Consider the following 69,720-nt stretch of genomic DNA (forward strand, 5'->3'; position numbering starts at 1 on the left):
AGAGGGTTGCCATGCCCTCCTCCAGAGGATCTTCCCAACCCAAGGATTGAACCCAAGTCTCTTGCATCTCCTCCGTTGGCAGGTTGATTCTTTATGCTTTTCCTCTACCTAGGTAGTTTTAATTTTTATTCAGGATATGACATAGTGAACTTAATCTAACCTTATCATTGAACATCTGTACCATTTCCTACCTTTTAGTATTATAGAGATTTACAAGTATTCATATGCAAAGGCTTTTTTTTCAGTTGAATTATTTTCTCAGGACATACATTTCAGTGATCAGTTTGTTCCTGAAACTCATGTGTTACTGGCATTTTATTTTTTCCTTCTCTTCTTCAAAATCTCCAATCATGAACCTTGACACAAGTCTATAAATAGCATATGAAAACACTGCCTGAAACCAAAAATTTAATTCAAGTGGATAGGAAGGAGTGTATCACCTTTAAAGCCTGTAGCAGAGAATCCCTCCTGGAGCATTCCGAAGCCCTCCTGTCAGCCCCTGAAACTGGACCTGTGGTGTCACTTTTTACCTGCTACGAGATCGGTTGACAGACTCAACTGCCTTGTATACCACCATCTCTTATCCCCAAGGGAATGACTGAAGCAGCAGTTGGAAATGAGGTACAGGACTTCATATTTGCCTTGCAAAGGCAAATATAGCACATGGTCCTTGTTTGCAAACAGTGATTTATTGGTCAGGGAGCATTTTACAGTGGAAGAATAAAGGGAAAAATTTAAAAGAACATAATGACAGTATTTTTGTTGGAGGGCAGGCATTGGTTCTGTATTTGCTTACTGTTGTATCAGTAGCAACTATTTTAGTGCCTCGTTCACATGCGTGTCTGTGCGCTCAGTCGCTCGGTCATGTCTGAACTCTGCCCGCCAGGCTTCTGTGTCCATGGGATTTCCCAGGCAAGAATACTGGAGTGGGCTGCCATTTCCTTCTCTGGGGGATCTTCCTGACCCAGTGACTGAACCCATGTCTCTTGTGTTTCCTGCATTGGCGGGTGAATTCTTTACCACTGGTGCCACCTGGGAAGCCCCGCCTTGTTCATAATAGATTCTCAAATAAAATGTGTTGAACAAATGAAAGAATAAAGATGGATTCTATCCGAAGGAAAATCTATATCCTGGACAGCAACCAAAACAAAAATTCTTCTGCCCAGTAGGTTGGGCCATTACATGTCACCATTAAGCAGCTGGAAGATAATGTAGGTTTGGCCAACTTACACTTTCCAGTTGGCCTTGGCTACCTTGCTTGCTGCCCCTTAAGGTAAGTGAGTTCAGCTCCAAGGTCAAAAGGATTGTCAGGGCAGAACCTCCATTCCTGATTGTTTCTGAATGGTTTTGAGCCAGTGCCCTCTTCAGCTCTCCTCACCCCAAATGCTCTGTTACTCTGGTTACCAATCCTGCAGTTCACCATCAGCTGTGGTATCTCTCAAATGAGAGTGTATGTATACCTATACCTAAAAGTTATCAGATGTTCCTGCTGCTCCAGTGGTTAGGAATTCACCTGCCAATGCAGGGGGCCTAGGTTCAATCCCTAGTCAGGGATCCTCCATGCCGCAACCAAGAGTTCACATGCTGCAACTAAAGATTACACGTACCGCAACTAAGACCTGGGGTAACCAAATAAATACTTTTTTAAAACAGAAGAAGATGATGAGCTCAGGAATCTGGCTTCCTGGGTTCCAGTCTCTTCAAGCTGTGTGGTTTTTATTTAACCTCTCTGAGCCTGTTTCCTCATCAGTTCAAGTAAGGATAAGAGACTACAAAGGTTGTTGTAAGGGTTAAATGAGATAATGAACGTGAAGGACATTCAGACAACATTGGCCACTCATATAGATGCAGTCCTCAAAGTTAGTGAATGTGATCAACACAGGAGAACAAAGTGGGAAGTATTTCTGACCTCTGTAAAGTTTTGGGGTATTAGAGTTCCTTTATGTAGCAAGTAGTAGTAAGCCCAACTGAAATGGAATTCAGCAAGCAAAGGAGACTTGACCTCTGCCACTGGAATATCCAGAGACGGGACAGGCTTCAGGAATGGTTTGAACCAGCAGCTCAATGGCATCATCAAGGACAAAGGTCCTTTTTGTCCCTCACTCTTGTCAGCTGAGTATCAGCTTCATCCTCAGACCAGCTTTCCTCTTGGGATGGCTGCCAGCTACATTTGGGTATTCACACTTCCACATTCACTTCCATTGAGGGAGAGAGTAGGGAGGTTTACCCAGGTATTCCCAGTAGGAGTACTAAGATTCATCCTGCTTGGCTTGAGGCAGAGGCTAACTCCTGCACCCAGTTTGGAGGCTGGGAAAATGGACTTTGCCTTTTAGTGAGTTGAACAACACTGCCCCCACCCCCGCCTGCCCCCACCATCACTGAGGCTGCAGGGAGGATCAGTTTCTCCCAAATCATAGGGGCTGGCTGCTCAGGGGAGAGGAAGACTCCAGATGGAGACCTGGATAATACTAGAAAGTACTAGAAAGGGACATGCGTGCTGGGGAGACACTCAATACATGGGTACCTAATAAGGTGTCATATCTGGAATGAAAAGAGCAATATGTTAAAAATGTCCCACCAATTAAGAATGAGCCCAGGATGAAGCATTTGAAAAAGAATAGATACACATATAACTGAATGACTTTGCTGTACACCTGAAACCAACACAACATTGTTAATCAACTATACTTCAAAATGAAATTAAAAGTTTAAAAAAAAAAAAAAGAGTGAGCTCAGGGTGAGTGAAGTTGCACTGTGAGAACAGGAGATGCCTGGAGCGTAGCAGGAGCTCGCAGTGGACGCCCTTCATCTCCCAGACTCAAAGGCAAATCTATTAATAAAATTCCTCCCTGGCAAGCCGTCTCCTGGTGTAAGTTCAAGAAAACGAGTATTCAAAGGAAGAGGGAGGAAATTCTAGCCACAAAGCTGCAGCCTCACAGCCCTGCAAGGTCGTCCAGGACAGATGCGATTTCTTAGGAAGAGCAGGAGGGCGTAAAGAGAGAAGAGGCAGAGGCTCTCCAGCATCACGGGGGCAGCAGGGAAGGGGCCAGGAAAGACAGCCATGTTAGGATGGTCGACCCAGAGGGCCACGGAAGCCAACAGGCAGGCGGAAATGTTACCTCAGGTCTCCAGGAGGCGGGTGGGAGGGGCCTGGAATGAGCGTCTGGGAAGCAAGGTGCCCCCTGTCCTGGCACCAGGCTTCGTGGGCTCCTCTGGTCCCCAAGCCACCACGCAACTCCTCTTGCCATGGACGGAGCTCCAGAATCTGCAGGATTAGCAGTTTACAAACTCTGCAGTCTGGAGGAGGGGCACCCAGAGCCTGGCGTTCCAAAGTGGTTCTGAACACTAGCCCGAAGCCTGGGGACCAGAGGGAGAGGCCCCTGGGATACACAGTTTGTTGTCTGTCACGCACCTGACACAGTGAGGTTGTGTAGCACCCTGACTGTCCTACTCTGATGGTGCTCCCAGGAGCGGTGAAGGGCGCCGAGAGAGCTGTGTGTGCAGCTGAGAGGCGTTCAAGCTGGCCCAGAATCCAAGGTGCCAAAGGCAGCTTCTGCTGTTTCACCATAACTGGACTGAGCTTGGCTCCTGTGGCCCAGGTTCTGAGTTTGGGGACGGGGATGAGTCTGCTCCTCCTGAGCCTCCCTTCTCACCTGCTGCTCAAACTCTTACTTCTTTGGGGTGTGAAAGAGGCTCTTAGTCCAGGCAGTCTTAGTTCAGTCTTAGTTCAGGCAGTCCCACTCCAGAATTTATGGTTTAAACCATAAACTTTTGCAATTTTTTTTCCATTCCCGAATCCCCAACTTAGCGCGCACGCGCACACTCACTCACACACACACACGAATAGTTTGTATTTCAGACCTTAGTTTTTTCAACAGATACACTAAAGTCTACTTAGCAGGCTGAAAGACCAAAAAGAGCTCTTTTAAGGCTAAATCTCCCACTGCCAGCCCCTCACACACACCCCAAGTTCCTAAAGCTGCCTTGACTACTGGGGGAAGAAGAGCAGGAATAAGGGATGGGAAGGGCAACTCCTCCAAATTGCTACCACATTTCTTTAAGGATGGGTGTGGTCTTCTTCCTGGCAGAGCTGGAGGTGGTTTACCTCGACAAAGAAGGTAAAATAACTTTCAAGTGAGTAGAGAGGAAGCAAGACCAAGTGGAAAGGAACTCGAGAAAGACGAGGTGTGCCAGTGGGCTGACCTCACTTCTCCGGAGGAAGCAGGGACGTTGGGAGAGACTCCCGCCAGCACTTGGCTCACAGACCAGCTCTGCATGCATTGTCAGGCCAAGGCCTGTGCCAGGGGCTGAGCAGAGAGTCAAGCCTGCCTGGATCTGGACGTGATGGCTAATATTTTGTTCTCTACTGTTGTACCGCTAATGCTTCCTATGACATGGCTGTGGGATTTACAGTCCCAAATGCTGCTCATCACACTGCACTGCTCTCCAAAGGGCGACCCCAACAAGCCTCATCCTTAATTCACCCCAGATCCATGGGCAAGTAAGGCCCCAGCTTTTGGCCTGTTTGCCGTTAAGCCAACTCTCCTCCTCTGAACTTATTTTGAAACAGCTGTGGCAGCCAGCATTCCCAACTCTCTGGAGGCTGACTCCCCACCCCACCATCTTCCCCAGCACCCCAACATTTGCAAACTGCGTAGGAAAATGAGTGGCCTTGTCTGTAGTAGGGACAATGCCCTTTGCTCACCCCACGGCTTCCTCTGCCTGGGCACGGGGACAGTGACATCTCCCAGGCTCCTTTGAAGTTTGTCCTGGGCTTTGAAAAGCATGCAGAAGAAATGCAGGTCGCTTCTAGACCATGCCCTTAAAACATTCCTGCATAATCCTCTGGCAGTCTCTTCCCCTTCCATTGATATAATGGCTTTTACAGAAGTGACCACATGTTTAAGATGTTGGCATCACAAGATAGAAGGATCTGGAACCCAGCATCTTTTCCTGGAGGTAGCCCCCACCCCCGGCCCAGGAAATCCGCTCAATCCACGCTGAACTGTAATGTAGGCAATAAATAAAACTTTATTCTGTTAAGCCCCTGGAACTGCAGGTCGTTTGGCACCACAGCCAGCACGCATCACCCTCATTAATACACTGGCCAAGTTGATGACCCCATGCTAGTCATCAAGCCTGCCCTCAAAATTCCATTATGACATCGGTCAATTTCAGCTCTCATGTCACGGGGATGGACAATCATCTGGACCAACCCCTCCATCCCCTAGCAGGCTGTCACCTGCTCCCCTGCGTTTGTTAGCCAGGGTCCTACCGCACAGTGCTCATACACTCAGAGGGCTTCGGGTAGGAGTACATGATGTGATTGCAAGATATGAATTGCCCAGTCGGGCTCAGTGTCCTCAGTCCTGAGTGGCCGGATGTGTCGGGATAGACTTGGCCTGGAGAGAGGAAGACAACAGCCAATTTTAAACTGATGTCTGGGTCTTCCCAATCAATCTCTGCCTCCCCACATTTGCTCTCCTTGGCTGAGGCCACTTCCCCAACTCCTAACACATCCTGAATGAAGAGCCTCTTAAAGCATTCTGATGAAATTTTACTACGGCAATGAGTAATTTTGTTAGGGCTGCCATAAAAAATACCACAGATGGGGTGGCTTAAAGAATAGACATTTGTTTTCACACAGTTTTGAAGGCTGGAAAGTCTGAGGCCAAGGTGTCGGCAGAGCTGGTTTCTCCTGAAAGCCTCTGTCCTTGGCGCTGTGTCCTCCCATGGACTTTCGTCCCTGCACATGAGTTCCTGGTCATCCCTCTGTGCAGGTGTCCTCTTCCTGTAGAGACACCAGTTAGATTGGGTTAGGGACCACTCTACCAGCCTCATTTGAAGTTAACCATCCCTTTTAAGACCTTATCAGCAAACACAGACACATTTTGGAGGTACAAGAGTAGGGAATTCAACATGTGAACTTGAGGGGACAAAATTCAGCCCATAACCAACTGGATTCATTTTGTGGTGTTTGCAGTCATGTTTGATAAAAGCCTCTTCTTATGGTGGAAGTCTGATCAACTACAACATACCCTTTTTAAAATAAAAGTTTTTTATTTATTGGCTGTGCTGGGTCTTCGTTGCTGTGCGCGGGCTTTTTTAGTTGTGGCGAGCAGGGGCTGCTCCCTGGTTGTCTTGTGCAGGCCTGTTATTGCCGTGGCTTCCTTTGCTGCGACGCGCAGGCTCTAGGATGCAGGGGTTTCAGTGCTCGTGGCGTGTCGGCTCAATAGTTGTAGCTCAAGGGCCCCAGAGCTTGGGTTCGTTAGATGTGGCCCACCAGCTGAGTCTCTGGGGCATGTGGGATCTTTCTAGACTGGGGATCGAACCTGTGTCCTTTGCACTGCAAGACAGAGTCTTTTTTTTTTTTTTTTTTTTCATGGATATTGCAAACAACTTTCTATACCAACAGAATAATTACAACTATCATTTTATTTATTTATTTTTTTAATTTTTCAGCACTTTATTTATTTATTTTTTTATTTGATAAATTTAATGCCTTTTATTGCCATACCTCATTTTACTGTGCTTTGCTTTAGTGAGCTTTATAGATACATGTTTTTTTTTTTTTTTCCTTGTTAATTTTCTGTTTAGTTGATCTATCCATAAGTGTGAGTGGGGTATTAAAGTCTCCCACTATTATTGTGTTATTGTTAATTTCTCCTTTCATACTTGTTAGGATTTGTCTTACATACTGCGGTGCTCCCATGTTGGGTGGATATATATTTATAATTATTATATCTTCTTCTTGGATTGATCCTTTGATCATTATGTAGTGACCTTCTTTGTCTCTTTTCACAGCCTTTGTTTTAAAGTCTAATTTATCTGATACGAGTATTGTGACTCCTGCTTTCTTTTGGTCCCAATTTGCATGGAAAATCTTTTTCCAGCCCTTCACTTTCAGTCTGTATGTGTCCCCTGTTTTGAGGTGGGTCTCTTGTAGACAACATATGTAGGGGTCTTGTTTTTGTATCCATTCAGCCAGTCTTTGTCTTTTGGTTGGGGCATTCAACCCATTTACGTTTAAGGTAATTACTAATAAGTATGATCCCGTTGCCATTTACTTTATTGTTTTAGGTTCGAGTTTATACACCATTTTTGTGTTTCCTGTCTAGAGAATATCCTTTAGTATTTGTTGGAGAGCTGGTTTGGTGGTGCAGAATTCTCTCAGCTTTTGCTTGTCTGAAAAGCTTTTGATTTCTCCTTCATACTTGAATGAGATCCTTGCTGGGTACAATAATCTGGGCTGTAGGTTATTTTCTTTCATCATTTTAAGTATGTCTTGCCATTCCCTCCTGGCTTGAAGAGTTTCTATTGAAAGATCAGCTGTTATCCTTATGGGAATTCCCTTGTGTGTTATTTGTTGTTTTTCCCTTGCTGCTTTTAATATTTGTTCTTTGTGTTTGATCTTTGTTAATTTGATTAATATGTGTCTTGGGGTGTTTCTCCTTGGGTTTATCCTGTTTGGGACTCTCTGGGTTTCTTGGACTTGGGTGATTATTTCCTTCCCCATTTTAGGGAAGTTTTCAACTATTATCTCCTCAAGTATTTTCTCATGGTCTTTCTTTTTGTCTTCTTCTTCTGGAACCCCTATGATTCGAATGTTGTAGCGTTTAATATTGTCCTGGAGGTCTCTGAGATTGTCCTCATTTCTTTTAATTCGTTTTTCTTTTATCCTCTCTGATTCATTTATTTCTACCATTCTATCTTCTAATTCACTAATCCTATCTTCTGCCTCTGTTATTCTACTATTTGTTGGCTCCAGAGTGTTTTTAATTTCATTTATTGCATTATTCATTATATATTGACTCTTTTTTATTTCTTCTAGGTCCTTGTTAAACCTTTCTTGCATCTTCTCAATCCTTGTCTCCAGGCTATTTATCTGTGATTCCATTTTAATTTCAAGATTTTGGATCAATTTCACTATCATTATTTGGAATTCTTTATCAGGTAGATTCCCTATCTCTTCCTCTTTTGTTTGGTTTGGTGGGCATTTATCCTGTTCCTTTATCTGCTGGGTATTCCTCTGTCTCTTCATCTTGTTTAAATTGCTGAGTTTGGGAGTCCTTTCTGTATTCTGGCAGTTTGTGGAGTTCTCTTTACTGTGGCGTTTCCTCGCTGTGTGTGGGTATGTAGAGGTGGCTTGTCAAGGTTTCCTGGTTAGGGAAGCTTGTGTCGGTGTTCTGGTGGGTGGAGCTGTATTTCTTCTCTTTGTTCAGTCGCGCTATGGGGAGGGAGGGAGGGATGCTGCTAACAAATGACACTGGCGTGCGCTCGCAGTGCCTCAGCCACACTGGGTCTGCCCCCACTCACGGCGCGTGTAGCCTCCCTGCCCACACTGCTCAGGCTCTAGGTTGTTCCGCCGGGAACAATCCGAGGCTGGCCCTGGGTTGCATGCACCTCCCAGGTCCAAGCCGCTCAGGTTCAGGCACTCAGGTAGTCCTCAGAGGCGCAGACTCAGCTGGGGCTGCGTTTTGTGCTCTTCCCAGGTCCGTGCAGCTCAGGTGATGAGGTGTTTGGCGAGCGCCAATGCTGTGACTTATCGCCTCCCCGCCACTTGGTTATCTGGGTGTAAAACCGGCGCACCTTCTCAGGCAGATGTTGACCGTCCAGACCCCCAATAAGTTTTAGTTAGCAAAGAAGCCAGTTTTATAGATAATGTCTCTCTGGGGCTGCGATTGCCCCCTTCCGGCTCTGGCTGCCTGTCAGCGGAGGGGGAAGGTTTGCAGCCGGCTACCTCTGTTTAGTCCTTTGTTCCGTACGCGGGCTGGCGGTGTCTTAGGTTAGGGCTGGCTTTTCGCATGGTAGATATCCCACAGTCTGGTTTGCTAGCCCAAATTATTTCGCTCAGATAGCGCTCAGGGTATTCAGGCCAGATTCTTACTCTAAGCGATGCAGCCCGTGCCGCGCCTCCCTGCCCAGCCCCCGCTTGCTAATGGCGGATGCAGGCGTCTGCGCTGCTTCTCCGCTGGAGGAGTTACCGTAGGGCTCGCAATCTGCGAGTTTTAATTGTTTATTTATTTTTTCTCCCTGTTATGTTGTCCTCTGTGCTTCCAAAGCTCGGCACGGATTCGGCAGTGAGAAGGTTTCCTGGTGTTTGGAAACTTCTCTCTTTTTAAGACTCCCTTCCCGGGACGGAACTCCGTCCCTCCCTCTTTTGTCTCTTTTATTGTCTTTAATATTTTTTCCTACCTCCTTTCGAGGAGTTGGGTTGCTTTTCTGGGTGCCTGATGTCCTCTGCCGGCATTCAGAAGTTGTTTTGTGGAATTTACTCGGCGTTTAAATGCTCTTTTGATGAATTTGTGGGGGAGAAAGTGTTTTCCCCGTCCTACTCCTCCGCCATCTTGGCGCCTTCCTCCAAGACAGAGTCTTAACCACTGGACTACCAGGGAAGGCCCACAATGTGCTCTTGACAGGGAACCCGGGTTGGGCTGGATGTTTCCAAAATTTGCTAGAAGAAAAAATTAGGAGAAAATCTACACAACCTTGGGTTTGGGAATGGGTTTCTAGATACAACACCAAAAGCATAATATCCCCCACCCCCAAATTTTAATAAACTGGATTTTATTCAAATTTAAAAGTTTGCACTGGGGATAACACTGTTAAGAGAATGAAAATACAAATACCCACTGGAGAAAATATTTTAAATCACATATCAGATAAAAGACCTGTGTTCAAAATACACAGTGAAAAAACTCTTAAAACTCAACAATTACAAAAACTTTTTTTAAACAAACAAAATATATGAACATGCACCTCACCACAGAAGATACGCAGGTGGCAAAAAGTACATGAAAATATATATATTTAGGGACAACTTCTAGATATTTACCCAACTGATTTATGTCTACACAGAAACCTATATGTGAATGTTTATAATAGATTTATTAATAATCACCTAGAAGCAACCAAGATGTCCTTCATAGGTGAATGGATGGTGGTCCATCCATAAAATGGAATAATGTACAAAAATATAAAGGAATGAGCTATGAAGACACAAAAACATGGATGAATCTTAAATGTACATTACTAAATGAAAAAAAAAAATGCTATTTGATTTACATGACATTTATATGACAATCTGAAAAAGAGGTGGTAAAAAGATTAATGGTTACCAGAGCACTGAGGGAGCAGAAAGATTGACACAGGAGGGATATTTCAGGGCAATGACACTCCTCACGGTGGACACGTGACATTAAGCGTGTGTCAAAATCCATAGAACGTTATAGCCCAAAGAGTGAACCTTAATGTATGCAAATTTTAAAAAGCATTTAGGGGACATCCCTGGTGGTCCAGTGGTTAAGACTCGGCACTCCCAATGCAGGGGACACGGGTTAGATCCCTGGTTAGGGAATTAAGATCCTGCGTGCTGCAGAGTATAACCAAAAAAAAATTTTTTTTTCATTTAGTAAGTTAGGGCATCCCAAGATGAAATACAGAATGTGACCCACCAAAATCAAACTGTAGTATAAATGTATGAAATAACGTCAGTGAAAGGGATGAGGGGGAGAGATGCTGGCCTAACTAAACTGGGAAATAGTGGAGACTATATGAGAAGGCGCGTGCGATGCTGTCAGCTGAACGGGCCCAGAAGCAGGGATACCCCAGTAGCAACGAGCACATCCAGGTCTTGGTTTCTAACATCATTCTCCGAGAAAAGAAACCAGAGCTCCTGGGAGAAACAGGATTCTAGGGGTGATTCTAGGGGTGGGCTGAGCCTGGCCCGTGTTGTAGTACCAGGAATAAGACAGTGTAAAATACACACACAATCTGAGCAACAAAATAAATAAGGTAGTACTGGGTTATAAAACAAAGTATAAAGTAAAATATCCATGAGTCCATACTGATACAAGTGACTGAATGAGCAAACAGAGGAGAAGAAGTATGTCTCCCATACAGAAGAACCCCAGATACTTTATGTGGAGCACGACTCCCCACCTTGAAGTGACATCCTTCCAAAGAGGGCAGTATGCGGGGGTGGGCAGCGTTCCGTTCCAGCATATAGACAGACCACAGTCTGTCTCTCCATTCGCCAGGAGATGGATGATTTAGATGGTTTCCAGTTTTTGGCTTCTGTGCATTGTGCTACTATAAACATTCATGTCCAAGTCTTTTATTTTAATTTATTTTATTGACATATAGTTGAGAACATTGTGTTAATTTCTGCTATACAGCATAGGGGTTCAGTTATACTAACACAGATTCTTCTTCATATTCTTTTCCATTACGGTTTATGACAGGATATTGAATACAGTGCCCTGTGCTATACAGTAGGGCCTGGTTGTTTATCCATTCCATATACAATAGTTTGCATCTGCTAATCCCAAACCCCTAATCCATCCCTTCCCCTACCCCCACCTCCCTGTTGGCAACCAGTCTGTCCTGTATGTCTGTGAGTCTGTTCCTGTTTCTTAGGTGAGTGCATTTGTATCATATTTTAGATTCATATTTTGATATGCTTAGATCACATATGAGCGGTATCATATGATATTTGCCTTTCTCTTTCTGACTTACTTCACTTAATATGATAATCTCTACATCCATCCGTGTTGGCGTATATGGCATTATTTCATGATTTTTTATGGCTGAGTAGTACCACATCTTCTTTATGTACTCATCTGTCAATGGATTTATGTCCATTGAATCCATATCTCTTGGGTAAATATATACCTAAGAGTGGGATGGGTGTCATTTGAAAAGTGTTTCGGATGTTCAGCTTTTCATGAAACTGTCAAACCGTATTCCGTAATGGTCGTACCATTTTACATTCCCATCAGTGGTCTCAGGGAATCCATTCTTTTACCACGTAGAGAAACACCAGGTCGTTAATCAAGAGGACAAAAGAGCAGCCCAGGTGAATCAGCCATGTGACCGCCTTGGTTTATGTCCAGTTACCACGCAGCACAACAGTTTTGCAGCCTAACAGGCATTCGGAGCTGTGCTTGAAGATGAGTTCAGTTACAGCATCAGTCACTTTTCCACCAGGCTGCGGACACTCTTATTCACTCATGGGTTGCTGTTTTTTTTTTTTTTTTTTCCAGTGAGGATATACTATTATCATCCAAGCAGAGTTTATAATGTACATGAGACTGGAGCACACACACTAGACCACATCCATCTCACACTCACACATACACTCACACACACACTCACATACACACACAGTAACTTGGAACACCTTTGGTTAAAGCAAACTCTGGAGAACATCCAGCTCGATCATGGTGACCTATCTGATCCCCATCCCCCACATCCTGAGAAAAGGATTTAAAAATCAACTTTTAATTCTAGAACAGTTTTAGGTTTGCAGAAAAGTTGGAATACAGTATGGAGTTCCCTCTTCCCCTGCACCCAACGTCCCCTATTGCTGTCATCTTACATTACTGTGGTCCATTTGTCACCACTGAAGAACTAGTGTTGATCTGTTATTATTAGCTAATTCAGATTCCCTTACTTTTCACCGTAAGTGCCTTCTCCATCCCAAGATTCCACACTGCATCTAGTCACCAGGTCTCCAATCTGTGACAGCTTCTCAGGCTTTCCTTGTTTTTGATGACCTTGACCATTTTGAAGAGTCGGGTATTTTCAGAACGTCCTTCAATTGAGGTTTGCCTGAAGTTTCGCTCATAGGCAGACTGGTTACAGGTTTTGCAGAGGAAGACCATAGAGGCAAAGTGCCATTCTTGTCACATGTAAAGGGTCCTTGCTATCAACCTGATTTTCCCCTGCTGGTGATGACCTTGACCACCTGACTGAGGTCATGTCCATCAGTTTTCTCCACCGTAAAGTACTGTCTCCCAGCCCTGCATTGGTCCTCTTTGGAAAGAAGTCGCCAAGTATAGCCCACACTTAAGGGTGGGAGTTCTTCTTTAAGGAGAAGTAGCTTGTCCAGGTGATTGTCTCTTTTCCTCACTTATTTAACTGATTATTTATATTAGTGTAAACTTGTTGATATTTATTTTTATATTTTAGATTACAACCCAAGTCTATATGATTTACATTCTTGCTCAGATTGTTCCAGTTTGGGCTACGGGAAGCCCTTTCCTTTGACTTCTGTGTCCCTTTGACAAACCCCATGGTGTGTGTGTGTGTGTGTGTGTGTGTGTTCACATGCGCATGCGTGTGTTTAGCATTTCCTTACTCTCTGGCACTAGAAGATGGTCCAGGCTCACCTCCTGTATTTCCCGCCCCAGCCCTGGAGTCAGCCATTTCTCCAAGGAGCCTGGGCTCCTTGTTCTGGGCAGGGATCTTAGAAATCAAGCTCTCACACTGGATGCACTCATTGCTGAGGGGAACGTCCTTTCTTCTAAGCCCTCTCAGCTGACAGAGTCAGCAAACTTAGGTGCAGATACTAACCTCTGTGGGCTTCGCAGGTGGCTCAGTGGTAAAGAATCCACCGGCCATGGAGGAGACCAGGGTTCGATCCCTGGGTCGGGAAGATTCCCTGGAGGAGGAAATGGCAGCCCACTCCAGTATTCTTGCCTGGAGAATCCCATGGACAGAGGAGCCTGTTGGGCTGCTGTCCATGGGGTCACAAAGAGTCAGATCCAACTGAGCACTGCCACTGCCACTAAGCTATGTCCATGTGCATATCTATAAATGTTTCTGTCTGTTGTACGCTCATCTGCAACCTCCCACTACAACAGAGAGAAATCCGGCTCCCATGGTCTACTGACTTAATCGCTTAATGCCAATGTGCATGTATAGTGTGATTTCAGAATTGTTAACCTGCACCCTTGCAGGGACCAACTTTACCGACTAGAGCACGGTGTTATGCATGGTTCTCTTTGCCTTTTGTTTCACAGACTCCGCTCCTTTCCATAATTACTTAGGTCAGCATCTTTTCTCCCATCCCAAGCTCTTTTTCTGGCCTGAGTCTCCCCTTCTCCTGCCACTAAGCCTGGCCTTTGGGGCTCAGGCAGTGGTGTCCTCTGTGGGGATCAGATCACGCCTCAGTGAGTCTCAGTGTCCCCTCTGCCATCACTGGACTGAGTGAGCCACACACCCCCCGCCCAAAACAGCCCAGCTGAATCCTCCTGACACACCTGCCAAGCTCTGCAGCCTCAGGGGTGGACCCAGCCCCAGGCCTAGCTCCGGTCAGTCTTGGCTCCTGCCTGGGGACCCCTGTGCAGACCCCCAGGACCGTGCAGCAGGAGCCGGCCACTCTGGGCGCTGGCCAAGCTGTCCAGCCATGCTGCTGGTCCGCCTGGTAACAGGGGCCTTCTCAGATTACTCGGAGGATCACTTTGCCTTAGAAACTCCAGCTGTCACCTCCAATGCATTAGTAACCAATGCCACGGCCCTGAGCAGCAGAGGGCTGGCAATAAGCAAGCGTCCCCAGGTGTCCCGCCAGCACCGTGCTCTGATCCCTAAGTCATTGCCGTCACCAGGGAGGAAGGTGAGCAAACCCGGTGGGAGGCGCGGTACCCAAGATTCTGGGACTGGTAGCCTGGGATGCCTCCCCTGGTGAGCCCTGTCGGCAGCCTGGATTTCTTGTTTCCGGGTGAAGGGGAAAGAGGGGAGCTCTGCATGGGTGGGAGAGGGCTTAGGTCAACCTGCAGGGCTGAGGATGCACTGGAGGGCTGGACACACCTCAAAAGCCCCGAGGGGTTCGAGTGCCAGCAGCCTCTTCGGCTCTGTGGCTCCCCAGGCTGGGTGTAGACAGGTTGGGAGCAAGCTGCTCTGGCCTCTGAGCAGCAGCCCCGCCGCAGGTCACTGGTCAGAGCCGGTGTGCACGTGGAAGGGGAGCAGCGCCTGGCTCCATCCAGTCTCCAGCCAGCCCGGCTTTGACCGTGCACGAGCTGGCTGCTGGACTCATGGGGCAAGAACTGATCTCAGGCCCCTCCAAGACCAAGGGATGCCCCCTCCCAACCTGGGCCCAGTGAACCCAGAGGTCCCTCGCTGCCCCCGTGTGACAAGGTAAGCGTCCCTGAGGCTCCATGGCAGCACCACTGCCTGGCAGAGGAGGACCAGGGCCCCCGAGTGGGCTCGGGAGTGAGCCTGCCAGCCTCGGCGTGTGGCAGCCCCACCCGACCCAGTGTGAGGAGTTCTCACACGGAGCCCTCTGGTGGCAGGTGATAGATCCCACTGGATGTCACTGGAGGCCTTTCCTCCCCAGTCCATGATACTCTTGGGGGCCTCCTCCCTGCCCCCAACTCCAAGAGTGTCTTGGGAGAGGCCAGCTCCTGGGAGACAGAGCCAACAGGAGCACAACACCCATAGGGTAGGTGGGAGGGCTGTCTAAACATCTTCAGAAGGCTGAGGGGGCCAAAACCAGGGCCTTCAAAAGCCAGCCCCTAGAGGTTCTTCTAAGCCAGGGTTAGAATTCCTTAGAACTACGGACTCTTCCCCAGAAACCTAAGCCTTTACATCATATCTTACCTACAGTTTCAGAGGCCATCCATGGATGCCTGTAAGAAATCCCTGCTCTCATCAGACATATGGAAAAACACACAGAGACTGTTCCATCCAGGACAGTCACCCTTGCCACCCCCGATGCGTTTGTGTCTCCAGCCCACGCCACCATCTGCTTTCGGAGAACAGAGCTACCTCCCCTCCCCTGAGCCTGTCCTAGAGCCAGGAGCCCAGAGGACGACCCCCGCCCCCACCCCCGCTCCACCCCCGCGCCAGAGCAGCCATCTCATGGCTCCTCAAGAAGGTCAATTCAAAGGGCAAATAACCCCCGTAGTCAGCAGGAGTTTGTGAACTACCAAGGGCAAGTCCTTTTGTCACATCGAAACTGGTGAATTTCAGGCACAGTCGGGTCCAGGAGGTCAGGGGATATCCTAAGAACTGATGGTTCACACAGAGGCAGAGGAAGAACAGCGGCTCAGACTGGCACATGCGTTGAGTCTGAGCGGCATGCAGCCCCGCAGGCTAGGCCGCAAGGAATCCCCTGTGACCTCTCTCTCCTTCCTCCAGCTGCACGGCCGCCACTGCCATGCCGGCCACCAACCAGGGATGGCCGGAGGACTTCGGCTTCCGGCTGGGGGGCTCGGGTCCCTGCTTTGTCCTGGATGTGGTGGAAGGGAGCAGCGCACACGCCGGGGGTCTGCGGCCCGGGGACCAGATCCTGGAGGTGGAGGGGCTGGCCGTGGCCGGCCTGAGCCGCGAGCGCCTAGTGCGCCTGGCCCGGCGCTGCCCGCGCGTGCCACCCAGCCTGGGCGTGCTCCCCGGCCCCATCGGCCGCCCCGGCGCGGGATCCGGCTGCGAGCCGCTGACCACAGCTTTACGCATCCCGCGCTCAAGCCGCGGCCTCTATCTGGGCCGCGAGTTGCTACGCCTGGCCGGCCGCAAGCGCCCAGACGCCGTGCACCGAGAGCGTAGGCGCAAAGCCCAGGAGTTCAGCCGCAAGGTAGGGCGCGCAGGGCGGGGCAGGGCCCTAAGGGACAGGCGGTCTGGGGTGGGGCTCTAGGGGCGCTGTTCTGAGGGGCTGGGCACTGTGGAGCGGGGCAGGCCCTCCTCAGGCCAGGAGTGGGAGCCTGGAGCTAAGGAAGCTTCTAACGAAAGATTTATCAGAAATATAGTGATGCTCAAGCTTCCAGTCCTGTCCTTAATTTTCGTGATTTTTGTTTGCTTGATTTGTGGGAGTTGCTTTTCTTTTTCTTTTTTTAATTGAGGTAATACAGATATACAGTAAAGCACATTCATTAAGTGTACAGTTTAAGGAACTTTATATAGGCATACACCCTTGTAACCACCAGCCTGATCAAAATGTAGATGAGTAGAATACAGACAATAATATTGGTAGAAAGCAGAACATAGAATGATTCCTTCAACCCAGAGATTCTCTCCATCTCAATATGAAGCTCCGAGATTTCACGTATTAGAAGAGAGCAACTCTTAAGGACTCTGGGGGCAAGCGGGGCAGGAAGCGAATCCCTGCATTTTCAATGGATATTCATTGGCCAGAACTAATCACACCACTGCTCCCAAAGGATGCTGGGAAATGTGGTCTTCTGTGTGTCCAGGAAGGCGGGAAGACCTAGAAACACTGGTGGTGGTTTAGTCACTAAGTCGTGTCCGACACTTGCGGCCCCATGGACCCGCCAGGCTCCTCTGTTCATGGGATTTTCCAGGCAAGAATACTGGAGTGGATTGCCATTTCCTTCTCCAGGGGATCGCCCGTCCCAACCGAGGAATCGAACCCAGGCCTCCTGCATTGCAGGCGGATTCTTTACCGACTGAGCTATAAGGAAGTCCCTAGAAACATTGGTGAGCCCTGGTGCCTTAATCAGAGAAGGCAATGGCAACCCACTCCGGTACTCTTGCCTGGAAAATCCCATGGACGGAGAGGCCTGGTGGGCTGCAGTCCATGGGGTCGAGAAGAGTCGGACCCGACTGAGCGCCTTCACTTTCACTTTTCACTTTCATGCATTGGAGAAGGAAATGGCAACCCACGCCAGTGTTCTTGCCTGGAGAATCCCAGGGACGGGGGAGCCTGGTGGGCTGCCGTCTATGGGGTCACACAGAGTCGGACACGACTGAAGCGACTTAGCAGCAGCAGCGGTGCTTCAATATGTTCCAGCTGCCATAACCGAACTACCACGGATTGGGTGGTTTATAAGCAATAGGAATTTCCCTCTCACAGCTCTGGAGGCATGAGATTTGAGAACAGGTTGCCAACATGCTTGAGTGAGGGCCTGCTTGGGATTGCAAACTTCTGGTTTTGTCCTCACATGGTGAAAAGGGCAAGGGATCTCTTTGGGGCTCTTTTATTTATTATTATTTTTTTTTTTCAAAAAAAGTTTTTTTTATGTGGACCATTTTTTTTTTAAGTCTTTATTGAATTCACAGTATTGTTTCTGTTTTCTGTTTTGGTTTTCTTTGGCCAAGAGGCATGTGGACTGTCTTACCTCCCCAACTAGGGATCAAGTCTGCACCCCCTGCACTGGAAGGTGAGGTCTTAACCACCAGACTGCAGCAAATCCCTGAGGCTCTTTTATAAGGGCACTAATTCCATTCATGAGACCTCCACCCTCATGACCTAGTCACCTCCCAACAGCCCAACCTCCTAATACCATCATCACCTGGGCCATTAGATTTTCAACACACAAATTTTGGAGAGGGGGGGGACACAAACATTCAGACCATAGCAACTGGTAAAGTCTGCTGTGATCCCAGATGACTCACTGTAGACCCAAAAGTCTGCCCCGGATTCCATCCAATCCCTGGGGAGTCAGAAGAGAGGTGATCAGAGCCCCCAGATGGGCAGAGTGGACTTGGTGAGGAAACAAAGTCAGGTTGTGGCCTAGGGAGGAATCTGACCAGCTGCCCAGGTCAGCTTCAGTGCATTTTCTGACAAGGGGGAACAGGGAGTGGTGGATTCTGGTTAGAGCTCGCCAAGCAGCTCCACAAATCCCCAGAAAAGACCACCTCCGGAAGATCAAGGGCAGCTGTGGAGCCCCCCCACCGGCTTCCGACAATCAGCTCTCGGGTTCTCGCCAACACTCTCCCTGCCCCAGTTTTTCCTCCTCGCAGAGCCTGATATTTAATAGAAAATCCATTAGTGTCCCGTGATGGTGCCTCATGCTTCGATGTAGGTTGAGAGCGTCTGGGTAATAGCTGACACCAAAACCGCGCTGTGGCGGGGCCCCAGGAGGGAGGAGCTATTTTTTCCTCTTTCTTACATAAAACATCTTTCCAGAGAGTCATGTTCTCCTTTGAATCGAGGCTGCAGCTGGCTTTGGCTTCAAAGCCACTGACCTCCCTGGGCCTGGTGGGTTCTGGAGGAGGGGGTGACTGGTGCTGCAGCCTGCCCCACGCGCCTTGAGAACGGCCGGCCGCCTACAGCTCTTTGGTTCAGCTCTGTAAACGCTCCCTGAGCGCACCAGGCCCTGTGCTCAGCCTGGACAGGAGTAACGTGTCAGGTCTGCGTCTCGGGCCGAGGTCTCATCTGGTGAAGGAGATCCGGGGTGCAGTTGCTAGGACTCAGCCGTGCACAGAACGTGGCCTTGGCCTGGGTGCCCTCGAAGCCGCCTGCTAGTACCTGCTCACCCTCTGTGATGTCACCCTCTCTGGGAAGCCTTTCCTCACCCACCCGTGCTGCCATTTAGGAAGCAGTTGTATATACAATTCTGAAGTTCAGGGGCAAACCACGAGCTGGAGATCATGCGCGATCAAGGGCCGTCTGGGGTCCTCGGCCAGATCAGCGGCATCAGGGAGCGCTTGTGGCAAGGGCTGGGGGGGATTGCAGCGGGTCAGCACAGTTGTATGAAAATAGCCAGGGTTGACACTCTGGACAGAAAGAAAAGGATGATAGGGTTGTGGAGTAAAGGGAGGAGTTTACTGATTTATTTATAGGTGGGGAGAGAAGTGAACAATTGGTATGAGCAAAAGGGAAGGAGGCAATAGAGTCACTGAAATCCATGCATTTTGCTGTTGTTGCTTACGGCCCTCTGACCGGCAAGGAGTGGGGACACAGCTGTGCACAGGACCAAGAGGGGAGCCTGCCATCACGCATTGTGGGAAACAAGCACGTGGACAAAGTGATGTTGTTGTTGTTCAGTCGCTCAGTCGTGTCTGACTCTTTGTGACCCCATGGACTGCAGCACGCCAGGCTTCCATGTCCTTTACTATCTCCCAGAGTTTGCTCAAACTCACGTCCATTGAGTCTATGGACAATTCAATAAACTAGCTATTTCAGATGATGATCACTGAAGGGAAGAAATAAACAGGGAGATGAGAGAGTCTTGGGGGCCACTTGATCAAAGTGGTCAGGAAACGCTCCTTGAGGAGGGAACTTTCAAGCTGAGAGCTGAGTGACAAGTAGGTGGCAGGAAGAGAGAGTGGGGACTCTGGTGACTCGGTGGCCTTGTGGGTTGGCCTTGCCCAGGAAGGGGGCCGGTTCTTCATCGTCTGAGAGTGGGGGGTGGAGGGGAAAGATGAGGGGCTTGTTGATACGTTTGGAGGTGAGTGGAAGGGATAATGAACAGCCCCGGCTCTGGCTGAAGTTGGGACCCACATGGGCCTAAGAGAGAAGCATGGCCACCTCCCGGGCTCGCCCAGTCACCCAGCCTCCCAGCCCTGCTTCAGGGTCGGCTCAGGATGTCAGCACCCAGAGGCACCCCCAGACCCTCGACTAACAAGGCAGGGAATCTGCTGGAGTGTGGACAGACAGTGGTTAACTGCTCCATTTTAAAAGTAACAGTGCCAGACAGAAAAGCCCACATACTATAAGATTCCAGCCATGAGACATATTCAGTATAAGCAAATCCAAAGAAGCTGAAAAATAGATGAGTGGTTTCCCCAGGGCTGGGGAAGTGGGGAATGAGGAGTGACTGCTGAATGGGTGCAGGGTTTCCATTTGGGAGGATGAGAACGTCCTGGAACTGGAGAGTGGTGATGGTTATACCACATGGTGAATGTACTTAATGCCACTGACCTGTACATATTAAAATGGTTGCAGTGGTAAATTTTATCTTCAGTTCAGTTCAGTCGCTCAGTCGTGTCCGACTCTTTTCGACCCCATGGACTGCAGCACACCAGGCTTCCCTGTCCGTCACCAACTCCTGGAGTTTACTCAAACTCATGTCCATCGAGTCAGTGATGCAATCCGATCATCTCATCCTCTGTCATCCCCTTGTCCTCCTGCCTTCAATCTTTCCCAGCATCAGGGTCTTTTCCAATGAGTTCTTCGCATCAGGTGGCCAAAGTATTGGAGCTTCAGTTTCAGCATCAGTCCTTCCAATCAATATTCAGGACTGATTTCCTTTAGGATGGACTGGTTGGATCTCCCTCCAGTCCAAAGGACTCTCAAGAGTCTTCTCCAACACCACAGTTCAAAAGCATCAATTCTTGGACACTCAGCTTTCTTTATGGTCCAACTCTTACATCCATACATGACCGCTGGAAAAACCATAGCCTTGACTAGACAGACCTTTGCTGGCACGTAAAGTTTATGTTATGTGCATTTTTACAACAGTTAAAAAATAAAGAAGTAAAGGGAACAATGATAACATGCGTGCCTTTTCCTGACTGTATAAGTCATATAAGCTCACTGCCTAAAAAATAAAATGGGCACCTAGGGACTTCCCTGGTGGTCCAGTGGTTAAGACTCTAAGCTTCCATGCAGGGGGCACAGGTTCGATCACTGGTCAGGGAACTAAGATCTCATATGCCAAGTGGACAAATTTAAAAAAAAAAAAAGGAAAGCATTGACATAAAAATAATCAAAATCACTATGAACTTTAGTGCATATTCCCTCTGCAGACCTGTGCATAATTATCTCTGATAAAAATGTAACACTGTGTGTTCTATTTGAAACCTTGCCTATCTCTCACAAACATTTTCCATTATTTTATAACAGCTTTATCAAGATATATTCACATACCATACAAATTATTCATTTAAAGTGTGTTCAGTGGTTTTTAGTATATTCACAGAGCTGTGCAACCATTACCACAATTTTAGAACATTTTCATCATACCTAGAAGGGCTTCCAGGTGGTGCTAGTGGTAAAGAATCCACCTGCCAATGAAGGAGACACAGGTGAGGGTTTGATCCCTGCGTTGGAAAGATCCCTTGGGGTGGGAAATGGCACCCACTCCAGTATTCTTGTCTGGAAAATTCCACAGGCAGAAGAGCCTGGCAGGCTACAGTCCATGGGGCTGCAAAGAGTCAGACACGACTGAGCATAATCATAATTACCCAGAAAGAAGGCCTGCACTCGTTAGCCATCACTCCTCATACCACGGTCTTTAAATAAAGACCTACAGCATCATTCTGTCCGACCAAATGGTACCACATTGCGTCAAACCTTAGACACTGTCCATTACCAGCCACCTAACCCATGACACGTGCTTCCTTATCTTCTTGTCACTTAATTTGTAGTTGGTGATAGAGGGCTTTTAGACTTATTTGGACATATTTAGTACAGGCAATGTATATAACTCTGTGGAAGTAATAATATAAGACCTATGACCAAATTCATACACGCACAGGAATGACAGCTAGCCACAGGGCACAAAGTGATCTCAGAGATGCTAAAATTTAAAACACAGGGACTTCCCCCAGTGGTCCAGTGGCTAAGACTCCACCTTTCAGCGCAGAGGGTATGAGTTTGATCCCTAGTCAGGGAATTAAAATCCCACATGCCCCACAGTTTGGGAAAAAAAAAAAAAGTGCTCACCCTGGAATCAATGGTACCCAATATTGCAGAGTATGGAGTGAACTTGGCTGTGAAACAACAGAAGTTGACTCTACTCACGTGGGCAGAAAAGAAATTTGGAGGAGGAACAGTTCATAGAGTCAGCACTGGAGACCTCCTCTTGTTCAGTTGCTAAGTGATGTCCAGTTCTTGGTGACTCCATGAGCTGCAGCACACCATAACTCCCTGTCCTTCCCTATCTCCTGGAGTTAGCTCAGACTCTTGTCCATCAAGCTGGTGATGCCATCCAACCATCTCATTCTCTGTCACCTGCTTCTCCTCGGCTTAGAACCAAGAAAGAATGTGCAACCTAGAGCACAACTGTCCTAATCAGCCTTCAGGATGAGTCCGCTCAGGGCGCACTACAGGGCTCTGTCACAGCCCTGCGTGCGCTCCATGTCTCCACATCTCCGCCTCATTCCTTCAAGAACCAAAGCCCTGGGCAACAGCCTCCAATTGCCCGAGGCTGCACCATTAGGACCAGGGTCTCGACTCCCACCTGATATGGGACTTCCTTCCATCTTGGCTGCATAACCAAGGAAAGACAACTATCCCCCAAGTGGATGTGCTACGATTGTTTAGCCATAATGTCAGATATTTATCCTACTTCCAACATCTCAGTATCTCTTCACTCATACGTCATCGTGCGATTGTCAGGACACGTCGAGGATACGTTCCCAGGTGCAGGATCGTGGGGTAAAATGACAGGTGCATTTTTAGGCTTTGGACACTGTCACTGAGCTGCCCATGTCCAGTGGTCATACAGAATCCTCTGAGCAGATGTGCTGTGTCCCACATCAGCCGCTTTGTACACAAAGGTGAAGAAAACAGATCTGGAGAGAGCATTAAGGGAGTCAGAATGCGGAGCGAGGCGTGTTCCGGGGCTATCTCGTGGAGCCAGAGCATTCTCTGTGTGATCTCTCGGCTCACAGCATGGTGGAAGGGAGTAGAGTATTACAATAATAGTAACTAGCAATTACCGAGCGCCTGGCACGTGTTTAAGCTCACAGATCGATTCCTTTGATCCTCACAATAGTCAGTAGATGGGCCATCTCTAGGTTTGAGTCCTGACCCTACAGCCTTGGCCAGGTCACCTTACCTCTAGCGGCCTCAGTTCCCTTCGATAGAAATGAAGACGCTGGCCCAGCCCACCTCGTGGGGGCTGCTGTGGGGTCTGACGGGGTCTGGGTGAGGAGCGCACAGCCGGGCCCAGGCAGCACTGCCACGCCCGCTGTCCTGAGTGAGGGAGGGAGAGGGGGTACTGATTCCCCAGCATTCTACCCTGGGGCCCTCGGGCCACTCATCAGACCCCTCCCCGCAGGTGGATGAGACCTTGGGGGACCAGCCAACCGCCAAGGAACAGGTGTTTGCTGCTCTGAAGCAGTTTGCGGCGGAGCAACGGGTGGACGAGCTGGTGTGGGCGCTCACCCTGGCGCTGCCCGCCGAGGCCCGAGGGCCCCTCCTGGAGAACCTCAGGTACTTATTCAGAGTTGGGATGGGTGGGCAGGGGTGTCTGTTCTCCTGCCTCCACCCCAGGTGCTGCTGCTGCTGCGTGGTCAGCCCCTGAGCTGGACCCCAAACACCCCATTGCCCCAAAACTAGGGTTTTGTGTCAGTGACCCCAAAGGCTGACCCTGGAAAGGACAGCTATTGGTGCTGCCGCTGCCAGGGTGTCACTTTGAGTGAGAAAGAAGGGCTGCCAACTGCTGGACTGGGACGGGCTGCAGAGAAGATCCACCTCCCGCTGCCCTGCTCTGTCCCAAACCCAGACCACAGAAGCCTCCAACGTTATCACCAAGATGTCCATAGCTCTTCACTGAGAGGGAATAATGGCACAGTTGGAGGGCCAGAACTGCTGCGTCACAGTTCGCCGCAGGAATGGGACTGTGCTGGGCCCATCCTGATCCCTGGTACCCACCCCCGCCCCCGAATCCTGGTGACAATGTGTTCGCTCTGCCCTTTGATGATGCCAGCCGGGAGCCAAGAACCTCACTAGGGCCCCAGAGGAACACTTTCTCACTGAATCCCACCAGTACTATCATTGTCCCCGTTCCAGAGGGAGACTGTGGCTCAGAGAGGTTAAGGGACTGCCCCAAAGTCACACAGCACATGAGTAGCATTCACAAGAACATGAACCAATTGACTGAACACTTTCTGCTCAGCTTTGGACTCTAAATTCATTCTTCAGGGGGAAAAAAAATCTCCTGGTAGGTCCTGTGACTCTCCCCAGCCCCCTGACCTCCACCCCCATCCTGCCCCGCACTGCACTGCTTTGATCAGACCTCCCTGGGCCTGAGTGGAGTGTTCCCCGCCCGGATCCTGCGGGGCTGGCTCTGCACCCCCTGCCTCCAGGGCAGGCGCCGGCTCCCCCAGCCCGCCCCTCCCGCTCCTGGGCTCAGCCCGTCCCCTCCCCTCGCTGCCATTCACCCCGCAGCCTGCCCCTCCCTGTGGGCCTGGCCAATGTCAGGGACCGGGCTGGCCACCCCCACTCCCCAAGCCGGTCGCCGCGCCTCTGCTCTGCAGCGGAGCACAGAAGGCCACCGAAAGAGGCCACCATGAGCTGCCTGGGGTGAGTTAGGGGTCTGCCCCTTGCCGGGAAAATCCGGAGAGGAAAAAAAAAAAGTTACATCTAGAAACAAATTTGCAGAGATGATGCGCTGGGACCGAAGGGCTCCCTGGGGCCGGCAGCCCCGCCCCTCCGCACCAGGGCTGGGCCAGGGGCCGGGCGGCCAGGCTGTCCCCGGGGAAGTTGGTACGCGTGTCTGACGGCTCTTAGCAGCCGGAGGCCCTCGCGGTCCGCCTCATCGGTCCTCCCTTCGGCGCTGCCCGGGCTTCCGTCCTCGCCGCCTCCGCCGGGCCAGCCAGTCTGCCTCCTGGGACAGCCCCCGTGCCTGCCTTTCCCGTCCACCGCTCGTCCAGAGCTGCTGGCAGCGGGTCAGGAAGAGCGGGGGGCGGAGGGGGCGCCCCCTTGGGCATGCTCGATTGAGAGCCTGGGAAGCCGGAACGCTGGACCCCTGGGGATGCCCGGTCCCCGCAGCGTCCCCGGGGCGCCGCTGGGGAAGATGAAACAGCAGCCTCTGTTGTCAGCGCGTGTCAAGTGCGACAGGAAAATTGGGGAGGCTGCCGGAGGAGGGGGCGGCGCCCAGCTGGGCTCTGCAGAGAGAGGGGTCCCCTGGCAGCCGTGGCTTCCGCCCCCATCCCCCCACTCCCCACCCCCACCACCGGGCTCCAGGGGCTGATGGACTAAGTTCTAGGGGTCAAGTGGTGATCCTCATGCAGCCCCTTCCTGAGAGAGCTCCGAGAAGGCACGGAGGAATGGCATAGAGTCGGTTTTCTGTGATTCTGAGAGCTGAGCACCAGCTGAAGGGCAGCACAGGGCAGTCAGGGCAGGGTGGCCAGAGGAGGCAGCAGTTCCAGGGCTGCACAGCGACCAGTGGGGTGCAGCCATGTGTCCTGTGGAGGAGGGAAGATAGCTCATCAGGGCCAGGCATCCAGCTACAGAGGGGAACCCCAGAATGCCAAGGTGAGAGTGCCGCCTTGTGGAGCCCAACCTCAGGTACCAACCGTGCCTAGCTGTGAGTCACCCTGCTTTGGTAGGGCTCTGACCCTGCGACCGAGGGGAGTGAAGTGCGACAACCTGGCCACCTGGGGACGCACAGGGTAGATGAAGACACACGTGTGCAGGTGTGTGTGCACGCTTGACCAAGGCTGGAACCACTTACACCACCACGCAGCTTCTGAGGGTGGTCCAGGGACCAAAGCAGAGGACTTGCAGAGAAAGAAGAAGCAGTGAGACGGTGAAGCTGGGTCAGCCAGAGCAGTAGCCACTAGCCACATGTCACTCTCTAAAATGAAACTTAATATAAAATGCAATTTAAAATTCAGCTTCACAGTCTCACCAGCCACACGGCAAGTATGGAGTGGCCCCGTCTGGCTGGTGGCCGCCCTACAGGACAGCGCATACGGGGAGCATGTCCATCCGCAACTTGCATCAGTCTTGGCCAACGTGGCCTCTTCATCTTAGTGTGGCACCGAGGGTGAGATTTGGGTCAGTGGCAGCAGTGTAAGTAGAGGGTCTTATCTTTCTTTACGACGGCAGTTACTCCTGTGGCTCAGAGCCTGATTTGGGTCTGTCCCCAAAGGGATCCCAGTTTGATGAAGTGATAAAAATGACTTTCTAATTAGGACAGGCCAAGGAGTTCGGAAAGTGTGACGCGGTTGAGAGGGAACAGGCAAGCAAAGTGGGCTCCGTACCCTGCTAGTGTTTCAGGAAACAGGCAAAGAAGGGAAGGATCGGGTGGAGGGGAGGGGAGGGGGGAGGGAAGCCACTGAGGTGGTTGGGGAAGCTGGGTTTTGAGTCCTGGCAGACCTCGCTTGAACCCCCAATCCACTCACGGACAGTGTGACCTTGAGCAGATTCACTAACCTCAACAGTTTCTCCATAAAACAGGGTTGATCATTCCCATGTGCTCCCAGCGGGGTTCTTGGTGGGAAGGCATGCAAACAGACACTGCCAACTGCAGGCAGCAAAGAGATGCATTGAGAAACTGGGCTTTAGGGTTCCAGCACCTCCTTCGCCCTCTTCTGCTTTAATGACAAGTGTCAGAGACAACATCACACAAGGTTATCTGGAAAATTCGGTGACAGCGTGTCAGAAGCAGTGCCAGGCATCTAGCACATGCTCGATTAAACTGGTTTATGCTAGGGGAGGTCTCTTTCTCCCTAGAGAGGTCTCTCAGCCCCGGCACTAGCAACATGATTCTCTGTTGTTGGGAGCGCTCCTGTACTTAGCTTACAGCATTTCTGGCCTCTTCCCACCAGATGCCATAGCACACCCTCCTCCCGCTTGTCATTTTGTGACAACCAAAACTGTCCCCAGATAGTGCCGAATGTCATCTGAGGGGTAAAGTCACCCCCAATTGAGAAGCCCTGCCCGAGTATGATCTGCCCTTTGGTAGTACCCTCTTGCTAGGGCAGATGCTTCAGCAAAGGCCAGCCCGGCCCACCCCGTGCTGCTTTGGGTCAGAGGCGCCAGCTTTGAGGTGGCCCCACAGCAGTGTGTGCATGGCTGACTGTGTCCAGATTCAAGCAGGAGCATCTTCTCCGTGGTCACATCTCCAGTGCCCACAGACACGTGGAGTTGTCACGGTTCTTGGGAAGGCCTGGTTCCGGGTGCTGGGCCGTCACAGCTGGCACACGACCACCAGGAAGGGCTCTGTCATGATGGGATGGTGAGCGTGCTTGGATGCAGGGAGCTGTGCTTACCGTGAGCAGGGCTGAGGCCAGGCCCCAGAGGACCCCAAGTGAAGACAGGCTCTGGCTTCCTGCTGCTCCAGAAGAGAAGTGCAGCTCCATGAGGTCACGCCAGGGTGGGGGCCTCACTGGGGCCAGGCATGAGGGCCGAAATGTGCTGGGCAGCATGGCCTGGATGGAGCAGGGAGACTGACCGTCGGGTCTGCAGGGGCCTCCCACAGGAGTCCACAGGAGGACCCTGAAAGGTGCTCCCTGCAAGACTGAGACAGAGGCTGAGTCCCCAGGGGTTCCTGCCTCTGCCGTTCCAGCCTGTCTGGGTGGTGGCCGCCTCCTGGTGGGAGAGAGCCTCGTGATGACCCCCCTACACATACCCCGTGGAGTGGTCCTTGAGAAGCCCCTCCCCAGGATGCCCTGGGTGGTTTTCACATCTATCTGTTGGTCCTCAGAACTCAGATTCTCGCCTTTTCAACCCAAAGCCAGGACTCATGACCATGCAGTGGGGTCCCTGGGGTCAGCTCCTGCTCAGATACCAGAGAGTGGCAGGCCCAGAAGGGACCTGATGCCCCTTTCTTCTTAGCTCCGTCTCCTCCCTTGCTGGTCCTCCCCTCTCCTCTCCAGTAGAACACATTCATCTCAGGGAGACCCCCTACTCCCCCACCACCACCCTCACCTGCCCCCTCCTCACTTGCCCCCAGGTCTCATTAACTACTACTCCTTAGAAATTGGCCGCTTATCCCATCCTAACAGCCTTCACTGTGCCCCTCCCAGCATCACCCCACCCCTGGTGTACCAAAACCTTCAGGGTCCCTCCACCTCCTCTTAAACCCTTAGACCCTCCCATGGCTCCTCTCTGTTGTCATGAGTGCAGGCTGAGCTTTGACAAGGGCATTCAAGGCCTCCCTCTCTAGCCTCTTCTTCTTTGGAGCTTCCCCCTGGGTGAGTGGCAAAGGTCTCCCTGGCTGACACCGGCTGAGTCCTTGAGTCCCATCATAAAGGCCACCGCCTCCAGAAAGCCTTCCCTGACTCTACATAAGGCAATCGGAGCTTCCTCTGAACTGTCGGGATCGGTCTCGCGGCCGGTGCGGGGGACTCTCCGGGGGGCCGCAGCCCGAGGGATCAGAGGCGAGGCGCCTGGGGAAGGGCTCGTGGACCCGGGCCAGAGGAGGCCGAGGAGCGGCTCGAACGGCCCCAGCTCGCGAGGAGCGGACGGGAGAGTTCCCGGAGGGGCGGGGCGGGGCGGGGCCACCCGAGAGGGGCGGGCGCGGGGCCGCGGGCCCAGCCTGCTCGGGAGGGGCTGAGCGCGCTCGCCGGGCAGAGGCGCGTGGAGTCGCCGCGCCCTCGCTCCGCTCCCGGCTCCGCACCCCCGGGCCATTGGCACCTGGCGCGCCGCCGTCGCCGACTCCAGATGGGGAAGGACCAGGGCTTCTCTCGGCACTTTCGGTAGTTTCCCCGAACCGCGCGTACCGAGTCCCCGGGAACCGCGCGCCCTGATGCGACGGACCCGCCTCCGGCTGACTTGAAAAGGGGTGGGGCTCGGGCACCGAGGGGCTTCCCTGCTCTGGGTGCGTACCCAGCGAGCCAGCCTGACTGGGGGCAGGGGCTTGGGAGGGTGGACATAAACCCGAAGGGTATTAAAGAGGGGGTTCCCCGCTGTGGGCACTGGCCTGCCGCCCTAGGGGTCGGGATGCGAGGTGGGGACCAAGGATGGAATTGAAAAGTCCTCTTTCCTTCTTGTGACTGGACAGATCCAGGGAACTAGACAGAGAGCGAGGCAGAGACGGTGATGGAGAGAGAGGGCCTTGTGGGAGCCCCCAGTGGGAATCTGGAGTTGGATTTGGCCCTGGCCCCCTAAGAGAACAGACTAACTCTGAGTGCAGGGTCACTGGGTGGCCTCCCAAAGAGCCCCGTGGCCACAGAGAAGCCTGCCGGCACAGCAGGGACCTGGGAGACTGGGGACAGCTGTAGTCGGGCCGTCGGTTCAAAGGGGCGTCAGTCCATCAGCCACAGTGGTCCATGAGGCCCCACTGCACCTGGATCTGCCGGGGCTGTCAGTTCGGAGCAGACCCAGGGCTGGAGTGCATGGGCCAGACTGAGGCACACGGAGGGCCCACACCAGCCAGGAAGGGCGTCTGGCACACCAGACAGGCTAGGCTCCCATCTCAGCCCTACGGACACTGAGGAGAGCAGAGGGCACCCAGCCTTCTCCCACATGGGCAGTTGGTGACTCACCCTGGTTCCCACTATGGGGGTGGGGGAGGCCCTTTCTAACTGCTGCTAGAGGGTTGGACCTAGGGGCTGTGGCTGTTGGGTTGATACATTCTAGAGCCTGAGGCTGGAGCCCAAAGGGTGAAGCAGACACTTTCTCACCTGTCACCTCTGCTCTGCTTGGGCAAGAGGTGGGCAGGGACCGTGCAGGCCAGCAGACGGAGACGTCTGGCTCTGCAGACCTTGAAGGACCATCCAGGAAATGCGGCTGAGGCGCTGGATTTTCGGGAATCACTGGGGTGGGCAAGGATGAGTGTATCGGGTGATGGCTCTTCTGGCAGAGCCGAACAGGCCATCATTCTTGCCTCCCGCTTGCCTGGAACGTCCCGATCTGGACCAGAGCTCACGGGGCGAGACGGCGGGTGCACCTTCCTCCCCAAGGACGCACATCCCTTCCCTCGCACCAGGCAGCCACCTGACCTAATTAAACCTACCCACGGAGATTAAGGGAGCTGAGTGGGGGCCACCGGGTGACCTCCGAGGGATTGTATGTCTGCTGGCTGCAAGGCCACTGCTCCCTGCCCTCCCCCGATGCCCTTGGCGCTGGCTCCTGGTCCAGAGAACAGGGAAAGGAGCCTTGGGACGCAGCCAGGGAGGCCTCACTAGCAACCAGAATTTCAAGGGCCCTCAGGGGAGGCTGGTGACAATGTGGGGGCCCAGAACCCGGGTTCCACCTCAGCTGTGGGCAGCCACACAACCCTGGAACGAGATGGACCCCCTCTGAGCCCGAGAATCCTCTGCCAGGGGCCAGGGAGTCCCAGGATGTTGACCGCTGCCGTTCCTCAGAGGTGTGGGGCGTCACTGCGGGACCACCCTCTTTCCTCCTTCACTGAGTCCTAACTCTGTGCTCAGCCCTGGCTGGTCACCATGGCTCACACCCGAGCTACAGACCAGTCTTCTAGAGCTTCCCACCTTGTAGAGGAGACCCAGGGGCACCACGGAAACGTCCCAGGCTGTGGACTCCAACAGGGGACTGTGCGAGCTTCCCCAAGGCCTCTCGTCACTTCCAGGTCAACCGCTCACAGAGCAGGAACCGCAGTGCCTTCAGCTTTGAAGCCCAGCGCTTGGCTGGCACTGATAGCAGGGACTTCCTAAAACATGTTGGACTAAACTGGAGGAAGGGTGTTGAAGGGCGAAGCCAGGTCATCTAGGAGAGCAGAGTGTGCTGGGCCACAGGCTGGGTCAAAGGGTAGGAGCGGGACTGGATGCTGTGGTCCCCGCCCGCGCTGAGGGGACTGGCAGGGGGCTGGGCGGGGGGGGGGGGGCGCGGGGCACCCCTGGCTGCGGCTTGGCCTGGCTGGTGTGAGGGCATGAGACGAGGGAGTCCGGGGAAGCCAGAGATGGGAAGACAAAGGCGAGAGGAGGAACAGGTTCACGGAAGGGCTTGGAGGGCGCTGAGTCCAGAGTAACGGGGACCTGGGGAAGGAGGCTTTCCCCAAGTGGAGCGAGCTGGGCGCCCCGGCCCTCGTGTGACCCGGGCCCACTAGGGCACAAGTCCAGGCCCCGAGGGGGACTCTGATGCCCCGGGCCACTCCTGGGCGGAGGAGAGCGCCCAGCACGGCGCCCACGAAGTTTGCCGATTCTGTGGTCCTCGCCCGCAGGATCTTCATCCCCAAGAAGCACCGGGCGCGCTTCGACGAGGTGGTGTCTCAGGGTCTGCTGGGCAAGCTGTGCCGCGCGCGGCGGACGCAGGGCGCGCAGCGGCTGCGCCGGAGCCGCAGCGAGGAGCGGCCGGAGCGCCTCCTGGTGTCCACGCGCGCCAGCGCCGCCCCTCGCCGCCCCGACGAGCCGCCCCCGCGCAAGGCCGCCTCTCTGCTGGGCGGCCGCGCGGGCCCCGGGGGCGCGCGCAGGTACCCGGGACGGGCTGCGGACGCCTCTCGGTCCGTGGGCTCAGGAATGGAGACCCGGGCCGAGGGAGCGGGGGCGAAGCGGGGCCACCTGGGGGTTGGGGTCCAGGAGAGGTTAAGGGGAGCGGGACGCGGGACCTTGCCATCCCCTGCTCCCCGCGGGCTCCTCTCCCCAGAGAAAGGCACACTCAGCGATCCCCACCCCACCTCTTCTTTCTCCCCAGGACAGTCCGAGTCTACAAGGGCAACAAGAGCTTCGGCTTCACGCTACGTGGCCATGGACCTGTCTGGATCGAGTCTGTCCTGCCTGGTGAGGGATGGGTGGGTTGTTCAGAATGGGGCAAAGGAGCCTGTGAGGTCGATGGTCAGCAGCCACTCCCCTCTTCAGGTCCCAACCTTGAGGAGCCTGTGTCCTCTAAGTCCCAGAGCAGCTGACCCAGATCACCCATCTTCCCCAGTCCTGGCTAACCCCCTCCAAGTGCAGGGTCACCTTAGAGCCAAGTTTTCCATTCAGACCTTTCCTGGGCCCCCAGGCAACCCTCCCTGTGCCCACTGCCCCCTGAGAACTGGGCACTTGCTGGGCAGGCCGCAGGGCTCCAGGGCCTCTTCCCAGTATCCAGACTCCAAAGACTCCCCTCTTTCACCCCTGGCCTGCCCCTGTGGAATGGAGACATCTGGAGGAATGCCTCCTTGCGGGGCCCCTCCCGTGAAGGGGTGAGGGGTCGGCAGGGGGAGGGAAGACTCATTTCTTGGGGGAAGTGCGTTCCGTTGTGGACACTCTCTGCGGGGAAAACGGCTCCAGCACTGCACTGAGCTCTCCCACCGTGTCACCACCCGCAGGGCTGGGTCACTGGGTCTGTCCTGCCCCCTCAGCCCCTCCCTGAGCACGACACCTCCAGTGACCCATCCCCGGGGGTGCAGCTGCTGATGCTGAGCTCCTTCTGCATCTCACCTCTCTGGTGCATGGATCTGTGAGAAAGGCTCCTCTGATCTCTGCCACCCACCCATCCTCTCGCCTGTAAAACAGGACGTCATGGGGCTCCCTGGGGTGGGTCCCTGCTCAGCTGACCCTCCCTCTCACCTTGCTTCCAGGGAGCCCGGCTGACAATGCCTCCCTCAAGTCAGGTGACCGGATCCTCTTCCTCAATGGACTGGACATGAGGTCAGAGGCTGTTGGGGACATGGAGCTTAGTGGCAAACAACCCCCAGGACTTCTGACTCTTGGGACATCCTGGCCACAGGCCTCTGACCAGTTGGTCCCCTGTTTGTCCCCCCTCCTATGGGAAGTCTTGAATCCACCCTCCTACCCTCCAGGATGTCAAATCGTCCTTCCAACTGGGAGACACCCAGGCTCCATGCTTGGGGCGAAGAGTTGAATAGATTGTGTGTGTCTTTCCCTTGGGGGGTGGGGAACTTACCCAGAGAGAATGGGGGCATGACACCTCCTGTACCCACAAGTGTCCAGCTGGCCCTGGGCCTGGAGCTTCTCCTGCAGAGGAGGTTAATGCACGGGCGAGGCAGGGCCCTGGCTTCAGGCCGACCTGTGGCCTCGCTGTGCGGCCTCCACCAGCAGGACAGGGGTGTCCAGCAGCTGGCTGTGCGCTCGGGTCACGCTGGGCCGGCCCTCCGGGGCCACCTCTGCTTGGCAGGAACTGCTCCCACGACAAGGTGGTGTCCATGCTCCAGGGCAGCGGCGCCATGCCCACGCTGGTGGTGGAGGAGGGGCTCGTCCCATTCGCCAGCGGTGAGGCGCCCGTGGCCCTGGGCCGCTTTGGCCACTGGAGCCCCTACTTGGGTCACCAGGGGTGGGATTCCCGAATCTACTGAGGCCTCTGCTCCCCCTTGCAGCTTCCCTCCCCAGGTTGGGCAGCCTCAGGGCTCCCCCTCCAGCCCCGTCCTCAGCCCAGCTTGGGAGGTCCCCTGGCCCCAGCCGAAGGGCAGACCTTGCCTGGCCTGGGGACGCCGGCTCACTCGTGCCTCTCCTTCCTGTGACCCGCTCCCCGGAAGATTCCGACTCGATGGATTCCCCCAACCCATCGTCGGCGCTCACCTCCCTGCAGTGGGTGGCAGAGATCCTTCCGTCCAGCATCCGAGTGCAGGGGAGGACCTTCAGCCAGCAGCTGGAGCACCTGCTCACACCCCCTGAGCGCTATGGGGTCTGCCGGGCCCTCGAGAGCTTCTTCCAGCACAGGTGGTCACCCCAGGGTGGCGGGGGCAGTGGGGATCTGCTGTGGGGTGGACCCCAAATCCTGCCAGGACTCACCACCACTCACCTGCCTGAGCTTCCCCTGAGAGCGGGGGGGGCCATTGAGCTGCCTTAAACAAACCCCAACTCTGACACCTCCTAGCCACGTGACCTGGCCAGGTCCAGCCCTCTCTGTAAATTGAAGCAGACAGTGAGTCCCTGCGGTGTGTTTGGCAGGACCCTCGAAACACCCACCCAGGGGCACTCACGACCAGCCCATCCCTGCTCAGGTCGGAGTAGCATCTTTCTTTTCCCATCTCAGTGGCAGCAGGAGCGTTTCTCACATGCCTCAGCCCAGAGGGTCATTGTCTTGGTCTTTGCAAAGCCAATTACTTCTTCATAACCTTTTTCGGTTTAAACAAAAATGTATATGTTTGTTGAAGTGTAATTCACATACCATAAAATTCACGCATTTGAGTGTACAACGTGCTGGTTCTTAGTATGTTCACAAATGTGTTGTAACCACCACCACATTCAGTTTTAGGACATTTTCATCACCTCCAAAGGAAGTCCCAACCGCTTCACAGTTGTTCCCACCCCCTCCCCCTCCCCCACGCCCCCTTCACCTTAAACCACCAGTAATCTACTTTCTTTGTCTGTAGGTTTCCCTGTTCTGGAGATTTCAAATGCTGGAACCATACGATATGTGGACTTCTTTATAATTATTTTTCCACTTTTTAAAATTTTAATTAATATATTTGTGACCATGCTGGGTCCTGGTTGCTGTGCATGGGCTTCCTCTGGTTGCAGAGAGCAGGGGCTACTCTCTAGCTGCCGTGCGTGGGCTTCTCCTGTTGCGGAGCATGGACTCCATCGTTGTGACTCTCGGGCTTAGTTGCTCCGAAGCATGTGGGATTCTTCCTGGACCACGAATCGAATCCATGTCCCCTCCACTGGCAGGCGGACTTTTAACCACTGGACCACCAGGGAAGTCCCAACGTGTGGACTTTTATGTCTGGCTTCTTTCATTTAGCATGTTTTCAGCATTCACTCGGGCTTCCCTGGCGGCTCAGTGGGAAAGAATCTGCCTACAATGCAGGAGACCCTGATCCCTGGGTTGGGAAGATCCCCTGGAGAAGGAAATGGCAACCCACTCCAGTATTCTCGCCTGGGAAATCCCATGGACAGAGGAGCCTGGCTATGGTCCATGGGGTCGAAAGAGTCAGACATGACTTAGCGACGAAACAATAGCATTCATCCAAGTTGTAACACCCACAGTTGACCCTCAGTATCTGTGGGTTCTGCATCTCCAGATTTCACCAACCGTGGAACAAATATATGTGGAAAAATTACAGGAAGTTCCAAAAAGCAAAACTTAAAATTGGCCAAAATTCCCTGTATGTTTCAGATACTGATTCCTTGTTGATTTTAGACATTGTAAGTATCTTCCGTTTGTTATTCTCTTATTACTTCCGTTGTATCTAGTATTATCAGCTCCAGGTTTTCTTGATTTTGTATCATCACAGGCAACGCATATGTGGCCTTATGGCTTTGGCTTTTGAATTTTTATTCAAGAAGCCCTTCCCTGCTCCTTGGTCAAAAGAAATCTCCTGCGTTATCTGCTGTTAGTTTTATAATCATACCTTGCACAGTTTGGTCTTTTATCCACCCAGGGTTCATCTTTATGTGTGGTGGTACATGAGGATCAGTTTTATTTTTTTCCACACAATGGGCACAGGGATCAGCAAAGTGTTTCTGGAAAGGGCCCGATAGCAAATATTTTAGGGTTTGCAGGCCATACCGTCTCCACTGAAAGCTGAAACCCTTCAGCTCTGCTGTTGTCCCTTGAAAATGGTCATAGACAATATACACCAGTACAGGTGGCCATGTTCCCGTAAATCTTGCTTTATAAAAACAGGTGGAGGGCCAAATTTTGGCCCTTGGGCCATCATTTGCCAGTCCCTTGAGTCAGTTTTCCAAATATGTTCTATACATTTTTTTTTTTAATTTAAATTTTGGCCCTGCAGCATGGGGGAATTTAGTTCCCTGACCAGAGGAACCTGTGCCCCCTGCATTGGCAGTGTGGAGTCTTAACCACTGGACTGCCAGGGACGTCCCCATTCTATGTATTTTCATCTTCAAACAGCTCTGTGCGGTAGATGCTTTCCCCTCACTCCCCATCCCCACCCCCCGGCCAAGCAACCCTGTTTACAGGATCTTGGTTCCTCGGCTAGGGATTAAACCTGGGCCACAACAGTGAAAGTCTAGAGTCCTAACCCATGAGCCACCAGGGAACTCCCGGTAGCTACTATTTTTGTCTTCCATTTTAACAGAGGAGGAAACTGAGACACAGAGAAATGAGTAATTGGAGAAGATCACTTGGCTGGCAGGTGGCAGAGCTGGGATTTGAGTCCGGCAGGCTATCCGCAAAGCCAGCCTTCCCGCCCACTTCTCTGTCTGGGGAAGGAGGGGAAGGGCCCCGTCCCCAACCCTGGCCCCTCTGGTAAGCCCCTGAGTCACGAACTCCTCGCTCTGCACCCGCCTCCCCGACCAGGAACATCGACACCCTCATCGTCGATGTCTACCCGGTGCTCGACACTCCGGCCAAGCAGGTCCTCTGGCAGTTCATCTACCAGCTGCTAACCTACGAGGAGCAGGAACTCTGCCAGGAGAAGATCGCCTGCTTCCTGGGCTACACGGCCATGACCGGTGAGCAGCCCCGCCCCCTGGCCCGCCCACCAGGAGAAGAGCCGGACGCCTGTTCTCACCCGGGAGGCTTTACAGCCGGCCTGGCGCCTCCCACTCGCGGAGGCACCCCTGTGCTCTTTAGGTAGCATCTTCCAAGTGGCCCAGTGGTGAAGAATCTACCTGCCAAAGCAGGAAACACAAAGAGACACAGGTTCGATTTCTGGGTCGGGAAGATGCCCTGGAGAAGGAAATGGCAACCCACTCCAGTATCCTTGCCTGGAGAACCCCATGGACAGAGGAGCCTGGCGGGCTACAGTCCATGGGGTCGCAGAGAGTCAGACTCGACTGTAGATACATGCCCAACACTCCCAGGCTGGCCCCTTGCTTGGCTCCACAGATGCACTTTCCCACCTTGATTCCTAAAGCAGGATAACCTTAGACTTTTTTTTTAAATATTTATTTGGCTGTGTTGGGTCTTCCCTGCCGCACGTGGGATTTTTGGTTGTGGCATGTGAACTCTTAGTTACGGCACGTAGAATCTAGTTCCCTGACCAGGGATTGAATCCAGGGTCCCTGCTTTGGGAGCACAGAGTCTTAGCCACTCAACCACCAGGGAAGTCCCACCTTAGACTTCAAACACCGCATCTGACGCCGGGGGTCTCCGGTTTCTCACCCACATGTGAAGGTGACCACAGTGGCTGTGCTTTGCACCCCAGGGAGGGTGGCACAGATGAAGGAGTCCATGTGGACACTGTTTACAGACCTGGATTGTGAGCACACGGCCCGCTCACCCTGCCTGGTGGGCTCTGAAGACCGCAGACTCCCATGAGAGCCTGTGGGTCCCTGTGCAGCCTCTGACCCTTCATGCCATTCCACTGCTGTGAGTCCACCTGCCCACACACACCTCAGCACGTGGGCTGCGGGCATCCAAAGGGGGCCGAACTTGGGTACCTGCTCTGGACCGCCTGCACATCCCCTATGTGCTCCCCCTGGGCGCCCATTGACCCTCGTCCTGGGGACCCATGAGTGGGGGTTGAGGGGAGAGGGTTTGAACTCAGATGCAGACTGGGCAGCAGACATCCCTCCCGCAATTCTGCCCTGACCTAGAGTCTTTCATGTCACCCCTGCGGGCAGCGGCGTCAGATGTGGAGACCTTGGAATCACGGGGTCCTAGGCTCTCATCATGAGAAAGGACCTGCTGGGTAGGGGGCTGTGACCCCCTCCACACAGCCTCCATCTTCAGGCCGGTGCTACCTGGGGCACCTCCTGTGCTGGGCACCCCGCTTCCCATCCCAGGGCTCCCCCTGAAAGCAGGGCCGGGCTTGCGGGTGGTGCCCTCACCCTCCCTGTGTTCGGAGGCTCCTTGTCCGGCTGAGAGGACAAGGAGCCCGTCTCTCCATTGGTCCCACAGCAGAGCCCGAGCCCGAGCCAGAGCCAGAGCTGGAGCCTGAGCCGGCACCCGAGCCCCAGACGCGGAGCTCCCTGAGGGCCTCCTCCATGTGCCGCCGCAGCCTCCGCTCCCAGGGCCTGGAGGCTGGCCTTGGCTGTGGTGAGGCCCGGACCAACAGTCCGCAAGCCAGGGTGGCGGGGCGGGGGGTGGGGTGTGGGGCCAGGGCTCGGTTTTCCCATCTGCAAAATGGGCTTGGCGAGATGAGACATCCCCGAATGGGCTGAGCGGGTGCTTCCTCCCCCCGGGTCTGCAGGGCTTGGTGGTTCTTTCTCCAGGGCCTGGGCTGGGGTCTAACCCTTAGAGCTCAGAGGCAGTCACTAGACCCCCCGCCCCGTGGTGGACTCGGCCCTCCTGATTCCCCCGGCAGGCCCTAGCGACTGTCCGGAGATGCCTCTTCCTCCCATCCCAGGCGAGCGTCAGGCAGGTGACGGCACATCCCTCCCTGAGACGCCCAACCCCAAGATGGTGAGACCTTCTCTCCACCCTGCTCCTGGTGTCAGTGGGGAGCTGGGAATGGGTGGCCCATGGAGGTGGGGCAGACCCTGGCCTCCCAGACCACCCAGGCCTGCCTCTGAGGCCGTGTGTGGGGGAAGACGAGGGCCGACTAGACTCACCCGCACCTCACCTCTCCCGGAAGATGTCAGCCGTCTACGCGGAGCTCGAGTCCCGCCTGAGCAGCAGCTTCAAAGGGAAGATGGGGACCAGCTCTCGAGCCCGCGCCTCCCCACCACTGCCCAGCGCAGCAGGCCCAGCAGGTAGGGGCTTTCCAGCCCTGGCTCCCGAGGGCCGCTCCTGCCTCCTGGCCAGCTGGCTGGGTGTTGCCCCCACCCCCAGGCATACCCCTCTGGAGCCCCTTTTTCCTTTGTGGCCGTGGGACTGAATCCTGGGGAACCCTGTCAGCCTACGTGGCTAGGGGCCATCAAGATCCACCTTGTCCTGGCCCCCCTCCTGAGTCCCCTCTCTGATCCTCACCCCCACTGTGGATCTGGAAAAGTGGAGGGCTGCTCCCAAGGGGTGGGGTCCTCAGTGAGCATGTGGCCGTTGCATAGACTAGATAGGGTGCGTTGCTCTGTGAATGGCTCAGCTGCGAAGATGGCTGCTCGCACAACGGTTTCTCTGCATTTCCGAAGGCAGGACCCCTGGGTAATACTTCTGTGAGCCAAAGACTTGCTGGTTATGGGAGGTACCCCGAGACTTTGGTCTGGACACCCCCTCGCCCTCGCCTTGTGTTCAGTGGGTTCCGGGTGGGACCCTGGGATCCTCTCCAGGATGAGCAGGGTCTGCCTGTCCTGGGCCCACCAGCACGCCCTCCATCCACTCTGGCCTCCGATCACCCTCAGGGAAGACCTGGAGAGGCAGAGTTACCAGAGTCTTCCTGCGCTGTGTCCAGAGAGGGAAAGAAAGGTGCCCAGGGGCACAGAGCCCACCAGCTCTGGCACCCTCCCCCTAGCCTGCGCTGGAACTGAGGCACTGACCCAAGAGGGATCCTCATGGCCCACCCCCCACTGCAGGGCCCAGGACCCGGTCCAGCATCTCATGGCCCAGCGAGCAGCTCCTGCCCTCCCCCTGCTACTACCCGCTGTGCTCAGAGGGCCTGGCCTCCCCCAGCAGCTCTGAGTCCCACCCCTACGCCAGCCTGGACAGCAGCCGGGCACCTTCCCCTCAGCCGGGCCCCGGGCCTGTCTGCGCTGAGAGCCCCCCCAGCCCGGACCCCAGCCGCCGCCCCTCCAGCCGCCGGAAGCTCTTCGCCTTCTCCCGCCCTGTGCGAAGCCGGGACACAGACCGCTTCCTGGATGCGCTGAGTGAGCAGCTGGGCCCCCGGGTCACCATCGTGGAGGATTTCCTGAGCCCTGAGAATGACTACGAGGAGGTGAGCACACAGGCATGTGTGTTGGGAGGAGGCGGGCAGGGGGCCTGTAAGGGGACTGGGGTCCCGGGGCTCCTGCCAGAGGCCTGCTGCCCCAAAGGCTGTGCCCCAGGCTCTCCCTCCCTGTCTCCCAGGACACCCCGCTCCCCAGCTGGAGCTATCCCACCCTTGGCTCAAGCTTCAACACCCCCCTAGCCAAGGCCACCCCATGTACCGGGTCTCAGGTTCCCTAGCCAGCTCAGGCTGTCCCACTCACAACCTCAGGCTGACCCCCCGGACGACCCCATCCAGCCCCTGGGCCATGCCTCCGCTGCCCCGGGCCTTCCGGTCCTCCGTACCTCGGCCCCTGCCGCAGTCTCCCTCGGGGCCCCGCCTGGCCCTCCCTTCACCTAGCTGTCTCCCCAGATGAGCTTCCACGACGACCAGGGCAGCTTCATCACCAACGAGAGGAGCAGCGCCAGCGAGTGCATCAGCAGCAGCGAGGAAGGCAGCTCCCTGACCTACTCCTCCCTCTCCGACCACATCCCCCCGCCCCCCCTTAGTCCCCCACCCCCGCCACCCCTGCCCTTCCACGACCCCAAACCCAGCAGCTCCCGCACCCCAGATGGGCCCCGGGGCCCCACTCCAGCACTGCCCAAGCCCCTCGCCCAGCTTGGCCACCCGGTGCCCCCACCGCCCCCGCCGCCCCTGCCCCCGCCTGTCCCCTGTGCACCCCCCATGCTGCCCCGGGGCCTGGGCCACCGCCGCAGTGAGACCAGCCACATGAGCGTCAAGCGCCTGCGGTGGGAGCAGGTGGAGAACTCAGAAGGCACCATCTGGGGACAGGTAGGTGACCTGGGGACCCGGAGCATGCTGCACCAGGGGAGGCAGTCTGGGCAGCAGCGGTGAAGACAAGGTCCACCTCTGGGGTGTTTCCAACATCAGCTGACCACCCCCGGGCCCTCCCCATCCTCGGCAGACAACAGACGAGAGCTCGGTCCAGGGACACGCTCACCTTCAGTGGTCAACACAGGCGCCGAAGCCCGGTCAGTGTCCCTGAGCCGGTGACGTGCTGGGGACACCCAGAAAAGGCACCGCTCTCACCCTTGAAGCCTATCACTCGAGATCTGAATGGTCCCCTTAGGCTCTTGGAGCTGAGAGAAGGGCAGCTGGTTAGAGTCACAGACGTTTGAGCAGTCTGACAGCCTGCGTGCGCAGTGTGTTCATGGGAGCCGGGACCAGAGGATTCTGAGAAGGGCAGCTGGTCCAAAGCCCTGCGCAGCAGCCTCTCCCCTTCCACTTTTTGCAGTTTCTTTTTGGCTGTGCTGGGTCTTCATTGCTGCGCGGGCTTTTCTCTAGTTTCAGAGAACAGGGGCTACCCTGCAGTTGCAGTCCACGGGCTTCTCATCTCAGTGGCTTCTCTTGGGGCGGAGCACAAGCTCTAGGGTGTCCTGGCTTCGGTCGTTGCAGCAGATGGGCTCAGCAGTTGCGGCTTCCGTGTTCCAGAGCACAGGCTCAGTAGCTGTGGCGAATGGGCTTCGTTGCTCTACAGCATGTGCAGCCATGTCTCCTGCATTGGCAGGTGGATTCTTTACCCCTGAGCCACCAGGGGAGCCCCCACCCCTTCACTCTGATGCTCGAGTTTCCTCCCAAACAGCACTGCCAATATTTACTTGATCACCTTCACCAATGGGGAGCTCACTATCTGATGAGACATCCCTTTCCTCACTGGACAGTTTTCACCAACCATCCTTGCCTTGCTCTGGAATTTTTGTCTCACCAGGATTCCCATGCCCTGCTTTCTGTCCCGCCCTTTGAAATCAGGCAGAGCAGGTATATTTTCTTATCCACAGGTCATCCAGCCCGTTGGATGAGCAAGGTCCACCCCATCCCTGTTCTTTGGGTCACCGCCCTAGAATGTGGTTCCTAGCCCCACAGTCTGTCAAAGGGCAGGCCCCAAATGGAACTCCCAGAGGGGCTTCACAAGTTCAGAGGAGAAAACATGGCCCTCATCTCCTCTGACCTGGACATCACACTCCTCATTTGGCCGAGGAACCCTCCAGTTTCGGGGACTGCCCCACCTCAGTACTCTTTCCCGCCATCATCCTCCATGCAGTCCCGTCCTTTTCCTAGGACGCCAAGTAACGTGTCCTTACTGCAGCCACTCTCCTTTGGAGCATGCTTGTCATTTTTTTTCCCACTGCCACCTCCTGAGTCCCCATTCCATCCTCCTGGGCCTCCTGCCTTCCCAGCCAAGTTGGCATCAGCCCACATCTCTAGGGAACCTTCTCATGTTACTAATAAGGATGGTCAGCAGGACAAAGTCACGAACAGGGACCTCCTGGTCCCCTGGAGGCTCCCACCAGCCTCAGATGGGCCTTGCAGCCTTGCTCTGCAGAGTGATGCTCCCACTGGTTTACTGCAGTAGACACAGACGGGTCAGGCATCTGGCCAAGCCCCTACAGCCCTGGGCCTTCTAGATTGTCAGCTCTCATCCGGATCAGTCATCACAGCCACCCAGCCGGTTCCTAACCTCTGGCACTTCCCTGCTTCCTTTTCCCCACCTTCGGGGACCCAGGGCAGCTCTGGTGAACTCACTGCCAGCAAAGGACACCTCAGAGCAGACCCGGACCCGTTGGCCACCTTCTTAAGCCTCCTTGGGTGGCTCCAGCCCCTTTACAACCCCTGTACCCCCTGCTCCAGTGCAACTTGCTGGCTTCTGCATGGAGAGTGTTCCAGGTCTGAGTGTTGTTGACCACAAGAGGAGCCGGCTCACCGCCCGATGATAACTTAGATGATTTATCAATGGCTTCTCCTGCAGTCTCCTCCCGTCCCATCCCCAGGTTCATGCCAGGGCTTGGTGGAGGCTCTCCCTCCGGGAGCGCCCAGGGCTGCCCTCAGAGGATGGGGGGCGGTGGGGGACCGCAGTCCAGCTCCCAGTGCTATTGCTCACTCTGAACCTCCCCCTCCCTCGCAGCTCGGGGAGGACTCTGACTACGATAAGCTGAGCGACATGGTGAAATACCTCGACCTGGAGCTCCACTTTGGCACCCAGAAAGCTGCCAGTGAGTGGCCCCAGGGGCCAAGGGGAGCCCCGACTCCGGGTTCTGCGGCAGCCCACCTTCTGTGGGGGTCCCAGGGCTTAGAGTCCCTGAGGTCTGAACAAACTGCCCTTTAATTCCTGGGTCCCTGAATTATTTAATGTCTCAGAGCCTCAGTTTCCCCACTTCAGTACTGGAGATGGTAATAACTGGCATTTATCGCATGCTTACCAAATGCCACACACCCTTGTTTCTACATTAATCGTGTTACAATTGTGTAAAGGTGGGGGCTGTGATTACCCCAACTTCCTGATGAGGAAGCACGGAGAGGCCAGGTAATTTGTTCAAAGTCAGAATCAGGTAGTCAGATACCCTGTCCAGCCTCTCTCTCTCCCCTAACCCGCCTCTGCGTGTCTCCCTGTCGTTGGGATACTGTGTGAGTGGAGACTGGTCCTGGGATGGAAGAGAGAGACTGTTGTCCTTCCAGGCAGCATCTACAGTCACCAGGTGGCCCGTTCTCCTTATGGGGCCGGCTAAGGCCCAAGGGCCCGGGGAGAGAGGACGGGGGAGGGACATACACACACCACCCACACTAGATGTGCAAGGCTGGACTCCAGAGTCCATGAGTGAGGAGAGTGTGGACACCTGGAGCTGATTCAGTCAACTCCATGGTCGGAGACCTCGGGACTGAGGGGTGTGGCCACACCCTTCCTGGGCCCTCTCCCAGTAGCCTCAGCCTAGCGTCCCCTCCCTAAACCATCAGTTTCCCTTCCAGAGCCGGTGCCCGGGCCTGAGCCCTTCAGGAAGAAGGAGGTGGTGGAGATCCTGTCCCACAAGAAGGCCTACAACACCTGTGAGGGGCTGCGGCGGCCCAGGGGGTGGGGTGGGGCGCAGGACACGACCCCTTGGGGCCACAGGGCCTCTGATTCACCCCAGTGGGTAGTAGAGATCGGGCCGTGGGGGCCCCCAGCACCTGCCACCGGGCTCTGTGAAGGCTCCCTCCCAGGTTCGGTGCCGGCCTTGGCTCCGCCCCCATCCTGTGATCTGCTCCCAGTTCTGGCCCTGCCTCCAGCCGCAATCCTTTGCTCGCCCCTTTAAGACCCTCGCTAGTTCCCTGGCCCCAGCTCCACGGTTCAGTTCAGTTCAGTTGCTCAGTCGTGTCCCACTCTTTGCGACCCCATGGACTGCAGCAAGCCAGGCCTCCCTGTCCATCACCAACTCCCAGAGCTTGCTCAAACTCATGTCCATCGAGTCAGTGATGCCATCCAACCATCTCATCCTCAGTCGTCCCCTTCTCTTCCCGCCTTCAATCCCGCTCAGCATCAGGGTCTTTTCTAATGAGTCAGTTCTTCGCATCAAGTGGCCAAAGTATTGGAGTTTCAGTGTCAGCATCAGTCCTTGCAGTGAATATTCAGGACTGATTTCCTTTAGGATGGATTGGTTGTATCTCCTTGCAGCTCCACAGGCCCTACTCAATCTAGGTCTGTCCCCTGGAGAACCCTTCTTTCTAAGGGTAGCAGGACGGATCCTCTGGGCCTCTGGGCCAGCTCCTGTCCCGCCCCCGACCACGCCCAGCAGCCCCGGCCCCTCCCCGTTCACCCCGCGGCCCCGCCCACAGCCATCCTGCTGGCACACTTGAAGCTGAGCCCGGCGGAGCTGCGGCAAGTGCTCATGAGCATGGAGCCCCGGCGCCTGGAGCCCGCGCATCTTGCGCAACTGCTGCTCTTCGCGCCCGACGCCGACGAGGAGCAGCGCTACCAGGCCTACCGCGAGGCGCCCGGCCGCCTCAGCGAGCCCGACCAGTTCGTCCTGCAGGTGCTGCGGCCGGGCCACCCGCCCGGGGCCAGGGGCGGCCGCCCTGAGGCCTCGGCCTCCTCTATCGCGGCTCTGTCTTTTTGTGCGTGCGTCCCGCTCCCCTCCTGGCCCCACGCTCACACCTCTCCGAGTCTTACACCTTTAACGGCCAGCTCTCACTCGGGGTCCAGGGGAGATGGGATGAGGGTGCTCCCTAGAGGTCGTGCTTATTTTCCTAAGGGGATGCCAGGCCGCGCGCTGACGCCAGGCCGCGCGCAACCCCGCCAGGTTGCCCCGGGGCGGGGTTTCCCGGCGGCATGGATTAATGCTGGCCGTGCCTTTCTGATAGATGCTGTCGGTTCCCGAATATAAGACCCGCCTGCGCAGCCTCCACTTCCAGGCCACCCTCCAGGAGAAGACAGAGGAGATCCGGGGCAGCCTGGAGTGCTTGCGCCAGGCCTCCCTCGAGCTCAAGAACAGCCGGAAGCTTGCTAAGATCCTGGAGGTCAGGGCCACCCCCTCTCAGATCAGTCTGCCTGCCCCTCTGGCCCCTGGGGCTTCCAGCTTGGAGGCCCATCCCCAGAGGGGCCAGGGAGTGGGGGAGGACCTGCTCTCTTGTTCTCTCCCCAGTTTGTGTTGGCCATGGGCAACTATCTCAACGATGGACAGCCTCAAACCAACAAGACCACGGGCTTCAAGATCAACTTCCTGACGGAGGTGAGGGGGCCGGTCAGGCAGTCATCCATCTGTTTGCTCTAGCACTGAGGCTCCCAGGCAGGAAGAGCTGGCTACCTGAAGCCAGAATGTAGCAGAAGCTAAGGTTGGGGCTTGAAAGGGTGGGGAGGCAAGGTGGCTTCTCCAGGCCTTGGAGAGACAGAGTGGTGGGAGAGGAAGGGACAGGGGAGAAGGCTCCAGGAGGAAAGGGAGAGTCTCACCTGGTGGATTCTGTGCCCTCAACACCAGAACCACTGTCAGGCCAGTCCTACCCCAGAAAGATCTAGAACCAGAAAAAGGACAACTCAAATATCCAGCCTTCTCCCTGTGTGTCTGGGACTTTCCACCACAACACCTTTTGTTGCTTTTTTAAGAGAGGAAGGACAAGTGCATATAGATATGAACGGTTTAGGGTGTCTGAGGCTCAGCTGGGCCACAGATGGTTCCAGAAAAGCACAAAGCAGAAAAACCATGAATGATGCTCCCATTTTCGCTGGGGTTAAAAAATCTTGGGCTCCATCTGCTAACAAGAACAAACTCACAAGGACCAAAAAGACCTAGGAGTCTCCCCTAGCTGGGGATGGGAAGGACTGGTTCCTGGGTGGGGCGCGGGGAGAGGGTCTCAAAGATCTGGGCCAGGGGACAAGCTCGCGACATCCCAACAGATAAGAGCTTCAGAGTAAGGACTACTAGCCATCTGTTTACAAGCTTCAGAGTTGGCGAGTGTCAGGGGTGGGGAACTGATGCCACAGGCCAGGAAGCAGGGCTGAGCCCCTGTGATCAGGAGTCAGATGTGGTCCTGGAGGAGGACGTGTGTTGGGGTCACTTGCAGCTGAACTCCACCAAGACGGTGGACGGGAAGTCCACCTTCCTGCACATCCTCGCCAAATCGCTGAGCCAGCACTTCCCTGAACTCCTGGGCTTTGCTCAGGACCTGCCCACCGTGCCCCTGGCTGCCAAAGGTAAGCCAGGTGGGCGGGTGGGGAGGCAGAGCCCCCACAGTCCTGGGCTGGCCTCCTGGGCAGCCCCTATGAGGCTCTACCGCCTGGCCTACAGTGAACCAACGGGCCCTGACCAACGACTTGGCTGACCTCCATGGCACCATCAGTGAGATCCAGGCCGCATGCCAGAGCATGTCCCCCTCCAGTGAGGACAAGTTTGCCGTGGTCATGGCGGTATCCTGTTCCAGGGCCACAGTGGACTCAGGGGTGGGGTAGGGGTCAGGGAGAGCTGACCATCACTCCAGCGACCACTGCAGACACCATGTCCTGTCGGAGAGTCTGGGCAGAGGCTGCCGTGGGTGCAGGGGTTCTAGAAGAGGGTCCATCTTAGGTCATTTAGAATCTAAGCACTTATGCTGAGGCTGTGTGTAACTGAGAAGGAGCTCTTCTGATTGGCCTAAAGCCACTCCCTTGCCCATCTGTTCTTGGCAGGGGGTGGTGGGCAGCACAGCCCAGACTGCAGTCACAAGATACAAGGAGAGGTTTGTCATGTCTGACTAGCCAAAGGCGGTCAGGAGAGGAAATGTAGTAACAAATGCTATAGATTTTTTAAAAAAGGACAGAGAGGGAGAACAGGCTCAGGAGTGGTAAGAGGCCGGCCTCCATGGGTGGTTGGGGAAGAAGGTGGTAGCCTCTGGGCAGAGCCAGGAGAGCAGAGAGAGCTGCCCCACAGAGAGGGGAGCAAGTGAACGGCCTGAGGCTGGGCTGGGTGTGGCAGGTGTCAGGACAAGCCAGGAGCCTCTGACAGGGGCATGGTGCCCAGGAGAGCAAAGAGCCCCCGGGCAGTGAGGCTGCTGCTTGGGTCACTGCCGGAGTACCTGCCCCAGGAGCCCGGAGCCGTTTCCTTAACAGAGGCCGTCAGTCTTTCCTGGAGACGGCCCAGCCATTGCTGCGGGCGCTGGACGGGCTGCAGCGAGAGGCCATGGAGGAGCTGGGCAAAGCGCTGGCCTTCTTCGGGGAAGATTCCAAAGCCACCACCTCCGAGGCTTTCTTCGGCATCTTCGCGGAGTTCATGAGCAAGTTCGAGGTGAGCCCCGGTGGGAGGCTCTGGGAGAGGGCAGGGCCCGAGGTCAAAGGAAGGGGGATCCTGTGTGAAGCCGGAGGTGGGAAAGGGGCCCTGGTGAAGGACACGCCCCCACCTGGGCGGGGCCATAGGTGTCCGCCCGGGCCGTGGCGCGGGGCGCGGGGACCGCTGACCTAGCCCCTCCCCACGTGCTCCTCCGTCCCCAGCGAGCGCTTGGCGACCTGCAGGCAGCCGAGGGCCCGCGCAGCTCGGGGATGGTTTCGCCCCTGGCCTGGTGACGGCGGCGGCCCGCGCGCGGAGACGGACGCCCGAGGCTGCGCCCGAGAGGGTCGCTCGGACGCCGCCCCGCGTGGCCCCGAGCGGTCCGGGTGCGGAATGGGGCCCAGCCACCCGCGCGTCTCCAGCTACCTCAGCCGTCCAGCTCCAGCCGCCCGCGAAGGTGCGGGGACCCCTTCTCAGGGCCGAGCTGGGGCGCCAAGAGTTGAGGGCGCGGGGCCGGAGCCTGCGCGCCGACTCCCCGGTACGGGTGAATCACCCGCCGACTTCCCGTGCTTCCTTGTTCCCCTCACCCCCGTCCTGCCCGTCCCCGCCCCGCTCTCGGCCCTCAGGACATCGGGGTCCGGGGAGGTGGGGACACCGAGGGCGGTGTCCGCGCACTAGGGCAGCCACTTGGCCTGACGGTGCCCGGCCCCAAGCACGGACGTCTGAACCTTTCCTGAGCCTGCTCGGATCGCGCCCAGGAGACTTTCTCACCGAGCACAGAGCCCGCAGACCTCGGACTTTGGAGGCGGAGGCAGATGCCGTTGAACAAGCCACATCTGGGGCTACTTGGAAGAAGGCTGGTGCCGGCTGGAAGGGGAACCCCAAGTGCATCCCCGGGGCGGGGGCGGCGTGGGGGAGGGGAGTGAGCGCCTAGGATCCGCCTCGGAAGCCGAAAGAGGCTGGAGTCCACTGCAGCCCAGAACCGAGGCAGGCATGCTGGAGAGCAGCTGGGCAGAGATACAGGCAAGGATTCAGAAGATCCTTTATGGTAGATTGCAGAATTGAGGTATTATCCCACCGAGAAACTGAAATCCAGTTTAGAAGTGGTCACTTGGAAGTGGGGAGACTGGGAGCAGGATGGGGACGTTAAGTAGGGGCTGAGAGAACAGAAAGGTGTTTAGGTGATGGATAAACAGGACTTGGTGGCCGGTTGCCAGGCTTCTGTCCTGGGTGGGTGGTGGTGATGTTCCCTAGAACAGGTCGCGTTCAGGCAGTAACCCCATCTGAGACAGCTCTGGGGTCCCAGAGTCTGTTTCACACGTGTATCTTGGGATGCAGCGGGGAGTTACCTGGATGCTGGGAGCAGGGCAGGTGCTGGGGGCACCGTTTTCCTTTCTTGGTTCCATCCTTTCCATTCTCCGGTTGACAAGCCCTGGGTTGGCAGCTTCCAGCTACCTCTTGCCCCGACTTTCTTCCAGAGAAGCCTGGAATGGGCTTTGGAGCCCACTCTTTGGGCTGTTCTTTCTCCCACCGTGACTGAGTAGCTGGTGTTGCCCCTGGACAGCGTTGGGGACCCATTCAGTTCTTCCCAGTCTCCCACCAGCCCCGTCTTTGAGACCACGTATGTTCTTTCTTCGTTTCCCACTCACAGACACTGTATAGAAATGTCTAAACCAAGCTGTGTGATTCAGGTGGGGGATATGCACCCAGAGGTGGCTCGTGGAGGGCATTTCTCCCCAGCAGCTCAAGCTGGATAAGTTTCGTAAGTTCCCAAAGCCTTTGAGAAAGGCTTTGAGAAAGGTGTCGGAAGGTCCATTAAAATCCACGTGTGAGGTCTGTAGAGACTAGAGATTGCACCGGCTATGAACAGACATGACCCTCCAGGCCCTGTATGGCATTTTTCCTGCAAACTAGAAACCTCTCCAGGTATATCCAGCCCCATGCCAGGGGACCCAGGTTGACAAGCCAATCTCTAGCTGGGTTTTCTCCCCACAGTGCTTTGTATGTGCATGCTCAGTTGCTCAGTCGTGTCTGACTCTTTGCCCATGGACTGTAGCCCACCAGGCTCCTCTGTCCATGGAATTTTCCAGGCAAAAATATGGGAGTGGGTTGCTATTCCCTTCTCCAGGGGATCTTCCCAACCCAGGGATCGAACCTAGATCTCCTGCATTGCAGGCAGATTCTTTACTGTCTGAGCCACCAGAGAAACCTATAATGCCTTGTAGCTGTTACTTATTTCCCACACAATGCTGTGTAACAAACTGTCCCAAAACTCAGTGACTTAAAACAGCAGCCACTACCACTCTTGAGTCCATGGGTCACCTGGGCAGTTCTAATCTGAGCTGGGCTCAGTGGACTCACTCATGTCTCTGCAGTCATCTGTGGAATCTGGGTCAGTGGTCAGCTTTGCTAGTCACACAGGGCTCTTTCCACGTCTGGGGCCTTGGCTGGGACCATTGAGATGGCTTCATGTGGTCCCTTATCCTCCAGCCAAATAGCCAGGACAGTTCACACGGTAAAGCAAGGGTCCAAGAGAACAAGCGGAGGCAGAGAAAAGCCCTGAAAGCCCAACCTCAGAACTCACACCATCCCTTCTGTCACATTCTGTTGTCAAAGCAAGTGATGAGTCTAGCCCAGATTCTAGGGGAGGGGAAATAGACTCCCCTTTTGATGAGAGGGGGTGGGTGGGTGAAAGTCGCTCAGTCGTGTCCTACTCTTTGCGACCCCATGGACTGTATAATCCATGGAATTCTCCAGGCCAGAATACTGGAGTGGGTAGCCTTTCCCATCTCCAGGGGATCTCCCCAACCCAGGGATCGAACCCAGGTCTCCCTCATTGCGGGCAGATCTTTACCAACTGAGCCACCTGGGAAGCCCCTCTTGATGAGAGATGCTGCAAAACCACAAGGCAGAGGGTGTGGGCTCAGGGTCAGGTGGTCAGAGGCACTGTCGCCATCAGTCTGCTGTGTCCATCCACGGCCAGGCGTCCTGGAGAACCTCCCAGCCTCCTTGTGATCCTCAGAGGGCCCTGTCCTCCCTGGACCCAGCAGAGCTCTGCTCACCCTCCTTGTGTGTCCTGCAAGCACCACGCTTTTCCTTCTGTCTCACCTAGTCACCCTCGAGTCACCGGACCCCTCTCCAGATGCTCTCAGTCTGGGGGCAATGGCGATCTGTGCCTGCCTGGCAGCCAGTGTCCCTTCTCCTGGGGGAAGCTCCCTATTTCTCTTTTGGGAAATTATCCCTCCTCTGCCTCCAGGCCTTGGAATGTTGCTGAGTGGATAAGACTGGTTCGTGGGACTCTGGCCAGGCGGCTGAGAGTCAATTCAAGACTCAAGTTAGAAGTGTTTGGAAAGGAAGCCCCTTTCTTCTGGATGTATCATTGGGTGTGTAGAGGGTGCGATCCTGGAAGGAGCTGCCAGGACCACCACGTGGAAGGCACCTGCCTGGGTGTAAACCAGTACGGAAGAAAAGGAGAGAAGACCACTCCGGCCTTCTCCTTGCCCCTGAGTCCAACTGTGCCTGAAGCAGACATCCTGACTTTCCAGTTTCCAAGCTGACAAATTGGCCCCCTCCCACCTTTTGTAAATTTTAAAAAATTTCTTTTAGTTTTTTGGCTTAGGCTGGTTTGAATGGGTTTCTGTCACTTGCAACACAAAGAGGGTGAACCAATCAACAGATGGTTACAGATGTTCAGTGTTTTAACCTCAGTGCGTTCTCTTCATTCACAAATGCATTCGCCAGTACAGTCTGACTGCCTCCCACAGGCCGGCGCGATGCTGCGTGCAGATGTCGGCCTCTCTGGTTTCCCAGGGTCATATTTCACGGCGATTCTTCACCTGAGTCAGCACAAAGCCCTGTATGTGAGCCAATTTGTGTGCCATACCCACTCCCGGCCCCCATTCCTCACCAAATGACGAAGTATAACAAGCAGGAATGGATTTCCTAAATAATACTACAGAATAGCGTGGCCCAATCACACGCCACCTTCTCTAATAACGTCTGTTAACGGTTACTAGGTAGCGGGCTCCGTGGTTCTACATATATCACTTTACGTTCCCAATGACCCTCTGAGGTGGGTTTTGTTATCTTCTTTTTACAAATAAAACATCTGAAACTTAGGAAGGTTATGTGACTTGCTGGATGGAAAGTCAAGTCTGTCTAAATCCCAAGCCCATCCTCTGAGCGGAAACCACTTGTTTGTCGTGCTTATGTGATTTTGCAAAACGTCTATGAGTGTTCCAGGGGCCACTGATGCTGGCAACTTCAACAGAAAGACAGCCCTGCCTCTTTTTGTAGCCCATTCTGTTCCTCTCGGCTCAGGCTACCACAGCAAAATACCTTAGGCTGAGTGGCTTGAATGAATGCATGTGTGCGTGTTCAGCTGTGTCCAACTCTTTTCTATCCCATGGACTATAGCCCCCAGGCTCCTCTGTCCATGGGATTCTCCAGGCAAGAATACTGAAATGGATTGTCATTTCCTTCTCCAGGGAACTTTCCGATCCAGGAATCAAGCCTGTATCTCCTGCAGACATTTATCCTCTCCCAGCCCTGGAGGCTGGAAGTCCAAGATCAATGTCTCGGAAGGCTGGGTTTCTCCCGAGCCTGCTCTCCTTGGCTTGTAGGTAGCTGCTCCTCAGTGTCCTCACATGCCCTTTGCCCCGGGCATTGCTGGTGTCTCTTCTTGTAGTGACACCAGTCCCACTGGATTAGAGTTCCATCCTTATGATTCCTTTAAGCTTAGATACTGGGTTGGCCAAAAAGTTTGTACAGGTTTTTCTGTACACTATTATGGAAAAACACCAACAAACTTACTGGCCAACCCAATACCTCCTTAAAGAACTTATGTCCAAATGCAGTCACCTTCTGAGGTGTTGGGGGCTAGGACTTCCACACCAGCATTTGGGGAGGGAGACACAGTTCAGCCCATGTCACCTCCTTATCAGGTGCCATGGATCTAACAGTGCTGGTTCCAAGGAAGCCACGGAGATCCGAGCTCAGCGGATGCTCCAGAGAGAAAGGATTTGGGCGAGCAGCTTATCTCCCTTTCTCCTCCATCTGCACACTTCTGTGTCCCTGCCCTCACCTTCATCCCATACCGTCCGGGCCTTGCTCTCAACTCCAATCTGTTGCTAATTCTTTGTGCCATATCCCCACCTCCCCAAGCTCCCAGGGGTTCCAACACACCCGTGACCACAAAGCGTTTTCCACTGGCTCTTTCCTCTTCACCAATAAACACCCCTCTACCTGCAGCCCTCAAAGAAGAGTCTAGAGCCCAGTGGCTCGGGTCCCCTCACTCCCTCTTTTAGACCAAATCTTGGAGTTATTGAAGCGTTTTATCTACACTTGCCACCTCTGCATCCTCGCCGTCCACTCACCACTCAGCACCAGGCAGCCTGGCTTTCTCTGCCATCATCCGCTGCAGCTGCCGTCACCCTGACCAGGAAACCACAGGAAGTGCTCGTTATCCCTATCTTCACTGACCTTTGTTTAAGCAGCACCCAGCACTGTTTGCCCTCCCTTGGCAAATTCTCACACACCCAGGCTTCAGCTAGCAGATGTCTGTTCAATGATAACCCATTCGTCAGCCTGACTTGCCATCAGCCCGGCTGCTTCTGGCCTTTGCCTCCAGCAAGGGTTCGATAATCGCCCATTAAATTAAATCGAAATAACATCAAGGTGGGGGCGACCAAGCTGTTCAGGAAAACCGACTTGCTCCTTTCTGTGAAACATTTTGGCCACATGGATGCAAAGCTCTAAGGCCAAAGTTTGCAGAGGGAAGATCCACAGAGGCTGGACGAGGAATGCAGCCTGCGGAGGAGCAAGGAAACAGCCCACGGCCGAGGGTGACAGGTGACTGACGAGGAGGAGCAGGCAGGGGCCACAGGGAGAGCAGATGTGTGCTGTCTGCCCACGTGGGGTGGGGGGACCCCACGCCCTCCAGCCAGTGGACTTCTGTTTGGGAAGGCAGGACTTGCATTACCTGGTCTTCAGACTTTCTCAAAGGAAAATAGAAATCCAGATTGATTATTTCAAATGTCCTATGATGGCAACCAACTCAAAACTTTAAGGGAGATGATCAGTTATGAGCCGAAGAAACCATTTCTGTGAGCTAGGTGGAGCCCAGCTGTGAGTTTGCAGCCCCTGAAATTAAGCATCTGGTCACTTGACTCAGACTACCCTGGAGTGGAGGGGAGTGCTTCCTCAAAAGGGACTTGATTCATTAGTAAATGTTAGCAAGGGAGGTGTTTGAGGCTAGTTGGCAGTTCTGGCTTCTGGATGGAAAAGTGCTGATCATTTTGAAGATGCCCTTTGTTTTAGGAAATTCACCCAGATTATGGACCATTTGGTCACAGGACCCTTGGGTCAGGAAGATCCCCCAGAGAAGGCAATGGCAACCCACTCCAGTACTCTTGCCTGGAAAAGCCCATGGATGGAGGAGCCTGGTGGGCCGCAGTCTATAATGGTCGCAGAGTTGGACATGACTGAGCACGCATGCGTACAAAGGCAGGACCCACGCAGCGTTTGCTGGCAGAGGCATGGGGACCGGGATGTCACCATGAAGCTAAGTGCTATGACACAGACCATTGGCTTAAGGGTCTATTTGATTGTACAAGTTAGCAAAATCTTTATCTTGATTGTGCTCTAAGAGGTAGTGAAGATATCTTAAAGAGATTTTAACTGAGTCCTGACGTCCCCAGCATTGAATAAAAGCACTGGTTGTGTGTTCTTGGACCTTGCAAAGTTAGTGGGGAGGTTTCCACAGAAGGAAATGGCTGACCCAATGTCCAGCACCTAGGAGCTAGAAAGCCTGGGAAGTAAAGAAGGGGAGAGTCCTCTGGGGTGGAGCTGGGGGTCTCCCCCACTAGCAGGAAGTACGCTGGACCCTGAGGAAGAGGCCCCAAAGTGGAATTATAGCTTCAACCTGGAAGCCCTGCCCTCCTGCTCTGCGCTTTGGGCAGACACCATCAGGGGACCGTACTTGTGTGGGCAGGACTTGTATGTGCATGTTCTATGGAGTGATTCAGAGAATGCGAATAGGGCAGAAGTGATGGCTCTGAGCGTAAAAGCTGGGCCCAGGTGTCAGATTTCCAGGACATGACCACATCCTTCAGGGATCCCCCAGAAGCTCCTTAAGGAGGGGAACCCCAAGAGAAAGACTGGATTTCCTGCCAATGTAAGCCATTTCATCTGTTTTACCATTTCTAAGCGTCTGTTATCAGCCGTTGAATCTGCTTCATAAGAAAGTTATCCTTAGATCATCAAGGGTCTTTAAGCAATCATTCATCCTGACTGGTAAAGGCATTTGGTGGTGCTAGTGGTAAAGAATATGTCTGCCAAAGCAGCAGCCTCAAGACATGCGGGTTTGATCCCTGGGTGAAGAACCCCTGAGTAGGAAATGGCAACCCACTCCAGTCTTCTTGCCTGGAAAAAGTCCATGGGCAGAGGAGCCTGGCAGGCTACAGCCCATGAGACTGCAAAGAGTGGGACATGATTGAGCACTTGTCAACAGCAGCATTCTCTTCAAATAACTTTATAGTATTCAAGAGTTCAGTTCAGTCGCTCAGTCGTGTCCGACTCTTTGTGACCCCATGAACTGCAGCATTCCAGGCCTCCCTGTCCATCATCAACTCCCGGAGTCTACCCAAATCCATGGCCATTGAGTCAGTGATGCCATCCAACCATCTCATCCTCTGTCATCCCCTTCTCCTCCTGCCTTCAATCTTTCCCAGCATCAGGGTCTTTTCAAATGAGTCAGCTCTTCGCATCAGGTGGCCAAAGTATTGGAGTTCCAGTTTCAGAATCAGTCCTACCAATGAACATCCAGGACTGATCTCCTTTAGGATAGACTGGTTGGATCTCCTGGCAGTCCAAGGGACTCTCAGGAGTCTTCTCCACAGTTCAAAAGCATCAATTCTTTGGCGCTCAGCTTTCTTTATAGTTCAACTCTCACATCCATACATGACCACTGGAAAAACTATAGCCTTGACTAGACGGACCTTTGTTGACAAAGTAAAATCTCTGCTTTTTAATGTGCTGTCTAGGTTGGTCATAACTTTCCTTCCAAGGAGTAAGTGTCTTTTAATTTCATGGCTGCAGTCACCATCTGCAGTGATTTTGGAGCCCAGAAAAATAAACTCAGCCACTGTGTCCACTGTTTCCCCATCTATTTGCCACGAAGTGATGGGACCGGATGCCATGTGTATCTGCATATGTGTGCGTATCCACACACAGTCTTTCCATGGGCTCAGATACATAATATGCAGAAATAAACCTCATATCTGACCTCATACCCATTCAGAAATGCATGTTTCCACCACAAACTTACATGCAAAAGGAAGAAGAGGGGAATTCCCCCGACGTCTAGTGGTTAGGACTTCTCCTTCCAATGCAGGGGGTATGGGTTAGATCTCTGGTTGCAGAGCTAAGATCCCACATGCCTCCAGGCCAAAAACAAACAAACAAACAAACAAACAAACCATAAAGCAGAAGCAATATTGTAACAAATTCAATAAAGAATTTAAGATGGTCCACATCAAAAAATCTTAAGAAACAAGAAGAGAAAAAGAAGTACAATTTCATGTCATTCTATTACACAGCAAACTGAAATGTGTACAGAAGGTGTGGACAATGCTTACTTAGGACTGAAAGTCTATCTCAGAAGGTCAAGAAAAGAGTGAAAAGAAACTGCAAATCTCTTAGGTATGACTCTGTCAATATGATCCAACATTCCATGATTTTTTAGCAAAAAAAAAAAAGCTCACAAAGTCTACTCTGTACTGATAAAAATACACACAGAACTCTACCCAAAACGGATGGAGAGATGGAAAGAAGACAGCATTTTCAAAGCATCTGGGTACTTTCAGTGTTTAACTTCGTATTGCTCTGATAGAATGTCATTTTATGCATTTATCTCTAAGAATGATAAGTGGTCGTGTGCTCTGAATCTTTTTCGCTTACAGAAGAAAAAATAAGAATAAGTGACAGGACCCCAGCCATTGCCGAGACACACAAGTGTGTGCTGTATGTAAATGTTTACACCATCTGGCAACTTCTCACTATACGAATCATTTGGTTTTACAGTGATCTGGTTGCCAGTAAGTGGCCCCCAATATTGAGTAGTCTCAGACTTTTGCACTTACCAGTCAGTGGACATATTTGAAATACAAAATATTTGCAGTTTTGGTAACTTACACATTAGTTACCCAAACCATTTAAGAGTCCCCCCAAATATCAACAAATCAGCAGATGTACACCAGTATCAAGAATATAGACCCATTTCTCATTTGCTCAAGAAATTCATTGCAAAAAGAAATTCATCGCAAAATCTCAATTAGCTTTTTCTTATACCAAGTGATATTTCTGAAAAATGCTGTGTAAATGGACACTAATAGTGAACACTAATAATAATGCTGGTTCAGGAGCCAAATTACTGAGTCGTAAGGGATCACCAGTGTGGGAGACATTGTTTGTCAGTTTCTTTTAGTGCCTTGGAAAACTCCGTCCTGCCCTGCTGTCCCCTCGCTGCGGGGTTTCTGCCTAATGATGGGCTGGCTGCTGGCTTCTTGCGCTTTCCTGGGACTCCCAAAGCCTCCGCCCTGCAGAATTCTGGTCTTCACATCCTCTGAGCCGTCAGTCTGTCTTGCTTCTCTAGTCTTCCTTCTGGGATCCTTTTCATTCTTCCTCAAGTCCTTTTTTTTTTGTTTTGTAGTGAGGATCTGTCGGTGGTAAATACTTTCAGTTTCGCACCTGAGCATGCCTTTGTAATCAGTTCTTGAAGGACAGTTTTAGCGGGTGTACCATTGTAGGTTGACAGTTGTATTTTCTCATCCGTTTGAAGGTTATTACACTGGCTTCTGACTTCCAGTTTTGATACGGAGAAGTCAGCAGCGAGTCTACTTATCATTCTGTGGCAAAAGGTAGGTATACTTGTTTCCTAGAACTGCATTCCCAAACTGCCACCAACCGGGTGGCTTAAAATAACAGGAGTGTGCTCTCTCGACGTTTGAAAGACCAGAAGTCCAAACTCAAGTCAGGAGGGTTTCCTCCCTTCTAGCCTCTGATGGTTACCAGATCACCAGTAATCCTTGGCATTCCCTGGCTCGTAGATGCCCCACAGCATCCTCCACCATCACATACCGTCTTCCCTGCCTGTCAGTGTCTTCACATGAGAGTGTGTGTGTGTGTGTGTGTGTGTGTGTACGCCTGCATCTCCATGTTTTCTTATAAGTCACTGGATTAGGACCCATCCTACTCCAATATGACCTCACCTTAACTAATTATATCTGCAAAGACCCTATTTCCAAATGACCTCACACTCTGAGGTTCCAGGTGGACAGGAATTGGCGGTGGAGGAGGGGGTATTATTTGACCCAGAGCAGTAGCTTATGTGACCACCACAACTGTGTCAGAGACACAGACAAATCTCTGTGCTTGATTTCAGAGCCTTCTCATTGTTCTTGACATTCTTCTGTGTCTAGAAAGGTATTTCATTCTCTTTATATTTATCTTTAAAATTTAAAAATGTTTATACAGTTTTAATACTGATTTTTTTTGTTTTGTTTTTAGCCATAATGCATGGCATGTGGGATCTTAGTTCCCCAACCAGGGATTGAACCCATGCTGCCTGCATTTGAAACATGGCCTGTTAACCACTAGACCGCCAGGGAAGCTCTTATACAATTTTTAAAGGTTACGTTCCATGTATAGTTATTACGAAATATTGGCTATATTCCCTGTGTTGTTCAATACATCTCTGAGCCTGTCTTACACCCAATTGTTTTTACGTCCCACTCCTGCACCCCTATATTGTCGCTCCCCGCCTCTCCTCACTGCTAACCCCCACTAGTTGGTTCTCTGTATCTGTGCATCTGCTCCTTTTTTGTTGTTATATTCACTAGTTTGCTGTATTTTTAGATTCTGCACATAACTGATATTATACAGTATTTGTCTTTATCTGTCTGACCTTTTTATTTTTTTTGGCTGCACTATGCCGCTTGCGGGAATCTTAGTCCCCACACCCGTGATTGAACCCGGGCCCTGACCGTTAAAGTGACAGGTCATAACGACTGGACCTCCAGGGAATTCCCTGTCTGACTTATTTCACTTAGCATAATGTCCCTGGTCAGGGAATTAAATCCCACATGCTATATGGCGTGGCAAAGCAAAAGCAAAAAATGTTTAAGTCCCATGGGATGATGACATTCAGAGAGTTAATGAGGAAGAAGAATAGTTATAATTTTTAATTATTTAAAAACAAGATGCAATTTTACATTTTAATATACAGAGAGAGTACATATGTTTTAAATGCCAGGACAAAAGACTCTCTAACAGGCTATTCACCATGAAGTGAATGAAGCTTAAGCTCCAGAGCCTGCCACTTGCACAGGTTACTTGGAAGGCCCTGGGAGGGGCTCTGACTAGGCATTTCCAGAATCCTGTGTTTTCACAAATTTTGCAGAAGTGAGATATTTGAACCACAATCAGTTAAGATGCCTGACTCCACTCCACGTCCTGCTCCCTCACAGTCTACCTGTTCAGGGAGAGGTCCCCGAGCTTTTCCGCACCCCGGCAAAGGGGAAGCTGAATGGAGGACACTTGCCACTTAGGTTTAGCCAGACACATTAGAGGACCCACAGTCCTGTCCACGTCCAGCCCCGTAATTGCTAGCTATCTCGGTGTCCGAAGGGTTCCCAGGCATGCCCGTACCATCTCACCTGGGGCAGGTGTGGGGTCAGAGATCAGATCAGATAAAGACCTGTCCCACAGCACCCCGCCCTGGAGGTGTCCCAGCTTGGGCCCCTTGGAGGCAGAGCCTGGGGTGCGAGAAGTTGACTAGGGATCGAGGCCTGGGAGAGGACGGAGAGAATACGTGAACGCTGACACAGGCCTGACACAGCCTCAGCCCAGCAGGTGGGACCTTCCGGAGGGGGAAATGTCCACTGGAGCGTCCTCTGTGAGCTGAGGGGCAGCCTCTTTACGCTCAGTGGCTGAGGATGGCTGCCCTGGGATGGGCAGGACCTCCGATGAAGCAGCTCCCAGTGGCTGAGTCAGACTGAAGTTACAGATGCCCCAGCCTGACCTCGCTCTACGTGGCTGACCATGCGCCCCATGGCGGAACGGGCGGCTCCTCCTCCAAGGGGATCCTGGCGTTTCACGGCCTGTGGTGATTAAACATGCATCTTTCTCCCCCTCCCCCCCACACCCACCCATATATTAGGGAGTTGTGGTCCTCCGGGATTCTGGTGGGCTTTGCTTCTCACTTTCATTAGAAGAAATTACAGTATTCCCTGGGGGCACAGGTTCCATCCGTGGTTGGGGAACTAAGCAAGCCACGCATTGTGGCCAAAAATAATTTTTTTTTAATCAAATAAATAAATGAAAACGGAAGTTAGCAGGATGAACTGTTGCCATGGCTGCAGGCAGCCTCCCATCTTGCCTCTCTTCCATTCTGGATTCCCCTTGCCTTTGGTTACTACCTCTGCTGGCTTTGGTGGCTGAGCTGGGGATAAGATCCAGACCGTCATCCCCCAGGCACATGCCCTTGTCAGGCTGGGGTTACCGTACCCATTAGTTTGTGGTCATAACTGTGCAAAGGACTCTCAGGAAGCTCTGCGTATTACTAGATCACCTGAATTTTATGGAGCAGCAGCTGACCTGCCTCCTCTTGGCATCGGGGTCAATTTCCCCATCAAAGTGGGACTCTTCTCCTTGCCAGGTGGTCCCTGCACACAAGAAGCCCAAAGTGCCCGCGCAGCAGCTGTGGCTCACCATCCCATTGGACTCTTTCGTGCCCCTTAGTAGACGTGTCCCCACTTTGGGGATCAGGACTGTAGCCCCGCAGAGCCCAGAGTTCCAGCAGCAGAAGTGATGGGTTGTCCCTTTCCAAGACCAGGTGATGGAAAGACCGTGGCTTCCGCCTTGAGCATCTCCTCTTACTTTCTCGCCTGTGTGCTCAAAGAGAACCCGGCTGCCGTGGTCTAGCTGCTGGAGGGTGAGGCCCATGTGGCAGAGGACAGATGTTTCCTGCCAACAGCCAGCGAGGGCCCAAGGCCTGCCAATGACCACATCATTGAGCTTGAAAGTTGATCGTCCCCAGTCATCCTCCACTCGGGCCTCAAGACCATCAAAGCCCTGGTCAATGCCTTGATAGCTGAGTCCCTGACCCAGAGACCCCCAGCTGAGCTGCAACCAGACTCCTGACCCACTGAGACTGAGAGAGAATGAATGCTCATTGTTTTCAGCTGCTAGGTTTGGAGATAATGTGTTACCCAGCAACAGACATAACACACGGGACCATTCCAGCTTCCACACCTTGGTGCCCAAGTCCACACACTCTTCCTCGTGAGGAACAGTGCCAGGCAGAGGGCTCTGGGCTTGCACTGTCCTGGCGGGTGGCGCCCCGGCTTGCCGAGCGCGAGCTGGCATGTCAGCTGTGCCTTCCACAGGCTGTGCCATCATGTCACCCCTAGCTGGCAGCTTCTGGGTGGTGTGGCGTGTAGTATTGCCAGCGGGTCATGGGCCCACTCCCCATCACCTCCTCTGCCGAGGAGTAGACCCTTCATCAGGCTATAGTATGACATGGGATCCCATGCTGGTAGATCAAGCACTCAGTCAGCTCTCAGCACGTGGTGTCAACAAAGCTCTGTGGGCAGGAAACGTGGGTGTAAGCTGCCTTGCTGCCGAGCGCGGGCTCTAGGTACACGGGCTCAGGAGTTGCAGCTTGTGGGCTTAGCTGCTCTTTCACCTGTGGGATCTTCCTAGACCAGGGATCAAACCCATATTCTCTGCATTGGCAGGCAGATTATTATTATTTTTTAAAATTGTTTTTGGCTGCACTGAGTGTGTGTTGCTGCTCGAGGGCTTTCTCTAGTTGCAGTGAGCAGGGCCTGCTCTTCACTGCGGTGCACGGGCTTCTCGTGCCATTCTGGTGGCTTCCACGGTCGTGCAGCACAGGCTCTAGGCAGGCAGGCTTCAGTAATTGCAGCACCTGGGCTCAGAAGTTGTGGTGCATCGACTAAGTTGCTCCACAGCACGTGGAATCTTCTGGGACCCGGGATCAAACCTTCGTCCCCTGGATTGGCAGGCAGATTCTTATCCATTGGACCACCAGGGACGTCTGGGAGCACCACGTTCTTGAATCTTCTCCATAACTGCCTGTGGATCAGGCCTCTTGGCCACCACACTAGCCTTGATGATTTGATCAGTCACGATGCTCATGGTGACCCCCTGACTTTTGGCCTCTCTTGCCGGACCCTACCATCCCTGTTGGTCTCTAACGACAGCTCCTCCTATCGTTAGCCTGGCCAGTGGAGGGGAGTCATCACTATGAGGGGCACTGGTGTCCCTCTGGCCGGGTTCTCAAAGCGCCATCCCTGGCCCAGCAGGATACTGACAGGCTCCACCGCAGACCCACTGAGTCAGGCGCTGGGGATGGGCCGGCCATCTGGGTCTCAGCAAGCCCTCTGCAGGCTTCAAACGCACGTCCAGGTTTGAGGACAACTGAATTCGGGACTCGATGAAGGGTGCGTCCTCTGGGCTCTCCTGCAGGACAAAATCCCATCCCACCGTGTGCCCTGATATTGCCCTAATGGTCCAGGAGCGAGCGACGAGAATGAAGACAGAACATGAAATCTGGTGCTGTGGGTCAGGGGACCTGCAGCCTCTACTGGGCTGCGGTGCAGAGTCCACTCTGAGTCCGGCTTTTATTCCTGATTGTAGCTACAAGAATTTCTTTAATCTTATCTTTTTCAAGACACTACACTGACATAGTCCAGATCTCCTTGTTTTCACCCCAGGCCGTCCCCTTCTGGGCTAGTCTCAGGAACAATCATCAAGTACACGGGTGGCCTTCATGCCTGACCCCCGACCCAGTATTTCAAGGTCCATGCTTTCATGACCCCAGTCATACTCCCTTCTGGGTCTGGTCTCGGGGTTTGTAACAAGGCTATTATTCTAAGAAAAACATAAAAGATAATAATTAACACAGTTCTTAACATATGCCGTTTTTCCAGGTGCTATTTCTGTGGAATTTCTCAAGGCTGTGAAAGTACATTATTAGGAATTCCCACTACACCCTGACACCCTAGCATTTTGACCTCATTCACCGAGAGCCATCATTTTCTCCAGGCTTCTGGAAGCCATCTTAATAGTTCACACCAACTGGGTGCATCGAAATTTTCCTTCAAGTTCAGCCCTGGGGCTGGAACTAGGAAGGTTCAGGCTTGAGTCCTGACTCCCTCTCCTTCTGCAGGGCGGGAGGACTTCCCTGTGGACAGTGAGGGAGGCCTATTGGCTTCCTAGCCTGCCTTTCGGAGAAGGCAGTGGCATCCTACTCCAGTACTGTTGCCTGGAAAATCCCATGGATGGAGGAGCCTGGTGGGCTGCAGTCCATGGGGTCGCTAGGAATCAGACACGACTGAGCGACTTCACTTTCACTTTTCACTTGCATGCATTGGAGAAGGAAATGGCAACCCACTCCAGTGTTCTTGCCTGGAGAATCCCAGGGACCGGGGAGCCTGGTGGGCTGCTGTTTATGGGGTCGCACAAAGTCCGACACGACTGAAGCAACTTAGCAACAGCAGCAGCCTGCCTTTAAGGGACTGTTGCTTGTCCTGAGTGTTTCATGAATGACACTTATGTTGAGCGTCAGTGCCACCTGGTAGCAGCCAGACCATTCTGTGGTCCTCGGGTCTACTATTTCCTGTATACGGTTCACTGACTGATACGTCCCGCACTCACTCTCATGTTCTCTCCCACGTTACCCCCTCCCAGTCCACCACCAGTGAGAGTTTTCATAATTTGATCACTACTTTCTGCCAAGGGGTGTCTGTGCTCCCCCAAATAATGGGGCCTCCAATGCCAGGTCTGCTGCGTGGGATCCAGGTCCAAAACCAAAACCAATCACCGGCTTTCTTGGACCCGCACTCCACTCTGCATCTGTGTTACATGCTCTGATATTTGCTGTCAAAAATGATACAGTACGATATAAAGACAAACAGTAAAATTCATGACCATAATTTAAAAATTTCTTTTTTTCTTTACTTAGAATGGCATTAAAAAGCAAACAGGAAACAAGCCGAGAGAGAATGCAGAATAAAGGGGAAAGCTTTACATTTTAGTACCTCTAATAGCACTTTTTTCCTGCTTTTGAACAATCGAGGAACCCATATTTTCATTTTGCGCTGGGCTCTGTAAATTACGCAGCCGTATTCTGTTTATCAGCTTCATCCCATTAGAAATTTCTTGTGATTTTCACATCCTACAGAAATGTTCATTTTCTAACCTAATTTTGCACACTTTCTCAGAGTCCTCAGAATGATAAAATCTTTAGACCCCTGCATAAACCGCACTCTTCCTAATATCCCCAATATCCACCTTATCTTGAGTGATGCAATCACATCAATTTCCCTCCTCATACATTTTTATACAGTAAACCTATAGAGCATATGAAAAAGAAGAGACATCGCTTTGTCAACAAAGGTCCATCTAGTCAAGGCTATGGTTTTTCCAGTGGTCATGTATAGAGATGAGAGTTGGACCATAAAGAAAGCTGAGCACCGAAGAATTGATGCTTTTGAACTGTGGTGTTGGAGAAGACTCTTGAGAGCCCCTTGGACTGCAAGGGGATCCAACCAGTCACTCCTAAAGGACATCAGTCCTGAATATTCATTGGAAGGACTGATGCTGAGGCTGAAACTCCAACTCTTTGACCACCTGATGCGAAGAACTGACTCATTGGAAAAGACCCTGATGCTGGGAAAGATTGAAGGCAGGAGAAGGGGATGACAGAGGATGAGATGGTTGGATGGCATCACCGACTCAATGGACGTGAGTTTGAGTAAACTCCGGGAGTTGGTGATGGACAGGGAGGCCTGCTGCAGTCCATGGGGTCGCAAAGAGTCGGACACGACTGAGCGACCGAACTGAACAGAACTGATAGAGCTCTTAAGATCAGTGGGAGGGGGAAAAAAATATCCCTCACAAGGGAGTATCATTTCAAAAGTTAAAGGAAATCGCTGGCTCCCCTGGGGAAGCCGGAAACCTGGCAGGGGGAAGTTGGCAAGGAGTCAGGGTCCCACGGAGCGAGCCCTGCAGCTGCGCTCTCGCCCGGCCTGCGCTCTGCGCGTGCCCTTTAAGGGGCGGGGCCGGGGCGGGGCCTGGCGGTCGCCCGCTCTCCCAAGCTGCCCTGCGCGCGCGCCGGCAGTTCGGCCACGTCCCTGGCCACGTCGCGCCCGCTCTCGCCATCTTCGCCGCTTCCTCTCAGGGGCCGCCGCCGCCGCTGCCTGGTCTGCCGAGCCTGGGGCCGCCGCGCAGATCGCCGCCGCCGCCATGAACATCTTCCGGCTGACCGGGGACCTGTCCCACCTGGCAGCCATCGTCATCCTGCTGCTGAAAATCTGGAAGACGCGCTCCTGCGCCGGTGAGCGGCGGGCGAGGCCCGGGAGAAGCTCGGGCGCGGGGCCGGGTCCCTGGGAGGACCGGGCGACCTGGGCCGCCCCAGGGCCCGCAGGCCTGCGCCGGCCCGACACACCCCCCTCGGCCGGGCTGGCGGGCGGCCGGGCCCCGAGGGGAGCCTGCGGCCCTTGGGGGTAGGAGCTCGGGCCGGGGTGCGGTGTCGGGGCGCTGGGCCCGGCTCTGCACTTGGTCGGCTGCGAACTTGAGCCGTCGGGGGCCGGAGAGGCGCCAAGTGGACCGCGCGGGCCCTTGTTGGATCTGAAAAGTTTGGCTGCGGGGCGGCGGGTCCAGCACGCCGGTCCCCCGCGCCCCCGGCTTCAGTGGGCGCTTCTCCGCGCGCCTGGGTAGGAAGGGGGGGTGTCCCGAAGTGCGGGGAGCCTGCGAATCAATGGGACGCGCAGGAGGAGGATGGGCAGGATCGCCGCGCTGGGCCTGACGTGGCAGCCGACCCAGCCCGGGAGGTGGGGCGGACGTGGGGAGAGGTCACCCCGCTCCCCACCCTGCCCCTCGGAGGACCGGCCTTTCGGTGAAGGTGCCCGGGCAGGCCTGTCCTTTAGAGTCCCGTGGGCTTCAACACAGCCCTCGGGTCCCGGATCGCGCCTGCCGCGGGAGGGGCCTGTGGGGAGATCTCTAAGCGAATTTCTTGGGGCAGTTAATGCTGCTTTGAGGGACGATCTAGTTTGTCAAAACTCCTCTGAGCGCCTCCATCTAATAACGGGTTTTCTTAGACCTGCGGCGCGTCGCCGGGTACCGCCGAGGTCTCCTGTGGTCTCCTGTAATTCCTCACTCCACGTCACCAGTGAGTTGGCGGCTCCTCCTCGCGAGTACACGTTTCGTGCACACGCTGCTGGGAGGCAGTGAGACCCATCTTTCTCAGCTAGTCCTTGCACGGTTTTGCGTTTCGTTAGCTCTAAGAGCTTAAGAACGGCGAATTTTTAAATGATTTCTTAAAAGTACAGTCTTCCTTACACATATTTTTGATGCCATGTCCTCAGTGTAATAAACGTTTGGAAAATTAAAGAACTTAATTTTTGCAGAGACAGTAAAAGATGGAGTCCTAAATGACTCGGGTGGCAGAGAATTCCATGTACCTGATTGATTTCTACCTATTTTCGCCTCTAGAATAATAACACCACCTCTTTGGCTGTAGTCTTCAGGCCTCACCTGTCTCCCTGGAACACAGCTGAGATCCAGGAAGTAAGAAGAACCAAAAAAGACCTTTGAGCAGTCAAAATGGATGTTACAAAGTCCACGTACTGAAACCAGTGTGTTTGGCTTGGAGATGATCTCTCAATTCATGCATAGTTCCGAGGGGTTCAGTTGTACCATTTCCAATGACAGCAAAGTAATTTCAGCGATTGTGAGAGCTGATATTTAAGTGCTGGCTGTGTGTTAGGTAGTGAGGTAAATGCCTTATATGGCTTATCCCACATACTCCTTGGTGCTCAGACAGTAAAGAATTTGCCTGCAATGCGGGAGACCTGGGTTTGATCCCTGGGTTGGGAATATCCCCTGAAGAAGGGAGTGGCAACCTACTCCGGTATTCTTGCCTGGAGAGTTCCATGGATAGAGGAGCCTGGTGGGCTACAGTGCAAGGAGTCGCAAAGAGTCAGACATGACGAACACTTTCACGTAGTCCTTGAAATAACCTTATGAAGGGAGTGCCCTTGCCCCCGTTCCCTGGAGGAGGTAACTGAGGCACAGGGAGGTGAGATGACTGGTAGAGCCAGGATTGGTGTACAGGCAAGGAGTGACTCCCAGTGAAAGACCTGCACGAACGTCTGTTTGGTCTGTGGAGTTTGTGTTTAGGCGAACATGTGTTTGGTCTATGGAGTTTTGGTTTAGGCATTTGATGCCAGGTCAGTAGTTTAGGTCATTTCTTTCTGTACTCAGAAAATGTTATTTTATTTTTAAGATTTTATTTTTTGATATGGACCATTTTTAAAGTCTTTATTGAATTTGTTACAATATTGTTTCTGTTTTATGTCTTGGTTTTTTGGCCCTGAGGCATGAGAGATCCTAGCTCCCCGACCAGGGTTCAGACCTGCACCCCTTGCATTGTTAGGTGAAGTCCTGACCACTGGACCACCAGGGAATTCCCTAGGAAATGTTATTTTTAATCCCTGCTTAATCAAGATATAATCTACATATAACATTGTATTCATTTTAGGTGTACAACATACAGATTTGATATATATATTGGGAGATGATTACCACAGTAATCATGTTAACACCCATCACTACACATAGCGACTTTTGTTTTCTCTTGTGATGAAAGCTTTTAAGATCTACTCTCCTAGCAGCTTTCAAATATGCAATACAGTCTTGTTAACTATAGTCCCCATTGTATGTTACATCCCCAAAGTTTTATTTATCTTCTAACTGGAAGTTTGTGCCTTTTGACTGCTGCTGCTGCTGCTGCTAAGTCACTTCAGTCGTGTCCGACTCTGTGCGACCCCATAGACGGCAGCCCACCAGGCTCCCCCGTCCCTGGGATTCTCCAGGCAAGAATACTGGAGTGGGTTGCCATTTCCTTCTCCAGTGCATGAAAGTGAAAAATGAAAGTGAAGTCGCTCAGTTGTATCCAACTCTTAGTGACCCCATGGACTGCAGCCTGCCAGGCTCCTCCGTCCATGGGATTTTCCAGGCGACAGGACTGGAGTGGGGAGTCATTGCCTTTTGACTGCCTTCACTCATTTTGCCCACCCCATCACCAGAAATGTTACTTTTAATCTTTATTTTTGCTCCAAAGTCTTTGTATGAGTCTCTTAGTCTTTTATATGTTCCTCAGAATCCCCTTCTCTGTCAAGACATTTAATATTGAAGCACACTATCTCCTAAACATGGATCTAAACTAAGATATTGGGGGGAAGTTAGTACAGTGCTGAATATGGAGTTCTCAGGGAAGCACTGAGTAATGAGACAAAGTGAAAGGGTTTGCTATTTTGTTGTTTTTTGACATTCACTGTTTTCATTTGGGAGATTTAGGAGTATTTAGGAAATATAAAATACTTAAGCCGAAATAACAAGGAAGATAAATAGGTGAGTTAAATTTGTGTCTGTTTGCTTGGTATTCCAATAGTTACTAAACTATCCTCATTGTCAGACTTAGGATCATTTTTGTTCTTACATGTGAGATTTTCTAGCCTTATAAAAATCAAAATCACCAAGATCATTTATTCAGAATTAAAATCTGGATTTGACTGGTTGCCTTGTTTTTCCATCCTAATTTAAAGTTGTTTAGGGACTTTTGAAAGGGTAAGAATTTGATGAGTTTCTCAAATAACTGGAATAGGAGACATGTACATTCAGGTTGTGTTTCTCACTTTGAAAATACTGGTGTTGGGATTCATTTTAGGATTTTGGCCCTTATTTGGAACATAGCTGCAACTATAGAACCACGAGGCTTTTTCCCCTTAGGGTTAGGGATGAGATAGTTTAGTGAGGAAGATTCTGTTTTTCTGACCGTCTAATTCCAGAACAGCAGCCACAAAGGACCTTTTAAAGTGGAGGCTGGGGAGTTGATCTTGGTTTTGTTAGGATTGACATTCTCCGCTGTGTGCATTGTCATGATGGAGGGATGAATGAAATGTGAGTTCCTCGTCTTCCTGAGCTCTGATGCAGCTGAATCCACAGTGTCCCAAACATGGACCTGGGGAGTGTTGGGGGAACACCCCTTGGTTTGTAGGTGACGAACTTCCTGTCTGCATTTTCCTGTAGGCTGATAGTTGTTAGTGTTCTGTCTAGTGGGCTTAAGCTGCTGGTGGATCCTTCTGAGCTCAGGGCTCCCAGCCTTCCTCCTGGGCCTTCCCCGCTCTCCTCCGCCTGTTACTCAGGTTGTTGTTAGCTGTTGTCGTGTGAGTCACAGGTTTTCCGTCCTCCTAAACTTGACAGCAGTGTGCAGTGTCCCTGTGTTTCTTGTAATTGTATAGTGTATATATGTGTATGTGTGGTCTTTATTGGAGAAGGCAGTGGCACCCCACTCCAGCACTCTTGCCTGGAAAATCCCATGGACGGAGGAGCCTGGTGGACTGCAGTCCATGGGGTCGCAAAGAGTCAGACACGACTGAGCGACTTCCCTTTCACTTTTCAGTTTCCTGCATTGGAGAAGGAAATGGCAACCCACTCTAGTGTTCTTGCCTGGAGAATCCCAGGGACGGGGGAGCCTGGTGGGCTGCCATCTATGGGGTCACACAGAGTCGGACACGACTGAAGCGACTTAGCAGTAGCAGTGGTCTTTATAGTTTGAATTTTATGAGGAGATAGTTTATTTACAGTGAATGTATCTGATTTACAAAAAGCAGCCATTTTCTTGGCTCTTAAATGTGCTTAAGTTTTAGGTTTTAATATAGTTCCTCTTAAATTGTCTTAAGTGGTATACAGTGAACTGGCATTTTGTTTGATTTATTTGTGTATTTTGTGGTGGCTTCTCCAGATTGGGGGAGGGTCCTCTCTTTGTTGTTGTTTATTGACGTGTGGTTGATTTAAGTGTTGTGTTCGTTTCAAGTGTATAGCAAAGTGGTTCAGATGTGTGTGTGTGTGTTCTTTTCAGAATCTTTCCCTTATAGTTTGCTACAGACTGCTGAGTATAGTTTCCTGTGCTGCACAGTACATCCTCGTTGTGACAGTTTATATTTTTGAAGCACAAGGAAAACACCTCTTCTTTTATCATCTTTGAATACTCCAGGAAGCTTTTGCCTCCCATTCCCAGCTCCCTCTTTGTAGCAGCTATCACCTCTGCTCTTTGGAGTGTCAAGCTCCTGAGTAATCATGGCTCTTACTTACTGACCACCCACTCTGTGGCCACAAGGCACTGGGGACACAGTTCTGAGCAGCAGCTTGCCACTGTCAAAGTTTCTCTTCTCAAGAAAGCGGCAATTTAGCTGAAATAAGATATATATAAAAAGATAAAAATCCAGGATATCAAACCACATAGGCAGTAAACACTGTGGATGCGAAGTGACGAGAAAGACCCTGGGGAGGGCTCCTCTGATTTCACAGCAAGGAGGGTATGAGACCTCCATGAGGAA

General features: G+C 53.1%; 2 protein-coding genes across 4 annotated transcripts in view; both read left to right on the top strand.

Moving 5' to 3' along the window:
* The first annotated feature begins 14,290 nt into the window (after positions 1-14,290).
* On the top strand, positions 14,291-51,354 carry GRID2IP (Grid2 interacting protein). 3 transcript variants are annotated; one of them, XM_086373848.1, is made up of 23 exons: positions 14,291-14,398; positions 15,922-16,354; positions 23,469-23,623; positions 31,266-31,514; positions 31,736-31,821; positions 32,604-32,673; positions 33,161-33,255; positions 33,519-33,702; positions 36,251-36,405; positions 37,796-37,933; positions 38,202-38,299; positions 38,472-38,589; positions 39,346-39,704; positions 40,107-40,526; positions 42,658-42,745; positions 43,497-43,574; positions 44,340-44,536; positions 44,865-45,020; positions 45,146-45,232; positions 46,062-46,191; positions 46,286-46,404; positions 47,093-47,257; positions 47,461-51,354. In XM_086373848.1, exons 2-23 carry the CDS (start codon positions 15,941-15,943, stop codon positions 47,530-47,532), a joined length of 3,633 nt encoding a protein of 1,210 aa, XP_086229974.1. In that variant the 5' UTR covers positions 14,291-14,398; positions 15,922-15,940; the 3' UTR covers positions 47,533-51,354. The 3 variants fall into 3 exon arrangements, with proteins under 3 accessions (XP_086229974.1, XP_086229975.1, XP_086229976.1); XM_086373849.1 differs by having other exon boundaries at positions 37,799-37,933; XM_086373850.1 differs by lacking the exons at positions 14,291-14,398; positions 15,922-16,354; positions 23,469-23,623 and adding an exon at positions 28,390-28,839.
* A 13,083-nt stretch (positions 51,355-64,437) lies between these two features.
* Positions 64,438-69,720, top strand: part of KDELR2 (KDEL endoplasmic reticulum protein retention receptor 2) — a 17,192-nt gene continuing 11,909 nt past the window's right edge. The window contains exon 1 of the mRNA XM_086373854.1: positions 64,438-64,655. Within this exon, the coding sequence (XP_086229980.1) occupies positions 64,565-64,655 (91 nt within the window). The 5' untranslated portion in view covers positions 64,438-64,564. The remainder of the gene's footprint in view (positions 64,656-69,720) is intronic.

Source organism: Bos grunniens, chromosome 25, assembly GCF_055505025.1.
Source record: "Bos grunniens cultivar Pamir isolate PY7600 chromosome 25, Bosgru_T2T1.0, whole genome shotgun sequence".
Taxonomy (NCBI): Eukaryota; Metazoa; Chordata; class Mammalia; order Artiodactyla; family Bovidae; genus Bos; species Bos grunniens.

What these genes read in the sequence shown, in the direction of transcription:
- GRID2IP (XM_086373848.1), top strand. Translation starts at nt 15,941, where the DNA reads ATGCCGGCCACCAACCAGGGATGGCCGGAGGACTTCGGCTTCCGGCTG. An exon ending in CCCAGGAGTTCAGCCGCAAG is followed by an intron (nt 16,355 to 23,468) that starts GTAGGGCGCGCA and finishes CCCTCCCCGCAG; the next exon opens with GTGGATGAGACCTTGGGGGA. An exon ending in CTCAATGGACTGGACATGAG is followed by an intron (nt 32,674 to 33,160) that starts GTCAGAGGCTGT and finishes TCTGCTTGGCAG; the next exon opens with GAACTGCTCCCACGACAAGG.